This window comes from Amblyomma maculatum, chromosome 1 (genome assembly GCF_055883805.1).
Source record: "Amblyomma maculatum isolate TAMU_Amacu chromosome 1, ASM5588380v1, whole genome shotgun sequence".
In the NCBI taxonomy this organism is placed as follows: Eukaryota; Metazoa; Arthropoda; class Arachnida; order Ixodida; family Ixodidae; genus Amblyomma; species Amblyomma maculatum.
In genome coordinates, this window is record NC_139344.1 from 292,125,984 (window position 1) to 292,198,072 (window position 72,089).

At 45.1% G+C, this 72,089-nt stretch overlaps 1 protein-coding gene and 1 long non-coding RNA gene across 2 annotated transcripts; both read right to left on the bottom strand.

Annotated features, from left to right (window-relative positions):
* Positions 1-4,350: 4,350 nt before the first annotated feature.
* On the bottom strand, positions 4,351-17,068 carry LOC146206798 (uncharacterized). The gene is made up of 3 exons (XR_014704521.1): positions 16,792-17,068; positions 16,022-16,070; positions 4,351-6,137 (listed from the first exon to the last, which is right to left on the bottom strand). It is a non-coding gene; the product is annotated as an uncharacterized LOC146206798 (long non-coding RNA).
* Positions 17,069-56,927: 39,859 nt separating this feature from the next.
* LOC146206799 (uncharacterized) lies at positions 56,928-57,837 on the bottom strand. The gene has a single exon (XM_084591577.1). The coding sequence runs from the start codon at positions 57,637-57,639 to the stop codon at positions 56,935-56,937; it is 705 nt and encodes a 234-aa protein (XP_084447703.1). The 5' UTR covers positions 57,640-57,837; the 3' UTR covers positions 56,928-56,934.
* Between the last annotated feature and the right edge of the window lie 14,252 nt (positions 57,838-72,089).

The window sequence follows — 72,089 nt, forward strand, 5'->3', positions numbered from 1 at the left end:
CGGGCGCTGTTCATGTCAGCCTCTATGCGCGCGCGTCGCGTTTTCGTCTTTGGTCGTGGTTTAACTGATATAACGCCGCTGTCAATCTTTAGCAATATCCAGGAAGAATTGCTGCGTAGTTGGTTTGTCGAACAGACATAAAACCTTGCCAGGAATACGTTTGTATAAGTTTCCAGTGATGCTTCACGAGAAGAACGGCGGCCCTGAATCACGGTTTTTCGACGCAGAAAGCAAGCAATCGCACCGAATGACATTTGTTAAGGTTAATGCCATTTTTTCGACACACTGCTGCACGACCCAAGCTAATGCAATTTCCAAAGTATGGTAACTGCGATTGACATGCAAATGTTGGTGCGCCTTCAATATGTTACGAAGATCACTACGCTGTAAACGAAAGCAGCCTTTAAATTGACATTCATGTCTTGCATGCCTTGTAACCAACCTGTTGATTAGGACTATCAATCAGGAAGGTAACGGTGTTGGCGTCGTTTGTTTACGAAAGGGCACGGAAGGTGCGCACGTCTGCGCTCGACTGCGAAACGCGTACGAGTTTCAACAACGCGTACACTTTGAACACTAAAGCAAGTGTCAAGAGCAACACGTAAAATAGGCAGTATCAAGTGTACTGTCCGAGGGCGCTTTTATATAACCTTCGAGTATCGCCATACGACGCTGCACACTACAGCCCCGTTGACTCCCGTACGTTTTCGCCAGATCGTTCGCCCGTCGAAAAATGCCCTAGCTTTGCCTCATCAAGAAAGCATACACTCTTAAAAAAAAGGTAGTTGTGGTTACTAACTTTTAGGGTAGTAACTGCTTGTCACATATGTTACTAACTAGTTAGTAAGTGCAGGTTAGTATCTGCTAGGTAGTAGCATATACTACCTCTAGAAGGCAGTAATCAGAACTACCTCCAGCAAATTTTACTACTTCTAGATGTAGTACCAGCAACTACATTTAGTAAACTTTACTACCTATAGAAGGTAGTAATCAGAACTACCTCCAGCAAATTTTACTACTTCTAGATGTAGTACCAGCAACTACATTTAGTAAACTTTACTACCTAAAGAAGGTAGTAATCAGAACTACCTCCAGCAAATTTTACTACTTCTAGATGTAGTACCAGCAACTACATTTAGTAAACTTTACTACCTATAGAAGGTAGTAAGAACAACTACCTTTACTAGTATTCACTACCACTGCAGGTAGTAAAAGTATCTACCTACAGCAAAACCTACTACCTATAGGAGGTAGTAAGAGGAACTACCTTTAGCAAAATACACTACCTGAGAGGTAGTAATAGCAGCTACCTAAATCAACATATACTAACTCTGTAAATAGTAACAGTCACTACTTTTAGCAATATGCACCACCTACAGAAGGCTGTAACAGTAATAAACTGTAGTAAAAATACTACACATTTAACAAACTCCTCTGCTTTGTTGCTATAACCACTAACCTGAACACTGGATTACATAAGATGGAAGCACTCAAGCAGTGGTCATACATGGCTTCCGAAAAAACAAACAAATTGAACACAAGTGTGGCCAAGAAGATGAGACTTTATTTCTCATTATTCAGTTCGAACATTCAACTTTCTAAACAAACAAACAGTTGCCCGCATCACAAGTGGTGAAAAGGAGATTGCCTGAAGATGAGAAAAATACTCAAAAAGAAAGCAGGTACTTTTGTTCTGTTTTGGTTATAACTTATCACACATTCATATGAGACAGTGTATTTACACCAGAGTTGAGTGTGTTAACTTGAAACCTTTATAGGAGGTAAAGGTATTGAAGGCTTGTAGAGCGTGGTGTGTCTTTGAGCACCTTTAGCAATAATGATGACAACTGATAGAAGGAATAACATACAAGAACTATCAGGATATGTATATGGAAGTTGCTTTACAACAATAATTTACCCAGACATGTACAATAAAGATCACAACTAAAAGAGGGTTTTTTGGCTGAGAAGAATGGAAGTACCAGCTCATACACTGCCTAGCCTTCTGCCTTGGCTGCTTCTAGCAATACCTCAGGTATGAGGAAATTTTGTGCTCATTATTTGGCCATTAATATCCCGCATATGTATTGAATACTTGTCGGAGCCATAGTTAAAACTTGTCAACTGTCCGCTCCATGGCAACTAAATGAAACAGATGTTAGATCTTCCTGAAGCACTATAAAAGGATATTAGCAACAGCTATCATAACGGACTGTCAGTCACAAAAGAATATGTCAAAATTGCTGCAAAGAGAATGTGTTGCTTATATCAAACTGACCTACTAATACACAATAAATTGAAACAGCACATCAGCAATTCCTACTCAGACCTACTCAGACTCAAAACTGGTTTAGTTTGGTCTGTGGGGCTTAATGTTCCAAAGCGATTCAGGCTATGAGGCACCATCGTGAAGGACTGCAAAAATGTCGACCACCTGGGGTTCTTTATTGTGCACTAAACATCGGACAGCCCACGGGCACCTTGCTTTTCGCTTCCGAAGAAAAGCGGCCGCCTAGACTCGAATTCGATCCTGCATTCTTGCACATAGTCGAGCGTCGCAATCACTGCACCACCCCAGACTCAAAACTGCCTCCCAAAAATGCCCATTTGAAACATTCCTCACATCCTAAAATTATGCAACAGACAGCCAGCTTGTCACAATGCATATTACTAATTATTAAAAGGATGCCTGTTAGGTGTAAATTGCTGGATAGACCTGCTAAATAAGACCAAGCTCATTAAGAATAACTGAAGGCTTTTAGAGTAGTGTTACATAATGCTGACTTTATTGATTACAATCATTAGGAAAGACCAATTTCCTCTTCCAATTTTGGTTCAAAGGAAGAAGTGCCAATAATTGCTTTGAAATAGCAGACTGAAATATTTGCACCAAGCTACTGTTTATATAAACTAGTTTTCCCACTGGCCTTAAATGATAAGTCGCACAATAAAAAGTGTGCCACATGCAGCTGTACCCCTTCAGCAGCCCAAGACGCATTCTGGAGAACAAAATCGCTTTTCGCTGGAGTGCTTTGTTGCTGAAACCACGCTCCGTTAATAGACTCTTTGTTGCTGAAACCAGAAATTAAAAATTAGCTAATGAGTTTCATTAATTAATAAACTTCAGAAAACAAAGAAATACTCCAGACTAAGCTGTACAACTCATGAGCTCTCATCTGATTTCAGTGGACTAGGCCACTCATTGTAAATCAAAGAGCATAGCGCCGGAACAAAAACGGGGACGACGACAAGACAGGACGAGCACTAACTTTCAAATGAGCGTTTATTGCAGAAATGATCACATATATACACTTCACGATCAGCAGTGAATGAGAAAACACACAATTACTGTCAGACAGCCACATGCTACGCCAAGAATTCAAGCTCCTTGCTTGGCAGTGCAGTGCAGTGCAGTGTTGACACATTTATCCCCTGTCCGAGCTAGTGCTTCCATTATCTCCCTTGTCAGCTCGTTACGATGTCGATACACGATGATTGTCTTTTAAAACAGGGTATGGCATGATAGTTCCGCATCACATCTTCTGCAGTGCGCAGCGAGATGGCCGTCTGTAGCAATGCTGTCAACTTTTTTATAGTGCTCCAGAAGACGTACGTTTAACATCAGCAAGTCTTGCCGACGTAGTGCTTTCCAGATGAAAGTGGAATTTTATAAAGAACCCCCCTCCTGCAGGGCACGTAAAGATCTCTGTGTTTAATCGGACACTTAGGCTTCAGCGTTCGCATAGGACAGGTTTTTCTGCACAAACTCAAAAGCTTTTTTGGTGCAGTAAACAGGACGTTTACGCCAGAACATTGCCCCACCTTCCTTAAGTTATGAGAAACCTTATGCAGGTAGGGAATGACAACTACTCTTTATTCCTTCTTTCCTCCTTTTTCTTCTCATCCGCTCGCTGTTCACTCATGCGTGGCGCAAATTTCTTTCTGCGATGTAGTCTTTCAGCAACGGAAACAATGACGTGTTTAGGGTAGCTCGCCGCCTGCAAACGCGCCACCTGCATACTGACACTTTCATCCATGGCATGATCACATGACTTGCAGAGAGCTTTCTTTTTTGTCTAACGCTCTCTGCAAGTCATGTGATCAAGCCATGGGTGAAAGTATCAGTATGCAGGTGACGAGCTACCCTAAAAATGTTATGGTTTCCGTTGCTGAAAGCCTGCTTCGCAGAAAGAAATTTGCGGCACGCATGAGTGACGAACAGCGAGCGGATGAGAAGAAAAGGAGGAAAGAAGGAATAAAGAAAAAGTAGTCATTCCCTACCTGCATAAGGTTTCTCATAACTTAAGGAATGTGGGGCAATGTTCTGGCGTAAATGTCCTGTTTACTACACCAAAAATGCTTTTGAGTTTGTGCAGAAAAACCTGTCCTATGCAAACGCTGCAGGCTGGGTGTCCGATTAAACACAGATACCCTTACGTGTCCTGCAGGAGGGGGGTTGTTTATAAAATTCCACTTTCATGTGGAAGACACTACGTTGGTAAGACTGGCTGATGTTTAAACGTGCGTCTTCTGGGGCCCAATAAAAAGTTGGCAGCATTGCTACAGACTGCCATCTCGCTGCGCACTGCAGAAGATGTGATGCGGAACCACCTTGTCATCCTGTTCGAAAAGACGATCATCATGTATCGAGATCGTAACGAGCCGACAAGGGAGATAACAGAAGCACTGGAGATAGCTCGTACAGGGGATAAATATGTCAGCAAGGCGTCTGTTGCACTGCCATAAGAAGAGCTTGAATTCTTGGCTTAGCATGTGGCTGTATGATAGTAATGGTTTGTTTTCTCATTCATTGCCGGTCCCGAAGTGTATATATATGTGATCATTTCTGCAATAAACCCTCAGTTGAAAGCTAGTGCTTGTTCTGTCTTGTCGTCGTCTCCTTTTCTGTTCCCGCGCTATGCTCTTTGATTTACAATGTCTAACCAACACGCCCAGTCTTATTCACTTCTAGGACACTGTCTTTTAAAAGCTTGATACCTTGCGACACCTTGGTGTATATTATATTGACTGGTGTGGACTGAACAGTGTTGATTAGAAAACAGTTTTGCCTATAACTCGAGTGGGATAAATAAAAGGCCTTTTATAAGAATTGTATGCCTTCTTCCAGATTGTTTTCATGTATGTAATGGTCAGTGTAGAGGAAAAAAGTGCAGGCATATAGTCGACTATACATTTGTCATTTGCTAATCCTACACAGGTGACCACAAGCATCAATCAACTGTTATTGCTGATTTTTTCGCTCGATTGCAGTGTCAACAAATAGCTAACATTATATCTGTGCCCAGATATTGCCGAGTTGGGTGCCCTCCTAAAATTTAGGATGTGAAGCTTACTTCCAGAAATCTAACATACCATCAAAATCTGTCTAGCATTAGTGCAGACCTGAAAGGCTGTTGTGGAGACCGGCTGAACAAAGCTAAATGTCACAAGGAAAAGCACAACACTGCTAGAAGAAAATTAAATGTTGTGGAAACCAAAATGTTAAATGCGCAGTCGGATCTATAATGATACAAACCACAACTCAGTGATAAAACCATTTGTTACATTTCACCTAATGACTCTTAGGAGATACCTTGCACATACTTCAGCACGTCACTGAAGCATTCATGTATGGAGCCAAGTAACTATCACATCTTCCCTACAAAACTCATGGAATAATTTCAAATACAAGAGGCATGGTCTGCAGTATTTTCCAAGTACCTGTACATTTCAAACTCACGCAGTTAATAGTTGGTGAGATAAACATGCTGTGACATTTACAACCAACACAAAAACATAATTTTCAGATACATCACATATGAAATGAGGTTTTGTTTTTGCTAACCACCACAATATAAATAGATTTGCTTCAGAATGATTTTTTTTTTTCACTATTATTTTTGCATTATTAAAAGAAATAATGCAGACAGACCAAGGCAGCTGTCCATTCATACTAGCATCATTAGCAGTGTTTAGGGTATGACCTTAATCGTGCATCCCTGAACGTGTGATGGCTTGCAGAAGGGCACTGCAGTGTGCTTGCTGGTAGATGATTTAGTGCGTCCCTCATTTGTGCTGTGGTGTGCAGGTGAGCAGCAGGTAGGTTCCAGGCATTGGCCAGTCAAGTGCTCAGGTAACTGCATATATAAAGAGGGGAAAAAATGAACAAGTGAGACCAAGCACACAATTCCTTTCCCAGTAATGAAAACAGACAGTTATAAATTCAGTAGCTACGATCAATCAAGAGGATTCTGGGCAAGCAACTTTAACAAGACTGCTCACATCATGATAAAAAAAATGCTAGACTTCAGCCTCAATACAATGTACTGTGTTTGCCAAAAGTAACCAGCCAGCATGGTTTACTTCTCGCTCGCATAGGAGACTTTACAGTTTCCCTAAAGATGAAAAGGTCGCGAAAGGCAGTTAAGGCTTTTCCTTGCCTTCAAAGGTTTAGAATGGGAGGTGGCATAAGCACTTCACAATATGATGATAGGCAAACTTCGAAGCCTGGTTCCTAGAAAACATTTCTAACATCCCATAAGTCTCAAATGAGGCTATTTTTAATATTTCTTTTACTCCATGAATATGAGGCGCACCTACCTTAAGATTAGAAAATGGATAAGACAATTGGTGTTCTAAATGTGTATGAATGTTTCTGTTATGCATAAAATTAAAGCACATGAAACATTTTCCCAATTATGGCATGTTTGAACAGAGAAGGTTGCTTCAAAACTCAAAAGAAAAATTACCCCATCGCCCCGTAAATTCCTCCATAAAGTGCATTAAGTTTCAGGAACTAGTCTCCTGGAGGAGATGAATAAAGAGTCTAAGTGAACGCATTGCATTATTCTGCTTCGAACAATGTTATCAAAAATGAAACATACGGCTTATCAAGCATCGTCACAACTCTTTGAATAAAGGTGTAAAATTAGCAAACAATGCCCATTTCTAAAATTTTAGGTTTATGTTAAGGCTGAGACCTGCACTGTGAAGAGGCAGGATATGTGATTACATTATTATAAACAATTGCTGGTTTGTTACATAAGCAGAATGTAGCGGTATAGCCATTTGTGGGTGCAGGGCGTGAAGTGACGCCCATAGGAATGCACGTAAACTATTGGTTTGAAATTTCCAAGTCTCAGACTGCAACTGTGGCACATATATGGCAATTTTCTTCATTTATCATAACTAGGTGCATTCTAGAGCAAAAAAAAAAGGTTGTGTAAGATGTAAATTCAAAGCCAGTATTTTTAAATAACTCCAACAGGAACTTGTCCCATTTATTTCACACATGTACATTTTGTTCAAATTTCTTAAACAAGGCAACCTGATTTCCTTATCTTGTAGTACTTGTAATGGGCAAAACTGAACAGGAAATTAAGAAATAGTGTGGAAATGCCTGCTCTACGAAGAAATAAATAAATTTAACTAATGGGAGCAAAAAGATCCCCAACATGTATTTCATGAGAAATGCCTGTTACAAAAGGAAAGTAAATCAAGTATGCCCACAGGGGAAAGACAAAGCAACAATCTGGGTATGCGAAAGTCATCATTGATGCACTGTGAAAAAAAAAAAAAAAAAAATATATATATATATATATATATATATATATATATATATATATATATATATATATATATATATATATATATATATATACTGAAAACTGTCCTTTACAACTGGATATCTAAGGGTGGTGCCACGAGCGGCTATCCACACCCATGGATAGTGGCACCGCCACAGCCTGCGTTTGTCACAGATCAGCCTTGGCTTACAATAGCATAATAATGTATGCTTTCTCTTTATGTTAAAAGTAGCAGGGTTAGCGTATTGGTAATATTCTGAGGAGCAGGGAGTCTTGTATGTTGATTTTGTGCCTTCACTTTACGCCCTTCTCCCAATGCTCGGAAAAAAGAAAAAAAAAAGTTTCAGCTTTGATAACCTTACTGGAAACAATACAATGCAACATGTTTTCTCACATTCTTTCTCATCATTTAGAAACTTGATCGTTAATTTTAAAAGTTAGGACTGAGGTTCTTTCCTTTAATTCCTGAATAAGACTACTATGTTGAAATTCACCGAATTTAGGACAGTGTTTAATGTGCTGCATTCTGTATATGCAAAAAAAAAAAAAGATATTCGCAAACATTTCGCTATCAAGTGGTTATGCATTCTGCACAGGTGCGCCTTACAGTCACAGTGAAAAAAAAAATTAAAATGGCCTTGTTTCACACTTGTGGACATCTGAATTTTTTTTTCTAAGCGGTGACAGTTAAGTTGGGTTACGCCGGGATGATGACTGTCGAAGTGATCAATATGACGTTGTTGATCGTCTGGGCGTCAATCGAACGAAGAGCGCTGAGCTCCTTCGTCCGCTCGTCCGGCGACACGTTGCAAGTTGGAGACTTCTTCAATATATATAAGCTGTTTATTTAAGACAGCCAAAGACAGACGTACAGGGCGGTTAAAACGATGGCAGTCCAGAGGCGGCCGAGACCCGGCGCGCTCTCCCCATTTCGCGCCAAAACCTTCCCTTAAATCAGTTTTCCCAGGTTTCTGGGGCACCTCCTACGTATCAATCGCAGTCCTACCTCTGGTAGCCAATCCGGGAATTTGGTCAAACTGAAATAGGCCAATGGCGTGTCGGGGCAAACGAAGTTGTTTTTATTTTTCAACCCCGCACGTTTCCTCGAAACTGGGGGATGCTTAAACACATGGCCACAGCCCCGCGGACCGACACGGAAAAGCACTTAACGAACAAAAGCGTTGCGCGGCAGGAACCATCCGTGCGGTCCAAGGAGCAGTAGCCATAGTAGCGGTCCCCATCCCGTCCCCATTTCTGGGGCATCCGCGCGCCGCATCAAAGCAAGCCGCCGCATCCTCGAGGGCCATAAAACACACTTCTCAGACACAGAAGGGCTCGCGAGGACGGTCAGCCTGTCTTCGTCCGAGTAGCACCCCTCGACACAAAACTCAGCCCCCCGGCGACGGCCATTCTTTCACCGCGGGTGCCCCGCGGGACGCACACAAAAGAGGGGGACCAAGTCAGCGAGCAAGGGAAGGAGGGGGAACCGGGGCGGCCGAAGGCTCGCAACCTAACACCTCCCTACCAAGAATGTTGGGGGACGCTTGCCGTACTCCAACATAAAAACAAAACACTCGCTCCCCACTTTACATTGACAAGGCCAACGCACAGGCGCCGCGGAAATAAACAATGAAGGAAACAGGGACTCGTAGGACGCCGTTCCCCGCGCTCTACGAACACTAGCACAGCGCATAAGGTTCACGAAGACGTTTCCAACATGCATACACCACGCTTCTTACATTATACACTGCACACAGGGGCGAAGGGGAAAAAGAGTTCACTTTGAGTAGAATAATCAATGTGTAGTCACAAGGAGTCAAACATCCAAGCACTCAGTCACCGCCGAACTCACGGCACAGAGTCACAGTTCACAGCAACAGAAACACATAGGTTGGGTTACCCTCCCGTACCTTCCTTGGCCCGCGATGTCCGAACATCCACTTAGCAACGCGCGGCAGTTTCCTGGTGCTTACTTCAGTTTCTCTCTTTCCCCCCGTTCCTGCAAGATCGTGGCTTAAGGCCCATGTGGAACATCCGAAGCAGAGCAGGAGTCATACTCGAGCCTAGACAGGGCGTCAGCACACTTATTGAGAGAGCCTTTGATGTGGGCGAACTGAAGATTGTACTTTTGAAGGGCCAAACTCCAACGAGTCAAACGGGCACTCGAGGAAGCAGTTTTAGTTAAATATGTAAGCGGGTTATGGTCAGTGTTCACCTTAATCCTCGCGCCGAAAAGCCACGTGTCCAGGCGCCCCAATGCCCATATCACTGCGTAGGCCTCTCTTTCTATGGCGGACCACCTGGCCTGCTGCGGCGTCAACTTTCTACTCAGAAAGGCGATGGGTTTTTCCTGTCCCTCAATCTTTTGAGCCAAACAAGCTCCGACTGCCCTCTCTGAGGCGTCCGTTGTCAGTATAAACTCCTCGTTGAGGTCGGGTGCTATAAGCATAGGCAATTTGCTCAGCGCATCTTTAACTGCATTGAACGCCAGTTCTGCCCCCTCACTCCATGGGATCATATTTGGGACCCTACGATTGGTGAGGTCTGTCAAGGGACGTACTACCTCAGAATATGAGGGAATGTAGTCGCGGTAGTAGTTAAAAAGCCCAAGCGCACTGCGCAGCTCTTTCTTGGTGACCGGCCGTTTGAGTTGTTTCATTGCCTGAACTCGCTCGGGGTCCGGTGAGTGAAGCCCTGACCCGACTACATGCCCCAAATATCGAACTCTCGGTTGTGCAAATTTGCATTTGGCTGGATTGATGGTGAGCCCAACGCTGCTGACAGTCTCTAGCACGCTACTCAAGTGTTCAAGGTGTTCTTCCCACGTTTGTGAGTAAACAGCCACGTCGTCAATGTATGCGCAGGCGTAACCATCATGCCCTTGCAAGACGCTATTCATGACCCTCTGGAACGTAGCTGCTGAATTACGCAGTCCATAAGGCATTACCCTCCATGCAAATAGTCCTCTGGGAGTTGCAAATGCTGTGTAGTGCTGTGACTTAGGTTCTACTGCTATTTGCCAATACCCCCGAGTCATATCGAGGACGGTGATGTAGTTGGCTCTGGCTACTTGATATATAAGTTCAGTGGCGTTGCTCATTGGAAAGCTGTCCACCTCTGAGATGGAATTTAGCTGTCGGTAGTCAATACACAGTCTTACACTTGCGTCTTTCTTTACCACACAGACTATGGGGTGCGCGTAACAACTCTCCACTGGGTATATCAGACCACCCTGCACCAGCTCTTCTACCTGACGGTCGACCTCACGACGGAGTGCGACTGGTACGCGATACGGGTAAACTTTACTCGGTTTGGCGCCCGGTACAAGATTTATCTTGTGCTCCCCGACAATGCACTTCCCTGGTTTTTCGGAGAACACCGATTTGTGTTGTTCTATCACCTGTACCAGCTCACTGAGTTGTTCCTGGGACAGATGCGCAGATTCGTGTGGTGCCAGTCCGGTGTCATTTACCTCACATGATCCAGGGATGCCCTGTATCTCCCCAAACTCTTCATCGGCCTCAAATATCACAGCGGCGTTGTTCACCCTAGCATAATACTTCCTTAGTCTGTTAGCGTGAACCCATCGCTTAGACCCATCCTTAAATTTGACGACATAACTGTCTGGTCGCCTCTGCTCGAGCACGGTCGCCGGGCCAATCCACTTAGGATGCATTTTGCTCTCCTGATTCATATCTAAAACCAGGACTTCCTCGCCTTCATCGAACTCTTTGGTCCGTGCCCTTAAATTATACTTTGCAGCATACGTTTGCTGTCTCTGCTTTGCTTGGACCTCTATCCTCTCTGATACTTCTGCCATTTGCTGCCGGAGCTTAATTAAATACTCTGACGCAGCCTTATTTAGTCCTGTCGGTGGGGACCAGCTTCCTGTCCAAGTCTTTTGGAGGATACTCAAGGGGCCCTGCGGGATTCGCCCATACATGACTTCAAACGGGGAAGCTCCCGTGATCTCGTGCGGGACTTCTCGATAAGCCCAGAGCATGCATGGAATGAATCTGTCCCATCCTCTCGCGTGGTTTCCAATTATATGCCTGAGCATCGCTTTGAACGTTCCGTTCCAGCGCTCAATGATACCGTTGCTCTGAGGGTGTTCTGGCGTGGAAAACCGGAGGTTTATTCCCAAGCGCTGCGCAAGTTCTCGAGTCAGTGCCGCTGTAAAATGTGTGCCTTGGTCGCAACAGATTAGCCGAGGGATACCGAACCGCGCAAAAATGTCGAGCAGTGCCTGGCACGTCGCCTTAGCTGTTAGTGACCGCAGTGGCATTACCTCGGGCCATCTGGAGCAAAGATAGATAACGCACAAAAGCGTATCGATGCCCCCTCGCTGACACTGGTTCTATAGGTCCGATACAATCTAAGTAAATTACTTCGAAGGGTTCTCGTGGCCTAGTCAGCGGTGTGATTGGCACCCTATCCGTTGTCTTCCTTCTCGCGAACTTCTGACATGTATGGCAGGTTTGACAATGCCGCCGGACGTCGGCGGCCATGGTGGGCCAATAAAATGCGCTTCGGATACGTTGCTTAGTTTTCTTTTCAGAAAAGTGCCCCCCGCAAGGCATATCATGTGCTAAGGTAAGCACCTCTCTCCGTCGGCTCTGTGGACGCACGAGCTGCAGGCACTTCCTGCCATCTATCATTTCCCGATGAAAGAGTAGCCCTCCTTCTATTGCCATGTTATGTGTACCTGCCTTGCCCTGTGACCACGATTCCGTCAAAGAGGCATCCGCCTTTTGCTCACTGGCAAAATTAGGGTCCGCTGTACTTACGTCTGGCTGCAACGTCTCACCATCTGCGTCTTCCAATGCCACGTTCTCCCCAGCACTCTCATTTGCCTCGAATTCCACATCCGTGGACGCACTCTGAATATCTTGAGCCATCTCGGCTTCCGCTCGCGCAACCCTAACCGCGAGGTCGGCGGCGTCCCTTTGCTCCCTTTTAAGGGCCTCGAAAACATCTGGCGTCAGCAGATCGTCGACATCAGCTGCCAATTCATCCGTCACAGCGCACAGCGTTCGCAATTGTGGGTTTGCCCCGCCATCCTCCGCAGGTAGACTCAGTGGGACGTAACAGAGCTCGGCTGACACAGTGTGTCCAAATGCACCTCGTAGGCGCACCGTCCCGCTTCCCTGTTCCCGGACTTCCTCGGGCACTACACTCTTCCTTAGCACCGTGATGTCTGCGCCAGAATCAAGACACGCCTTGAAAGGCTGCGCCCCACAAACGAGGTCTACCCAGGTGATCCGCGATACCTGCGCCACCCCGCTCACTGTCTCCTCAGCTTGGGCTGATGGTTCACAAGCGGCTCTCGCAGTTATTCTGGTGTCTTGGTGCCTGCGGCGTGGTTCCGGGATAGTCACCTTCGGTCTAGTCTGTGGGCAATTCCACTGCACGTGGCCGGGTTTTCCGCAGCCATAGCATTTCAGGGGACCTCTACGGTCGTCCCTGACTCGACCGCCTTGACTACCTCCCTCGCGGGGTCTTGTTTCGTTTTTTCTTGATGCCTCTCCCGTTCTTTGGCAACGCTTTAGCCTACTGGATTCAAATTGCTCGGCTACCTGCGCGAGTTCCCTGGGTTTAAGCCATTTCTCCGTCTCCTGTTGAAGAACGTACTCGCGCACTTCTTCAGGCATAATTTCTTTTGTGCGATCCGCCACAATTAGGGCCCGGAGCTCTTCCAGAGTTTTAACTTTGCGGCTTCGCAGATAATAGTCCAGAGTAACTTCTAGCTTGGTGACGAACTGTCTCCAGCTTTCTGAATCTTTTCTGCAAGCGTAAAACTTTTGCTTGTACTCCTCGGCCGTCAATTTTAGCTCTGTGAGCACTAGCTCACGAATTTCGTCAAATGTCATGACCTCGTCAGTTGACTGAATGGCTACCAGCGCTCTGGTTTTTTCATTTAGGAATGGCGTTATAATTGACCCCGCTACATCGGTGGGAATTTCACAACTTCTTAACATGTTCTCAGCGCTTTTGAACCAGGCTGGGATGAGATCGTCGGCCTGTGGCATCGGCGCGAGGACTGCTCTCAGATCATCGGCATACCGGCCCAATTTTGCTCTCCGGCCGCCATTATCCGAGACGCCCTGACCCATTTGCAATAACGTCTGCAATTGAACCTTCAATCTCAACGCTTCGATCTCCAGCTCTCTCTCTCTCAAGCTCATGTTGCCCTGGTCGCTGGAATTTACCGGCGCCGCAGGGCTCTGCCCTTCTATAGTCGTCATGCTCTCCGACTCTGCCCCGTCAGAGCTCCCATCATTTGCACTATTCCCTCCGGCGCGCTGCGCCTGTGCTCGGGTAGTGACGGACATCGCGCTCCCGGAGAAAACGAGGAGGGGCCCACCTGCGTTACGCCGACTTCGTGCTCGCTTGGTAGCCGGGTTGAGACCTCCGTTGCTCTGCTCTCCAGGGGCTGGTGGCTCACGAGGGAGTCTCGCAGGCAGTCACCGCAGGTCCTCCAGGTAGGCGGAGTCGCCCGTAGTCAGTGTCACTGAAGTAAGTACACCGGGTGCGTCCGCAGGCCCGCTATCGCAGTGCTCCGTCTCGCCGGTCACGCTCCGTTCACCTCCTCCGCCGCTCCAGCTTCTCGCTTCTCGGCACTTCTCCAACGTGCTGTCTCCAACTTCGCAGGAAGCCGCTCAGACAATCCTGGTCACGGCACCAGTTAAGTTGGGTTACGCCGGGGTGATGACTGTCGAAGTGATCAATATGACGTTGTTGATCGTCTGGGCGTCAGTCGAACGAAGAGCGCTGAGCTCCTTCGTCCGCTCGTCCGGCGACACGTTGCAAGTTGGAGACTTCTTCAATATATATAAGCTGTTTATTTAAGACAGCCAAAGACAGACGTACAGGGCGGTTAAAACGATGGCAGTCCAGAGGCGGCCGAGACCCGGCGCGCTCTCCCCATTTCGCGCCAAAACCTTCCCTTAAATCAGTTTTCCCAGGTTTCTGGGGCACCTCCTACGTATCAATCGCAGTCCTACCTCTGGTAGCCAATCCGGGAATTTGGTCAAACTGAAATAGGCCAATGGCGTGTCGGGGCAAACGAAGTTGTTTTTATTTTTCAACCCCGCACGTTTCCTCGAAACTGGGGGATGCTTAAACACATGGCCACAGCCCCGCGGACCGACACGGAAAAGCACTTAACGAACAAAAGCGTTGCGCGGCAGGAACCATCCGTGCGGTCCAAGGAGCAGTAGCCATAGTAGCGGTCCCCATCCCGTCCCCATTTCTGGGGCATCCGCGCGCCGCATCAAAGCAAGCCGCCGCATCCTCGAGGGCCATAAAACACACTTCTCAGACACAGAAGGGCTCGCGAGGACGGTCAGCCTGTCTTCGTCCGAGTAGCACCCCTCTACACAAAACTCAGCCCCCCGGCGACGGCCATTCTTTCACCGCGGGTGCCCCGCGGGACGCACACAAAAGAGGGGGACCAAGTCAGCGAGCAAGGGAAGGAGGGGGAACCGGGGCGGCCGAAGGCTCGCAACCTAACAGTGACTTTCTCACAGTATCAGAAATATGCCTGACATTCTACACTCTCTCCCTTTTGCTCCAGGCACATAAAATTATTGATTGATCAGTGCCTGCATACCTCAATCCAAATTGATATTAAAGTTGCAAAAAAAGTGCATGCACCGAAAAGCTGCTTATCCCAAGATGTCAGTCACACTTCTCCTTCTGAAATACTAGCAATAGCACAAAACTACTTTCACTGCTGGTGTATTCAGTTATGTGTGTACAATATTAAGGCAACCAAAAAACTGCGCAAATAAAGGCCTCTAAGATCAAACTAGCTGCAAGCGCAGCGAACATGAAAGACATTAAGGAAGCGAAATGACTTTTTCATTTCTGGTTTGAAATTGTTGACTACTGCAACATTTTAATGCTTCCATCAAAAGCCACGACACAAAGTATCAACGAATGCAACTGCCCATTACTGCTAACTGCCCACCTGTGATGTGAACAACACTAAGATACGCACAATTCATAAAAAATACAAAAATCTTATTTAGTAATGAAAGCAATCACTCTTGTAATGCACATTTGACTACGTGTGGTCACTCAAATAATTCTTTCGAATCACCATCTACTGCTAAACACCCAACGGCTGAGTAGTACACGAGTTTGTACCTTGGCGTCAGCCGACCATGTTTTACAGAGAGGAATATTTTTTTTGTACTTTCACACAAGCACCAAGACTAAATGCAGCGACCAATGTGAAACATGCGCAACACCGCAATAACCTGCTTTTTGCGCGCTGTTTCTACTCATCGCATTAATGCACCCACCTGTTAGAAAAAAAGGCGAGTTTAAAACAGACTAAGAAAATACTCATCTAAATGTTGAGAACCACAGTGGTTATACTAAGAGATGAATAAATGGCAAAATAAAAGCTTATTCGTTCACTCACTTACCTCGAAAAGGATCACACAGGTCACAGCTCGTTTGGGGTACTGATCACATCTGTTAGAAAAACAAAGGGGAGGGATATGGAAAAGGAAACACTCAACGCACATTACAAGTTACAAAAAAAAACCGAATAAAGAATAAGACAATAACAAAGATAACTTGATTAAAGTTTCATACTTTCTCTCGCACTTTCGCACATTTTCTTCGTAGAGCGTCAGCTCCAGTTGACGCCGCACTGCGCACTACTTCACCTTTCTTCCAGCACCCGCTCCCATTGACCACGCACTGCTGCTCTGAGTACCGTGATCGCGCACTCTCACACCAAAACATGGACGCTTTATTCCCTGCGCACTAGGCCCATTCAGAAAGAAAAAAAAAAGCACCCGAAATAAGGCAAACACGGACGGCCCGGCGCCGCCACGTCGAAGGCACGCTGCAGGTGGGGGGTTGTCGGTTTACATGTTCCCAGGCGCACTCACGGGACGGGACGCTCACGTGTGGTTCAAGGTTCACACCGCCGCAGCCAAGGCGGGAATTCCCGGCGCAATAATTCACCGCGCTAACACATCCAATACACACCCGCCAAGATTATATCACGAGATATACGCCATAACATAACTTCTTCGCGGTAGGGTCGAACTTGCACATGAAAAGCGACAGCTTCCGAAGAGTTGTATTACGAAGAGACTTTGAGACCACACGCAACAATATTAAGAGCGCGTACCTCATTCAATAGCAACATTAAACAGACAATAATTTCAAGCAGCGTACTCACATTTTCAAGCAATCACGCCAGTCCATTTCCTTCTTCCGTGTTGAAGCCGGCGTTGCCACGGTACGGTGCAAGCGGTGTATGACAGTGAATCTATTTACCACTACTTCACGTAATTCAGAACACCTATCGAAGTGCACATGTCACACATCAATTCTGCAGCCCATTCAAAGAACCACAGCACAAAAAAGCAGCACAACGCAAGGAAATAGCGTCCACAATCGCACCGCACGACAACAAAGGCAGCATGATGACATCGCACCTCTCCGCCACTGATGACTTCGGATTGGTTCGAATTGACCTATCAATGGCTTTTGTGGCTTTTTTAACTGTCGCCTCCCTATACGAAGTTTCGGTTTCGGAAGCCAGTTTAGGCGATATTTCTTTCTTTCTTTCTTTCTCTCTTTCTTTTTTGAAAAGGCAGCGCACAGTTTGAGCCCAGGGCTCATTTATGTAACCCCCTCCCCTCTATAATGCCTTGGCGATTGAAGGTATGGCAAATAAATAAACAAAAACAAAATTAAGTAGCAATGTAATCAGGAGTATTGAATACTTCAATATTCCTATCGTATATAGTATCAGATCTCTTCTGATCATGGTAGAAAACAGCTAAGGTACATTTACTACCCCTGCTTCCAGAGAGGTAGTAAAAAGGTCTTTCAGTCAAAAAACGTAGTAACAGCAGGAGTTACTACCATGTTACTACCTAAGAAGGTCGTACAAATGTAGTAACGGTTAAAAAAGGTAGTAACGGCAGCCGTTACTACCTTTTTACTAACTTTTTTTCTAAGAGTGTATGGCAGATTCGTAACGCTTGCCGCATCGGATACCGCGAGCTTACCGCAACGACGCTGCCAGCGAAAGCGGCCGACGACGGCGCTCTAGCCGCGTGCTAGGGTTTCGCATCAAAGCCGTAGCTGGAAGCTCTTTGGAAATAGTAATTTCTTTTTATTCCTTCATCAAATTAAGCGCTTATTATTCATAATCATCAGAACATGCTTTTCTGAAGGTGGCGAAAGAAATTCGCCGTGTCGGCGACTCGGCGCCGACGGACCGCGGCAGCAGGAGAGACGTGTTCCGCCCGCGCTGGGTGCGGTGGCTACGGATTGGCTGGCAGCAATGGGTGCCAGTTTTTTTTTTTACGATGGTATTTGCATATTTCACAAACATGACAAGCTGCACAATTATAGGAGCACAGTAGCATTTATTGCAGGTGGCACGTTTGTAGTTTATTTTGGGTGTATCTTCTCATCGAGTCTCTGGTGTCGAGATAACACATTTCCTCGTTGATCGCATTCGGATGAGTACCTCAAACTCATCCGATACCTAATGTCGTTTTCATCGAATGTCATTATATTTTCTCATGAGCAGCAAACAAATATCATTTTGAATGAACGTCGTTCCATGGAAATGGTATTAAGCCCGCCGGGGTGGCGCAGTGGTTACGGCGCTCGACTACTGTTCCCAAGGACGCAGGATCGAATCCCGGCCTCGGCGGCCGCTTTTTTTATGGAGGCGAAAAGCAAGGCGCCCGTGTGCTGTGCGATGTCAGTGCACGTTAAAGAACTCCCCGTTGTCTAAATTTCCGGAGTCCTCCACTACGGCGTCTCTCATAGCCTGAGTTGCTTTGGGACGTTAAACCCCACAAACCAGACCAAACCAAAAGGTATTAAATTTACCGTGTGGCAGGGCTGAGTGATAACTATTGATAACTATGTTTTTTGTGTTTTCTGCTTGTCATTGCACCTTCCGTGAACACTTCTTGTTTAAACTTGATTGCCTCCGCTACCGGGAATATACAATACGCATTATATTTATGAAATGCTTAGCCAGACAATCTTTAGCGTGCATTGACATCGCACAGCACAGGGTTGCGTTTTGCGTTTCGCCTCCACTTAAACGCGGGCGGCGCGGTCGACTTCTGCCCTGATAACTCGATCTTCCTCAGTAGCCTGAGCCGCTGCGGCAGGTTATTGAACAGACAATTTCCAATATGCGTTTTGAAACTTGCCATGCAATTACTTTGAAGACTAGAGTCAGTGTTCCTGTTGGCTGGCAATATTACGAAAACATAACATGTCGCTGTACTTGATATTCAATCTAAATGTTCTAGAGCTTGTTATAAAGCGCGCTGTAATTCTGCAGTTGGGCGCGAGCGTGATACAAATGAAATGAAGATGATATTACAATAATAAAATAGGATATAAAATTTAAATTGAATATGCTCTTGGCTCACCTGTAATGCGGCTTTTCAGATATTGCCTCTGCTGATATCTCACTCCCCCATGAAATTATCTACCCGATCTCCCTTTTTGACGATGGAATACGTGAAATGCATGCCGTAGAGGCAGTGGTAAAGCGCAAGCATGAAAAATCTGAACTCTTGCTACAGGAGCCCAATATGCGCTATTTATCTCATGCTCAAAATGCTGGTTTGCTAGCTCACTGGCGTTTCCTGCGGTCGCACCGCTACGAAACCGCTCGCAGTTTCGAAGACGCTACCTAGTTTGCTGTAGCAATTTATTGCACGTAAACGAGGCAAGTGTGGACCATGAAGCAAAGAAAGAACATTGGTTCATAGGTCAAGGAATGAACGAATTAGGGTGGCGTTGTAATGAAAGCGGGGCACCCAAAATGAGCTACACTTCGTACGCAACCTTGTTGACGCCAGTCTGCAGGAGACACTTGATGCACATGGAAGCGATGCAGTTTCAGACGGCCGTGATATCGAACACATGTCCACTATTATAAAGGGCGATCCCCTTGCGCACACTGTCACCGCGGAAGTGCCTGCGAAACGCGCACAAACGGCAGATCGCACGCGCGCACCACGGCCACGCTTGCCGCATGAGGCCCGCCTCGGGTTCCGACGGCCGCCGCTACGCGGCTTTCAGTGGCGCCCCTATAGGCGCTGCGCATGGCGTATAGCGTCGGCAACTGGTAGTAGCTTGACGAGTAGCTCAGGATTTCCTTGAGAATGACTCGTTCGGCGGACCACACCGGCGGTTTCACTCGAGGCGTATCGCAGTGGCGGTTGGAAGCCTCTTCAATCGTGCTAGGCTTCGCATACTGGCCAGGTTCTCCCAGACGAATTAGGACGACTTACTGAGTTGAATTCCACCATTCTTCGTGAGCTAGCCTCCCAAACTGGACTGGCAGTGGGGCCCCACGTTGGTGCGCCATTTTGTGAGTTCGCATGGGGGCTCGGGCTTTGCTCTCAGAACTGAACGCACCGCCGTCAGCTATGACTACATCCGTGGCAGGGAAGAGCGAAACACCGAGGCACAGCCAGCGGGCCAGCCTGTTTATTGGTAATGCCCAATTTTTATCCTCGGTCATAGCAGCATCCGCGCGCTCTAGCATTGCGGCGTCGTCCTTCTGACTGCAGATGCTGTCCGCCCAGATGAGAGGCGAGGGGGGAAGGAATGGGCGCCCGGCGCACTACGCCAGTTCTCTCACCCCCCCCCCCCCCCCTCCGCCACAGCTCCGGGAAAGGAGGCCAGGAGGGGAAAGATGAGGGCTCCCGGTCAAAGAGAGAGGGGGTGTTCGCCGCGTAGTGCGGGCGTGGAGAATGTTGCATTCCCACATCTATACTTCGTCTCACAAGATATTTGCAGCACTGCGAAAAGCAGAGGACTCCTTGCAATTGTGCTCCTAAGTGCCTCTCACCCCTGGACGCTATGATAGAGAATTGTGCTCCTACTGTCACCACCGCCAATGTGGGGGGGGGGAGAGGGGCGTAGGAGCATAATTTTCTATTGTAGTGCGCGTGATCCTAATTGGACCGCGGTGCCTATGCCTTTTCCAGTGCTGCAAAGATATTGTGAGACGAAGTATATTAACCTCGTAACGTGTCGTTCTTGTCCACCTCTCTATACATACATACATACATACATACATACATACATACATACATACATACATACATACATACATACATACATACATACATACATACATACATACATACATACATACATACATACATACATACATACATACATACATACATACATACATACATACATACATACATACATACATACATACATACATACATACATACATACATACATACATACATACATACATACATACTCAGCCCTAGCGGACCTACCTGTAGAGGAAGTTTTCCCGACATTTACATCCAAACCCTAATGGCACCTTTTGCCGAACAGAATTCATGTGGTCTCATAGGATTTCTGGTAGCTTACGAAATGAATTCGAACCGGCTTCATTTGTAGAGTCGTGAGCGCAAGTGGTATCCAACACTTGGACGGTGGCGGAGCTCGAGGAAACTGCATCGAAAGGCTATCTAGCGACACGGACAGCGATAGCGTCACATGCATTCCGATAAAATGGGGCATCGCCATGATTGTCTCGATCCAAGATAGTTGTAGCTAGATGCGTTGTGATGCAGTTTTCGTCAACCACCATTGGCTCAGAGTTGTATACCACTTTTGCCAAGGACTGCGCCTCAATTTATATGCCTTCAAGCGAAGCTTTCGCTGATTACTGCTTGAAAACGCCGCGTGAAGCATAGCATTCGACGTTAAATACGCAAACGCACACACAGCGAATACAGTATCAGCAGAAATATGTTCAATACATGTCGAAAACTTCACCCGAAAGCTCGCTCACGAATCTGTACGGCTTTCTCATTCTTACACGTAAGGAACTTAAGGAGCCTTCGGGGTCTGTGCCGAATTTCATTTCTGCTTTCTTACCGCGGAAAGAACCAAGAATTATTTTCAAGATGGAAAACAGTGGAGTTTCCTGTACGAAAAAAGCCCATATTCTACACTGCAAACATGCGTTGTGATGTCGTGTGCCGCTTTCTTCCGCGTGAGCGTAGGGTCACGTGGAAGAATGCTGCGTGAACGTCACATGAGCTAAGATGCCCCCTGTATCACCAAAAGACTTAAAGAAAACATGTAGTAAGATAGTTTACTTCCAGTTTAATGAATGCGCAATAATATATGTGTATTGCATCCACCATTGTATTCGCAGGGGCGTTAACCTGTTTTCCACATGGCCCTTTTTCAGAACCGCGTCATGCATCGGAAGTGCGCATTGTGACCATAACTGGTATTCGGTAGTTTCTATCCGTGTTGGCCGTTTATCCCAGTGGCGATCGTTTCAAGGAATTAAACGTTTTTCCCATGTAGCGCCTTTTTTGTCATGCTTGTACTGGCGCTGTGCTCCTCCCAGGAAGCGAGCCAAGAAATTCATACACAGCTCTTGTGTACTCTTATAGAAACGCAAATCCCAAGTAATGCTCAAAGGATGGAAACAAAGAACTACAAGAAAAAATTAAATTCCACGAAAAAACCCTTTCTCTAGGCAAAACCTCAGTTGTAGTGACTATATTGAAAAACCCCATAAAGGAGCGACTTTCATCTTTCTGGTGACCTCGGCTGAAGGAACTACTGCGTGCCTTATTGTGTATGCTATAACAATGGTAGACCTCGCTACGCGTCTTCCTTCCGTCAAACGAAATTTTCGCTCGGTTCTAAAGCAAGTGTTGTTCGGTCTGCACTAGCTCTATTTGCGGCGCAAGGAAAATGAACCACGGAGCTGTGCATACTCTGAGTCATATGCAGCAATGTAGATGGACCTTGAGTAAACACACTGCGCATTTGGAGCTCCCAAGAACACCACCAGGTCCATGCGGCGCATATGAGACCTTGACAAGTGGCATGTCGGCACGAAGCTTCAAGACTTCCAGCCTACTTTTTGGTGCAGGGCTGCAAAAGCGCTAATATTTTAACGGCTTCTGAGATGTTCATGCTGAATATTGAAGCTAAAATAAAAGAGAAGCTATAAGAGCGCTGTATCAACATTCTCTGCTTTAGAATACACATTCTGACAGAGTAGCGATAACAAATCTTGGGATTGTCTTTCTTTCTTTTTCTTTTTTTTTTGGAATGTGCTTACAGCTTTGGTGCCTTGTGCAAGTTTCATATGGTCTATGAATTCTTTTCTTCATATTTCGTTTAAGCAGCTGAACGTTGGATACGACTTTAAAATATTCGTGGTGGCGTTGGGGATAGAGGCATAATAAAAGAGCTTCTTCTTCATTTTTGTCATACCTGCTCTTCATAGGGATGCGCTGGCGCAAGACGAAATGAATCAGAATGAAGAAATTGTTGATTATTCAATTGCGTACATAGGCGAAACAACAACTGTTAAAGAACGTTCTGTTTCAAACAAGAGTGTAGAAGATCTATGTGAACCGCTCTCCCTAAGACTTTGAGGAGAAGCCTCGCTAAATGCTTACAGTGGTTAATGAAAGCGGGCTGATGGGAGCGCGGCGAGGCGAAGCTCAGTGGAGTACTGCGCCCACTTTTAGAGCTGTCACGCGCGAGGTGTCCGCACAAAAAAGAGTCCGCACGTCAGTAGAAAGGGCGGCAGCCTGAAGTTCCTTAGCCACACGCTACCTCTGGGGACCCGGCCGCTGTCAATGCGGAGCGGAACCGGGAGCTTATGCCGGGCGCCATTTGGAGGCTGCTTCATCGATTGATTGTTGCGGCGGAGATGATGCGCGGCTGTTTTCCTACCCACGTCGTACGACAACCGCGGCGCTTGCGTGGTTCATGGCCTCACGAATAACGGATCCTAAGCGCTTCTTCCGTTTTAGCGGGGAATTCCCGCGAAAATAGACTTCGCTCGGCCCCGTCGCGCTGACCACGGTCAAAGGCACAGATGCTGGTTCCAAAGCAACCCGCGTCTTCGAGGAAAATACGCGCTGCTTCACCGCCGTCAGAATCGAGATTCATGTTGAGGTAGGCTGCTGCAGCGCAAATACGTAAGGACAGCGCGAAGGATGTCCTTCTTTTCGTTGGAAATGTGCAGCATTCCGCTTTATTGCAGCCCAGGAGAACGAGGAGGACCCCTGAAAAAGAGAATCAAACTAGTTTGAGTTGTGTGCTACACGCTTCGCTTTGTGCTGAGTTGAGTTGCTTGCTACACGCGTCATGTGTAGAGCGCACAGTGATTTTGGGGGCTGAAAAATAAAATTCATGCAGTAATTACCTACGCCCAAGGCAGCACGCACCGTCGCTTTGACATATGGCCATGCTGAGCGAGAGACTGTCAGAAGACTAAACAGCTTGAAATGTTTTGCGTATAGCTTAGTCAAGGGAAACCCTCAGTTACAACAGCGTAGAAGTATCTGAAAATACTATTGTACGCTACAGTGCAAATTGGGTTGTTCATGACAGCGCGCCCACGAAACGAAACCGTGTCATCACTGCGCGATCATGCGACACAGGTTGTCTTTACAATGTATGTAAGGGATCGGTGGGTATGCTAGGTGCCATTAGGATCGTCCGCTCTTTTTAGGTCACTTGTTCAACGCCCAGCTGCGGCCCCCTCCCACCTGACCTCAGGGAGGAGTTGGGAAGAAGCGCGCAGAGAGGCAGCTACAGCAGGGTCTGGCTTAACGGGAACGTAGGCAGAGAGGGAAAGCAGTCCCTTCTTCCGAGGACTTTGCGCTCGAATGCGCGGGGACGCGCATTTTGTTCTCGCCGCTGCGTCGCGCAGGGGGCTCTTTTTGAAAAGAGCGTTGCGAACTGTGTACATTGACTGCACCTATCGCCCGGAGGCAGCTTTGAATTGAGCACCTCTTTTGGAAGGGCAGCATATCGTTCAAAGAACAAACGCTGCCTGGCTGAAGAGTGTAAGGCCCTCGTCTTTGACGAGGAGGCAATAATAGTGACAATTATTCGGCGAGGCTCCCTGAGTCTCGGTGACGATTCCAACTCTGCATGCCAACAATGGTGGGAAGTGATGTGTGGGCGCGTGTGTCGGACAGAATGCGGAACGTGAAGACGCTGTTCGGCTCTTCTCATGTGTTCTGCAATGGGGCCGACTCGGATAATTGCCCTGTAAAAGAAGTTGCCAAGAGCACAAGATTTGGGCGACAGTTGCACACATGAAACTGTGTTTTCTTTCCAAGGGCAGAGAGTTTGTGTAACACTGCGAAAGAACGGGGCATGTGCCCTAGTGAGCCAATCATTTCGAGGTCCATTCTCTAAATTTCGTTTGCTGTGAAACGAATTTGTTGTCCCTTTTGCACTGTTTGTTTTAAGGAGAGAGAGATTAACATTACGGAAATGAAAAGACATGCAAAAGTGTTTGTGAACCAATCATGTGTGAGAATGTTGTGATTGGGTGATGAAAAAAAAATCGGGCCCGCGACCTGGAGAATTCGTTCTGGGCTAGATCTTGATCCCTCGCCTCTTCGGCCATGCAGGAGTGTTTAGCCAGTCCCATGTTATCGTGCTTGTTGTTTCACCTGTTGTACTTATGTACATTCTTGTATAACGTTTCCAGTTCATTTTCCCTTCAAGAGTCAAGCTGTTGTTGCCAGGTACAGTAAATTGACTACGTAGTTGAGTATTGCTGAAAAGGACCAAGTCCTACCCAGTTTATTGGTTCGAGCATACAACTGTGGTCCCGGTCACTTTTTTTTTCTAGTACAGTCATTCAGCTCGAGGCAGACGACCAAATTCAAGCTATCAATCTAGAGCGGAAAGTTGGGCGAGTTGGTTGACATGCATACTGAAAAGTTAGCGCGTGAACACGAAGAGAAGAGAGGAACACAAAGACGAGCGGTAACTCACAATTAAAGTTACTATTTATTTAGGCTTACGCATTATTCAATACGTAAGCCCAAATAAATAGAAACAACAAAAAACAAAACAAACCTTTTTGCGTACTTCTTGAATAAAATTTAGTTGTGAGTTAGCGCTCGTCTTTGTTTTCCTTTCTTGTCCTTGTGTCCACGCGCTAACTTTTCAGTATCCTATCAATCGAGCCCTAAAATTGGCCAGAGACCAGACCACTTGGCCACGTAACGTGACACAAGACACACTACACTTCGCTCTTCAAAAATTTTCATATTACGCCTAAATTGTTGGCGCCGGACCGCATGAGGTCGGGACTAATTTCATATTGGGGCAATCTGTCTTGTATCAAGCTTAAACAAGCTTACACCGGACCGGCACAGCAGTGAAAACAGGTAGACCAGTTCTCGCGCGTAGCTCAAAACGATTGGGCAGTCCGATTCGGGGGACAGACCTTTCAGGTTCAAACCAGTCCTGATGAGAGAAATGGTTTGGTCTGCAAGACTTCTATTTGTAGATTATTTCCTGGCTCATAAGCATAAAACATACTATATACATCAGATTTTGTTACTATGCACGATACTCTACAAATACCTCCGAGTTATGGCGCCACGTAAGCTCATCGCATTGGTTCTTACGTGTTGTGCGCTAATAGCCAGTTTTAGTATCACGTACGTAGAACCTACACCTACAGTCATGAGCAAAAGTGGTACACAACACTCAGCCGTTGGCAGAGCTCGAGAAAACTACATTTCAACGTCATCTGGGATCCAGATTTCGGTGCGTCATTGTATCGACATGCATGTGTCGCCGTGCCCGTTGCTTTCGCTCTATGGCGTTTAGGTGCAGTTTCCCCGAGCTCCGTCACCGGCTGCGTGTTCTATACCACTTTTGGTCACGACTGTAGTTAGAACATTTAAGGATGACCAACGCGCATGCTCAGAAGGGTCTGCGGGAATTTCACGGAGGTATGTATGATTTGGGTTTGAACGTCGAGGTTTCCTCCTTGCTGGCGTACGTAGCGTAGATAACATGTCGGCGCACTGCTGCCTCGCTTCAAGGCGAAACAGCTTTGTAACTAATCCCTGGACGGGTTCTAGACTGTTCTCTTTGCCCTCAATTTGTCCAATATAGAGAATAATACCTTGCTATAAAATGTCATGTTACAAAAAGATTTTGGTTCTGAAAAACAAGGGCAATTTTTAATCCTGACCAAGTTACTTTTCCCGTTGTCAAAGCAATAGTCTCTCGAGATCACGCGAAAGCAGAGTAGTTAACATCTGTTATTTTTTGACGCTACTAACAACGTGCGGCGTGCGTGTCGTAAATGTAACCATTAGGACTTCAAACGACATTCGCGAAGGTATCTCACATTCGAGAACATCGATTTTGTACGTAAATGAAGATGCAACTGTCTATTAGACAGTTTAAGCTCATCAAACAGTGCAAAAATCCAACTTTTGTACGGAATTGTGCATTTGTGCAAAGGCTTTTCGCTTTTAGACATCATTATAAATTTATTTTGTTATGTCCTATTGATGTACCAACCGACCAGCACGTATACATTCTTACCTGTCGACGGAAGCCTATCATAGTCCCCGGCAGGCGGTCATGAAGTTCTATATGCTGTTCGAATCTTTCGATTAGTTTTTCGAGGCAAGGTGATATCGATAAATTGGTATTAGGCATGTGACGGAGCTGGCGGTTTCCCTGGTTTCGGATGGTAATTACGGAAGCTTCCTTCCTTGCAGTGGACACCGTCTCTGTTGTCCATAATTTGTTGATGTGCTCTAGGAGGTCTTGCTGTATTTGCTGAGAAAGTTTCGTATTACGCCATATATTAACACATCGTTCGAAGAAAGTAACGTAATACGCCACGTTCTGTTTATTTTTTTAAAAGCCATTTTGAGTTGCTGCATGCAGAGATAGGTGCCCTTATCGGATTGTTCTCCAGCCTCGTCGCTACATTTTAAGTTTTCGGTGTTCTACGTCATGAGGGTGTAGAACTAGTGCGGACAACCGTCCCTAATTTTGCGGGACTGTGTCATTTTGTGAGATTGAGTCATGTTCAGGCGAAGCCCCGAGTCCCGACCTGCCCTTATCGGTACAGATTGAAATGCGAGTAGCTCTCTATCCCGTAATGTGAGGTGACGAAAGTCATACGTGCTTCTTTACACTCACAGCTTGAACAGCAAAAGCCCTGCTGCCGAAGCAGTCCATAGCGCAAGCACCATAGCCTGAGCTAAGGAGGCGCGTACCCGCCGCGACGAAGCGGCGATATTGCGCTGTGTCGGGCAGTGCCTGCTATCATCATTTCTCCACCCATCATTTGCACGGGATAAATGTGATGACGAGTCCCATTATTTCACACCTGCGCCAGTCGTGTCAAGCAATGTACTACCGCGCGGCAGATATTGTATAGCTTGTACAAGCAGAGCTGCAGAAACGTCAACTTTATCATAAAGTGTGAGATCGTTCATGAATACACCTTGAAGCAAGCTCGCAGTCCGGAAGCTGCCAGAAGTTATTTGAAGGACAAATATAAGAACTCGCAACAGTAATCCAGACTGGCTGTGAATGGGACATTAAAAGATAACACGTTGCCACAGTCCTTTCCGCTCCTCTCCCCCACTCACTCGTCTTGACTTTCATCTTGTTGGCAACCCTACATTGAACGCATCTGGAATATTTTCTTTTGCTTGAGGATATATTGGGGGAGGCGGTTATTTCTAAATCGATCTGAATCTTCTTTGAGCAGTGTTTGCTATGTATTTCTCCTGGTGGAAATCTCGCATTTCGTTACACTATTGACGTATGAAATTGGCCATTCGAGCCATCGCATGTTTGGCGTCAATTCCTGGGAGCCAGCTCGTTTTCATGTTGTTGTGCTTATGTGATAAATTGGTAAGATTGTTGAGTGTCGTGCATACGATTTTATTATTTGGCTGCACTTCCAAGCGCACACCACTTGACTCCTCCTCCTCAAGACGCTCTATGTAGGGGAGGTCATCTGTGCGTGGTACTTTTTTAAACGCGCTTTTATGGTTGAGTGAATAATTTTACTCCAGTTGGCTGGCTTCTTTTATCGCTTTTGTGGCTTACATCTGTGTGGTGTGGGCCGGTTCGCTGCGTGCTCTCCCTCTGCATCCTACAGATGCTAACCCAAGCTGGATGATTATGTGCCGCCTTCCACAACATTCTGAGGTGTTTGAAAAGTTTTTGGGCTATTTTAATCCATGTTAAGTCGGAGTTGATGTCATTCATTTCGTTAACCTTTGCTCCTAATTGGTGAGCTGTCGTTGAGACGAATCATCCAATGATCTCATTTTCTAGTTTGCGTCCCTGTTGTTTTTCCCGAGCAAGTGGCAAATAAAGTCTCTGAGTAGTACAATAGTATTTCCGCAGTTCTTGTATCTTCCTGTGTGTCTCTTCCATGAGCGACTGGCTGTCCGATATGAGTTTATTGCTGCTATATGGTCCTTCTTATAGTGTGCATCACATGCATCTTGCGCTCGCGATTGAGTTTGAAATGGTCGAACTGAAGTTAGAGGTTTTCTGATGTATGGGATTAGTGTTATTTGTTTCGACGGTTAGTTTGGATAATTTTTTTATGGTTAGCTGGGGCAAATGTAGGTTTTGTAGCAGGGCAGTTGGATATTCCCATTTATTTCTTGCAAAGCTACGATATCCAGCTTTTCGCTTGTGATACGCATGGACAGCAGGAGCGTGTATTGTTTTCGTGTCAACCTCCTTCAGTTCCATTGCCAATAGAGTTGTTGTCCTGCGTGCAAAATATTTTTTTCTTGTGTTTGGTTTGGTTGTCAAGGTTTAACGTCCCCACGCGACTCACGCTATGAAGGACGATTTAGGGGGGAGATATTTCGACCAACAGGGGCCCGTGCGGTGACATCGCAAAGCACTGAAAAGCGGCCGCCGCGGCCATGATTTCATGAAGTACTTTGCTTTGGGCTAGTTGGTTCATGGTTGAAGTGGATTATGATGACGGTCTTCATAATCCACTTCAACCATGATTTAATCCTTAGTCTAGCGTACTGAGACACCGCGGCGGAGCTTCTGATTCTTTGGCTTTTTAAGCAGTATTTTACCTACCATTGTAGGCGAGCTTGGCCTTTGAGGTGACGTCGAGCCAACACCGAGAGCCAACATCGGGGCACCGATTTGTCCTGGCAACGAAACGTGAGCATTTCTGGCAATCATAAATATTCTGACCGTCACTAAGAAGAATAAAATGATGCACCTGCTTCATAATCCTGCAGTGCGGATGCCCAATATATTCAAGTGTAGGGGTCTCAGACCTCTCCTAAAAACTGGTGAGGGAATTCTCAGACACAACGACACCCCTCTGACATTAGGCTCTGCTTGTGATGATCTTTTCATGTGTCTAAAATAGCAATGGGGACTATTGTAAGTGGCACCTTTATTATAATGTCAGTGGAGTGCATCTAGCAAGGATATTTCCACTGAAATCACGACTATCAGGTAATAAATATGCCTCAATAGGCAAGTACGATACCTTGCTTGTGACCATTGATGAGATAGAAACTTGGTGGATGACAAAAAAACTTGAAATTGAATCCATGACAGCAGCAAGCTATGGAAAGTAAAATGTCAGGGTAATGGTAAAAGGTAGGAAGAGAACCTAATGGATTAGTGAACAAGCAGAAGGTCAAAGGCAAGGTATCCAACGGTTAGTTGTAAAGGAATGAATTCCAGGAAAAGGTATATATGTAGCAGGGGTACCTAGTTAACCAGATGGGCAGATGAAGTAGAAAGCTTGTAAAAATAAATCACAGCTAATTTACACTGGAGAAGGTTAGCTGGAGTGAAACGGTATATGCCTTTGTCCTGTATAGTGGATGCGGTTATGCTAATGATGTAACTTGAGACTTACATGACCTGAAGAGCATGCTGTGTTCAGCAATTTCTTTGCCTAAGTTTTGAGATATTTAGTGTTTAAAACATCTGCATTGTGCAGTTATATACAAGCGGTTTAATAGGCAGCTGAATTTTACATACATTTAAGATGGCGTAAACCGGCTCAAACCTGTCTACTAATAACAATTTACTACACTAAAATTAATGCGCTTGATATGGTACATATCAAACGCCTTAATTTCAGTGTACTAAATTGTGCTTAGTAGATAGGTTTGGGTCGGTTTATCAGTTTTAACATTTTAATATCACAGAGTTACTCAGGCTTTGTCATACACTGTAGTGGAGGGCCTCATGAATTTTGACCACCTGTGCAATGACATCGCACAGCATACGGGCAGCTTGCTTCTCGCCTCCGCCGAAAAGCGGCCTCGACAGCCGGGATTCGACCCCGCATCCCTGGGTACAGCAGTTGAGCGCCCAGTCACTGAGCCACCAGGTTGGGGCACTATTTAAATACTTACAATGTCGATTGTACTATATATAGACTTCGCACATCAAATGAAAAAAAAAAAAAAAAACTGAAGTCATCTATATATGCGAGCAAAATGGAACTGCAGTTTAACTTCACTGGTCTGCAGCACAAAGTTGTACTGATTTTGACAGAATTTAATGAATATTGATGGTATTATTGGTAACATGCATTTAGAAACAATGACCTTAGTAACTGATGCAGCATAACTATGTCCAGTGCAGGAGGGCTCTCGCATCAACCTTTCTGTGTCAGCTAGTGGCTACCTGGCACAGCCAGGACACTACAGCTCAGCTGCCAGAATGTGTTAATATGAAGATGTCAAGCAATTTGAGAATAAATTACATGTTCCATATAACAAGAAATGAGACTCACAATAATGTGGCAGACTGAACATGTTTGAGCTGCATGACAGGATGACAGCGCACAAAAACAGACTGGGGCACATGGAAATAAATGACGAGATGCGTGCTGAGCACTCATGTGTCTCGTCGTTCCTTTCCCTAAAGAAAGCAACGATGAATTGTGTCTTCGTTATTAATGAGCTTCCACTCCTGCCTGCCAAGATTTAATTTATCTTTAAAGGAGCAAGGACATAACGAAATATATAACTACCGACCAATTTTCATTCTATCTTTTTGTTTCAAAAGATCTAGAGAAAGTTATAATTCAATTAACGCTCTTCAATTATTGACTCTCAGTTCGGCTTTTGCAAAAGATGGTCCACTGAATCTGCTCTGATGTAGCAAAAAGGATTATTTTACAGGGTATTGAATGTAAGAACACAACGCTAGGTATTTTGTAGACTCTAGTGAAGCGTTTGAGCTCCTGAATCATAAAATATTACTTTATAAACTTGAAAGTATGGCAGCCGCGGCTATCCTCTTAATCTGTTTTGCTCGTACTTATGTCAGTGTATCAAGGTATTAAAGATATCATAGGAAGCTTCTGTGCTAAGCTAGACGTGATACAGGCCAAACGAGGCTGGTCCCTCACTGAAGCCTCAGAGATAGAGAAGAGGGGGCAGGAATACACAGAAGAACAGTACAAGAAGGACCCGTATGTGCAAACCCAACATAAGATGGTTGTGATTACTGATCTCGAGCCGGGCATCCTGAAGAGTAAAGTTGAATGAGCCTTAGCCAGCCTTGCTAAGAACAACGTCCTGTTTGCATTACGTCAGCAAATTTGGACAACATTGCAGTGGCCACAGGATTAGAGGAGGTAAGTTTACATCCCCATTCCAAAGAAAGGCAATGCCAAAGATTGTTCCAACTACCGCAGGATCGTACTTATTTCACATGCTAGCAAGGTGATGTTGAAAATCCTCCAAGGTAGGCTGCAGTAGTATGTGGATCGGGAGCTTCCGGACGTGCAAGCTGGGTTTAGCAAGGGCAGAGGAACTAGAGACCAGTATGCCAACCTTCGCTGGATCATGGAAAAAGCAAGAGTTCCAGAAACCCATCTACTTCTGCTTGATTGATTATGCGAAAGCGCTTGACTGCGTAGATCACAGCAGATTGTTGCAAGCTCTCCAAGAGATGGGAGTTCCAATTCGCCTCATCTGTCTTCTCAGGAACTTGTATGAAGGGCAAGAGGCCACAGTCAGAACTGGGCATGGTCTTACTGATTGGTTTCCGATTGAGAAAGAAGTGAGACAAGGCTGCATACTGTCGCCCTGCCTATTTAACCTATATGCTGAGTGCATCATGAGGAAGGCCGGTCTGGACGAGTCTTCAGCTGGAGTGAACATTGCTGGAAAACGTATCAACAACCTTAGATATGCGGATAATACCACTTTAATGGCAGAAAGTGAAGTGGAATTCAAGATACTTCTGATGCGCGTGCAAGAAGAGAGGGAGAAGTTTGGACTTAAACTGAACATTAAAAATATAAAGATCATGGCATCTTGCGCTATCAAGTCCTGGAGCATCAAGGGACAAGAAGTGGAAGCTGTGACAGATTTTCTCTTCTTGGGCTCCAAGATTACTCCGGAAGGAGACTGCAGCCATGAAATTACGAGACGCCTACTTCTGGGGAAAGAGAGCCATGGCTAGTCTCGACCGCCTAGTAAAGAGCAGAGACATTAGACCGCCAAACCAAGATCCCTGTAACTCGTGCTATGGTCTTTCCAGTTGTGATGTATGGATGCGAGAGCTGGACTGTGAAGAAGGCTAACCGCCGAAGAATTGACGCGTTTGAATTGTGGTGCTGGCGGAGACTCTTGAGAGTTCCTTCGACTGCCAGAAGGTCAAATCAGTCTATATTGTCGACCATAAACCCTGACTGCTCATTGGAGGGTCAAATTCTAAAGTTAAAGCTCAGCTACTTTGGTCATCTGATGAGAAGAGAGGAGCCACTGGAGAAATATTTGATGTTGGGAAAGGTTGAGGGCCACCGGAGAAGGGGTAGGCAGCGAACGCGATGGTTAGATGGCATCCTCGAGGCGCTGCAGATGAAGTTATGTGATGTTAGGAAGATATTGAGAGACCGGAAAGCGTGGAGTGATATGGTCCATAGTGTAACGAAGATTCGGGCACGACTTAAAGACTGAACTGAACTGAAGTCAGTGTAAACAGGTCGTGTATGGTAACCCGTCTGTTTGAAAAGCTATACAATGTGGAGTTTCCCAGGGTAGCCTTTCGGGTCCGTTTCTTTTTAATGCTTATATTAATGATCTAGTTATATAATCTTGCTGTCGACATTAGATCTGCTCTATATGCTGATACAATTCTTCCTTACTGACTCTGACTCATCAGCGGATAGTCTATTAAAAAGGGGAAACATATTGTTTTTCAGTCATTAAACAGATGGTCATGATCAAATGGACTTGTAATAGTAAGAAATCTCAGTTTTCTTTCGACTTTTAAACGTCAAAGTAACTTTACCAGCGCTCCTTTAACTTAATTTAATAACACAATTCAAATTGTCAACAGGTTCAAAACATTGGGCGTCATTTTTGATGCACGTATGAAAGTGACAGCACAGATTACATATACAGTATAGAGTGTGTGACAACCATTTGGCGTCCTTTTCAGATGTCGCTCAGAATTTTCTCCAAACCTAAAGTTGATAATCTAGAACACAATATTTCAGGTTTATCTTAACTTGCCATTTGGTCTGGGCCACGAAATCAAGCACTAATATTAATAAATTACTAATGCTTCAAGAGAAAGTGATTAGACGAATAGCCGGGTCCAGTTACACAGCCCCATGCGGCTTTTGTTTGTTTTCTTCGGTGCAAGATTATTTGTATTAATGTCCGCCTTTAATACAGGCTAATTGACTATCTCAGGTTCTCTTCTCGTAGAACAGCGGCTTTTCGTATGTTCGTCGCTAAATTAAAAAAAAAAAAACATTTGTCGTCACTCGATGCACTGAAAAATGGGTTCTACCACGCTAAGAACAAATTATGCAAGCTGGGCGCAACAGTTCTCATTTCCTCATTTAATTGGTAAATAAATATACCTCCAAGGTAAATGATGTCTTTTCCCTATCTCTGAGGGCACAAAAGTTGCATTTTTTTAGCCGTACTGAGTAGCTTATGTATCGGCCTTTTGTTATGTGTGATGTACAACACAGACACACACACACACACACATACACACAAGCACACACACACACACATATATATATATATATTGTAAAACAGGTATTGGGCTCTGATATGTTCAGCGCCTGTTGCTGAAGAGAACGACGACAAGCATGTCCAACGCGCGTGACGGGCAGGAAAGAAAACGACAAGGAAGCTCGCTTCGACGCTCGTGCGTGTGCTGACACGTCTCACGACTGATCGCAGAACGTTCCATTGACTGTTGACGACGTATCGCCCTGTTCAAGGTCGCCCAGGTAGCACAGAATGTGGGGCCCCAGTAGGTCCAACGTAGGCAAGTGGGGCTGGGGCAACCATCATAAAACCTGCATCGGTCCCCGATGGGGCAAAAGTGGATTATATATATATATATATATATATATATATATATATATATATATATATATATATATATATATATATATATATATATATATATATATATATATATATATATACATATATATATATACCGGGTGTCCCAGCTAACTTGAACCAAGGATTACAAAATAATATATTTGCGGTAGGTCAGTGAAACCAGTTGCATAAAACTACCAGCCTGCTTGCGCACTACAGGCAATTTTTTGTTTTGCAATTAGTTAATTGGCTAATTATGTTAATTTTTCTAATTTAATAAATATTCACCTTAGACCAAAAATGTGAATTGGAAACTTGTAGAGCACCTTCAGAAACCCCAATTCCATTAATTGCGATAAAGAAAGTCTCACGTGTATCTTTTATTCCGGGCTCAGAAGAAAGCCCGCGAAATACAAATAATACCACGTGACTAGCGCATTTGAGCGCAGCGATCGTGGTGCTCTCAGTCGTGGTTTGAGCGAACGAAATCAGCTGCGGCCGTGACCCGATGGTGCCGTTGCAGCGGCAGGCAGAAATGATGGCTGTGGTTGGAACGAGCTCGAGCTCGCCCGTCGTCACCGCGATCTTGGCCAGGCCTGTGCACCGCAGCAGCCTATATCACGACAGGCGGATGACGATAAAGAACCGGCAAATGAAGGTGCTAATTTTAGTCGAGTCACATGTCATCTCGCCCCTTTACCCAAGCATGTATGCGCAGATTCAGTGGCTGATACCTTATCGCTCATCCGCTTGCCGTAATGTTCGCTGATGGGAGTGAAGGAGGGTTTGTTAGAATCCCGGTGGTGTCGGCTCGCCGCTCTCGGTGCTACTTGCACCATCACGTGGGCCGGCTGTCGGACGCGGGCGAAGAAGCCATCGCAGGCATATCGGCCTGCCGCTTTAACGGGGCAAAGGAGACACGGCCGCAGCTAATTTCGTTCGCTCAAACCACGACTGAGAGCACCACAATCGCGGCGCACAAATGCACTAGTCACGTGGTATTATTTGTGTTTCGCGGGCTTTCTTTTGAGCCCAGAAAAAAAGATACACGTGAGACTTTCTTTATCGCAAATAATGAAATGGGGGTTTCTGAAGGTGCTCTACAAGTTTCCAATTCACATGTATGGTCTAAAGCCGATATTTAATAAATTAGAAAAATTAACATAATTAGCTAATTAAGTAATTGCAAAACAAAAAATCGCCTGTAGTGCGCAAGGAGGCTGGCAGTTGAATGCAATTGGTTTCACTGACCTACCTCAAATGTATTATTTTGTATCCCTTGGTTCAAGTTAGTTGGGACACCCGGTATATATATATATATATATATATATATATATATATATATATATATATATATATATATATATATCCTTGTAATTTGTTAATTTGTTTGTTCGCTTCGCTTGACCCATGCCTATGCCACTTTATTATTTATGTTGCTTTTGTACTAAGTCGCACGCTTTCAAGCTACAGAGTGGTAGCTTTTTCGTCTGCGGTCGCCTAGTAACAACCATTCTCTAAGCAAAATTTAAGGCACGCGTAAGGTGTTGAGGATCCATCGAAGGGACAGATGGTGCAATATGGTTGAAGGTTAAAATTATTTGAACGTGCGCAGTGCCACTCACTGTTGAGTCGGCTATACTCGCCGTCACGGGCGAAAAAAAAACGTGGTGGAGAAAGGTGGAAATGTTTATGGCGTGAACATTACTTGAGCGCAAGCTGCCGTAGTCAAGTGGAAATTACGAGTATATAGCGTTCGTTCATTCATTCATTCATTCATTCATTCATTCATTCATTCATTTATTTTATGGTTACTGAGATGTGAAGCATTAATCTACCGCTTTTGAGTACTGCAAAGATTTTATTTATATTTGCAGTCTTCTAAAAGTGATGCTTCCTGTAGAGAACTTGGAAAATATGATTTAAAATAAAAGATTGTTGGGACTGAGGTTGTTTTGGTCTGGTTTCGTTTGGTGTGTGGGGTTTAACGTCTCAAAGCGACTCAGGCTAGGAGAGACGCCATAGTGGAGGACTCTGGAAATTTAGACCAACTGGGGTTCTTTAACGTACAGTGACATCGCACAGCACACGGGCGCCTTGCTTTTAGCCTCCATCTAAAAGCGGCCGCCGAGGCCGGAATTCGATCCCACGTCCAGGGCGAGGGCGTGGCTTATCACCGAGTAATCTGCACCAGTATCAAGTAAAGCGACAGCTTTAGTACTGTCAATTGTCACACACAAATCAGAGGTAGCGCGCCGGAGGCTGTCGCTACCCTGCCCCTGTGAGAAATCAGCGTTTCGGCGTATCGGCGGCGGAGGATCTTCGGTTTTCCCGACAGCAGGATGTTGTCTCCGGAGACGACTGGAATAAGTTTTCCCGACGTGGACTGGGAGACAGGATAGCCGGCGTCTCGGCGAAGACTTGGGGAACGATAATGCCGAGGAGACGACAATCTAGAGTCATAACGGCCGTATGTTCCACGCCTCTGACGAGCCGACAGGTGAGCTTCGATTTCGAATGGTCGTCCGCCATTCCGTGGTCAAGGATCTTCGGGTGCGAAACCACGCTGGTCCACTCGGCGATATGGGCAGGCCCTGTAAAGATGACCCGCCTCACCACAGTGGTAGCAGAGGGGCCGCCGGTATGGTGCACGCCACACTTCCCATTTACGTAGCTGCTGATAGGCTGGTCGAGCAGGCACCCGGGCAAAACCAGACTGCTGCACTGCTTGAGTCGTGGTATTGACGGTATTCACGTCGTAGCAAGGTGCTGGCGTCCGGCAGAGGACAGATACATAGGTAGGTCTGACCTCATTCTGGCTAGGACCCTGAGGGAGTTGTTGCTGCGCTGCTAGGCGCACCTCGTCCCGGACAACGTCCGTCAGCGATGTAATCGAAGGCGCGCTGGAAGGCAGCTGGAGGGCTTGTAGTTCCTCCCTGACGATCGACTTGATTAGGCCACGTAAAGCGGCCACATCGCTCCCTACCGATACCGAAGAAACAATGGGGTCAAGCGTGCTCTTATGCCGATTGTATTGCCGGGCTCGTTGCAGGAGCGTCGACTCCATTGTGGTCGCTTTAGTGAGGAATTCGGCAACATTACGCGGTGGTCTGCGCACAAGACCGGCGAAAAGCTCCTGCGTGACCCCGCTCATGAGGTGGCGAAGCTTTGTCTCCTCGGCTATGGAGGGGTCAGCACGCTTGAAGAGGCGCGTCATGTCCTCCACATACATGCGGACGCTTTCGTTAGTGCGCTGGTGGCGGGAGTGAAGCGCAGCTTCCGCTTTTTCCCGGCGGTCTGCGTTGGGGAATGTAGCTAGGAGATTTATGCGAAATGTCTCCCAGGTGGACAGGTTGTTCTTGTGGTTCTCGAACCATGTCCTAGCGGAGTCTGTAAAACACGTTATGGATCTTACGGTCGTCGTTCCAGCCGTTCCAGTCCTCCGCATCTTCGTATACATCGCCGTGAAAAGATGGCGGTGTTCGCGGCGTGTGGTAGAGGATGGGCGCCGGGGACCTACTATCTGTGGCCATTTCCGGTGGGACCGTCGGTCGACGCTGCGTCGTCCTGGTCGAGGTGGTAAGAGGTCCGAATTTAGGTGACTCCACCAGGTGTGTAACAGTTGTTACACAGAAACAAGTACTGTACCGAAACAATGAAGGGATTTTTCTTTGTAATGCTATAATACAACACAATGATATTATTTCACAATTTATGACAAAATAATAACTTTAAGATTGAAAATATTAGCTAATTGCTTATGTAACACAAACATTATTACAACTTACATGATAGTTTTATTATTCTAATTTTGCTACCTAGCTGAATAATTCTTCGGTAATTTACGCATTTTGATGCTCCACTGCTGATTCGCTATCTGTTCATTGTTTATTGACATAGATGAAGTATGTATGTATGAAAACAGGTCTTGTCATCACCTTTCCATGCGGTTTACACTGCGGGCAAGCACTTTACATTAACATAACCAATACGTGCAGCAATCCCGTCCTTTGAGCTAAATTGTAGAATAGTTGTTGCACAATTTCCAGTTATAAATTTTCACAACGGATCTTTTTTATCACCATATTAACCGATACCTATCCCTGCTTTCTTAGCTTCCACACACGTTAATATGAATGAAGCATGACAGCCAGTGAAAAGGATATCAGGCACGTTTTTCTTGTAAAAAAAAACATTATTGATGGGTGGGCTTTACAGCAACATAAGTCTCCATGCAGAGAATTCCATCGTTTTTTCGTTTGTATACCTGCTGGCCTCACAAGCGGAACCACCGGCTGTGATAGCCCTGCAGGAGGTTGGCAGTTCCCCTTCAATTAGCGGGTACGAGGTCTTTGCTGCCGACGACGAGAGCTGGAAGGTGGCGACAATGGTGGAGAAGACCATTACAACAATTCGGCATGACCAATTTAAAGGGATTGAAACACCCCATATCCTTGCGGAGGTGGTCCAAAAGAGTGACAAAAAGCAGGGCACTTTTATCCTAAATGTATACAGCCCCCCCTCCCAACGAAAGATCGACTTCAACAGGCTTCTCGGAGAAACATTAAACTTGGTAAGAGGAAATCAGCTAATTATATTAGGCGACTTTAATGCAAAAGACCCGGCCTGGGGATACACCCGACAGGACAAGAGAGGCCGCATTATTAGAGGGCTAATAGACAGACATGAATTAACACTGGTAACGGACCCGGGAGTGCCCACGAGAACGGGAAACAGTGTGAGAAAGGACACTACCCCGGACCTTACGATGGTCAAGAACTGCGGCGATGTTGAGTGGATAAACACACTTAACGATCTGGGCAGCGATCACTATATAGTGAGCACAACCATCCGCACCTACATGATCCGGCGTCAGGTTGGCGCAGCCAGGATTACCAACTGGCACAAGTTCAGAGAAGCGCAGGAGGAGGACCAAGGCGAGATTGAGGATCTTAATAGCTGGTGCGGGGCGCTGCGGAAAAACAAGCAGAGATTTATGCAACAACTGACACGCACAAATGAGACACCAGAAATAGACGCCCATCTACTCCACCTGTTGGAAGCGAGAAGGGGACTGTTAAGAAGATGGAAGAAACAGAGGCACAATCGAAAGCTTAGGATGAAGATCGTGGAGATCACAAAGAAGGCGGCGGAGAACGGTGAACAACTGACGAGAGCCAACTGGGGCAAATTCTGCGACTCTCTGCAGGGGACGCTCAGCACTTCCAAGACATGGCGAATCCTAAAAGCCATCATGAACCCCACCAAGACCAATCGAGAGGGGCAGAAGTCGCCGGAGCGGTTGCTACACACATTCGCAGGCACGAAGGAAGATGTGATCAAGGCAGTCCACGACAAATGCTACGGAGTAGAGCTAGAGGATCCATATCCATACGATGAAGATTACAAAGGAGACCCAAATCCAAAAATGGACGAGCCGATCACGGAGGGAGAAGTCCGGACGGCAATAGCAAGTGCCGCTCGAAATATAGCGGCTGGTGACGACAAGATCACTAATGGCATAATTCGGAACATGAGCAACAACAATATCAAGGCACTGGCGCATTTCATGAACAAGCATTGGGAAGCAGGAACGGTGCCAGCGCAGTGAAAACACTCGGTGGTCATCATGATCCAGAAACCCGGGAAAAAATTGGCAATAGAGAATTTGCGGCCCATTTCTTTAACTTCGTGCCTGGGAAAGATTTTCGAGAGGGTTGTCAATATTAGACTGCAAAATTACTTAGAGGATAGCGCTCAGATGCCGGACACCATGTTTGGCTTCAGAGAAAAGCTATCAGCCCAGGACGTTCTCCTGCAGATCAAAGAAGAGGTCTTGACGGGTATCCCACGCTCGGCAGAACACGTGGTTTTGGCAGTGGACATTAAAGGTGCATTTGATAATGTTAGTCACAAAGCGATCTTAGATGGTCTGGCAGACACAAATTGTGGAACCAGAGTCTACGAGTACGTTAGGAGCTTTCTGAGCAACCGGACGGCCTAATTCAAGATTGGTAATATAGAAACAGAGACCTTCTCCCCGCCCAACAAAGGGACACCTCAAGGAGCAGTCATTTCGCCCACGCTGCTCAACGTGGCAATGATTGGCCTGGCCAGGCGCCTCGAGATGGTGGAGGGCATACAGCACGCTATGTATGCTGATCAAATCAAATCAAATCAAATTTTATTTTCCTTTGCACAAAGTACAAGGATGGAGCGGCCGCAAAAAGCTACTGTTACCAGCAGCTTGACGAGGCGACTGCTCCCACTGATGACATCAGCAGAGGCATAATATGGAACAATCCACTATCAAAATAAGAAAATGAGAGTTACAAATGTACTGTATTACGAGGCAATATATACAGTGCCACGCACAAAAAAAGGAAAAATAATAAGGAAAAAATCTCACTATCAAAATAACGGAGCGTTACAAATATACTGTCATACGAGCCAACGTATAGTGTTTCACAAGAAGGAAACATGGGAGTGGCGGATCAAGAGGAAAATCACGCTGAGTTCATATTTAACATTGTTGGAATATTATACCCCAAGAACAAATGTTTCAAACATCTTTTAGACATCGTAGTTATATCGATGGACTGAGGAGCATAACTGTTGAGGAGAACTGGCAGAGTAAAGGTTAATCACTGTTGGGCATAGTTGTTTGGCGGCGTTGGTATATATAGAACACATCTGGGCGACGTGTGTTGTATTTCTGAACAGTTGGCTTCAGTGTGGCGATGTTGTTGTAAAAAAGGTTATTCTTTTTTACAGCTGTGGTGTACGATACGGTAAGACGGTAGTTATAATATTCACAAACCATAATAACTGCAAATCGTTTAAAACGTTCTGTGTGGAAATCATACTTTGTCAGCTATAATTCTTATTACTTTCTTTTGTAACAACAATAATTTGTTTAAGTTCGTTTTGGTTGTCGTTCCCCATACCAAATGGGCATACGTCATTTGGGGTAGAATTAGAGAATTATAAAGCAACAGTTTAATCTTCTGAGGTAACACATGCCTACATTTGTTTATTGTACCAATAGCTCTGCAAACTTTCTTGTAGGTGCCATCAACATGTTGATCCCAAGTTAGGTTACTGGAAAAATGAACACCCAGAACCTTCATACTCTCTACAATTTCAATCGGAGTGTTACCAAGCGCTATTTTAGGTGTGGAAACACATTTGTTTTTGGGTCGGAATAGGACTGCCTTAGTTTTTTCTGTATTTACATACAGTGAATTATGCTTCGTCCATGCTGCAAACAGCCGTAGTGACTCATTACTGACTGTTTCTATGTCTTGGGTTGTTTTTCCTGTAATAATAAACTTGTATCATCAGCATAACAGATCAAAGAAACCCGTGAGTTTGGAAACAAGCAATACAAATCATTGACATACAAGCAGAATAAAAGTGGCCCTAGAATACTTCCCTGAGGAACTCCTGTTTTTATGTCTTTAGTTCAAAGCCACTTTGCATGCAATGTTCACACGATTTCTTTAAAGACGATTCCAAGACTGATGTGGCTATGGCTCTTTTTACCGTCTTCGAGTGGGCCGATTCGTAAGATAAAAGCGATTTTTGTGCTCGGGGGTGGTACATCCATCTTGTGAATGTGTCGTTAGCGCTTTGTCCTTCTGTTAAAAAATGCTGCACCAACTAGCCCAACAAAAAGTCCTTCATGGCACTTCCGCTTGGTGCAATATCTGGTAGTGCAGGATCTGTTTCTTCTAAACAAATACTTGAAGTTGAAAACTGGCCTATGAAGAAGTCATTAAAAAGGTTTGCTAGACTAGATTGTGAGACATTTTTACCCTCATGGGAGATCGCTTCGATTTCATTAGAGCTATGGGTACGACACAACACAGCATCTAATTTCCTCCAGGTTAAATCAGAGTGCTGAGCATCATGTAAAAATAAGTTAGAGTAGCAGGCTGATTTAGATTTTCGGATTATACTGACAAGCTTATTTCGAAGAGATTTAAATTCAATAAGGATATTCTGATCTTTTGTTTCAAGAAACTGTTGAAAAAGACGACTCTTGCGATCAATCTTTTCTAGAATATCCCTCGTTATCCAAGGCTTTCGGATTCGATTTGCCTGCTTGACAGTTTTACGAGGAAAACTTTCATTATAAGCAGTCTTCACTGTTGCCAGAAATGTTTTGTAGGCCTCCTCAGCGTCTGTTTTTGTGTATAAATGTTTCCATGTAATGTTCTGCAATGTTGTTTTAAAGCGCTCTAAATTGTTCTCCGAAATATCTTGAATTGTTCGTTTTTCTTTCTTCTTCTTCGACGGAGTTGTTGTTTTCACAATCATATCAACAGGCAAGTGATCACTTATATCAGCAGCTATGGTATCTGCAATTATCAGTGTAGATAAGTGGTTAGTTACAAAGAAATCCAGCACAGCCGAAGACGTATCAGTGACTCTTGTCGCAGTTGTGTAAATAACTTCACTGCCATACATGCTAATGACACAACTTAATAATGCCTGCCTTGAAGCACATTCAAGTAAATTAACGTTAAAATCACCACCAACGACAAGCTTCAAGTTTTTTTCTGATGCAAAACACAAGATTGTTTCAAAAAAGGTACAAAATTGGTCAAAACTTCCATTAGGTGGTCTATATATACCAACGAACAATAGACCCCTTTCATAAATGTTAAGTTGGCTTCACCTCTATGCTACATTCCCCACTAATGGCGGAAAAGCAATATATTAAAACATTATATTATGGCCATAATTCATATGATTTATGCATCAGAACATATTCGTATAATTGCGCTATTACCACTACATGCATCTATGTAGAAGCAACATGCGATTTCAGGTCTATATCGCCGTTTTTCTGGCGGCCAGTGACGCCATGTTTGGGGAAAGAAGCAGCGTGAGAAAGCCTACTTAACGATTTTTGCAAGGGGTCCATTGATCCTTGCAGTAAACTGCTACTGTTTCGTAGTCATCGGTTACAGTGGTGAAGTTCTTTTCAACATAACACTGAAAAGATTTTCTGACGAGTACAGACACACCACCCCCTCGCTTCCTGTTTCGAGTCACAAAAATGGGAGTAGCCCTCGCTTCTTGTTTCGAGTCACAAAAAATGGGAGTAGCCTTGTGGTGTATACATTTCTGAACCATCATTGTACCAGGTTTCAGTTAATATGATAACTGAAAAAGTGAAATTGAGGGTGTCAAAAAATATTTCTAAACTCTCAGTTTTGTTTTTCGCTGAGCGACAGTTAAGATTCAGAAAGGAAAGGTGCTGTGTATGTTTTCTATTTCTCTGAGAAAAAAGCGAGGGTACAACAACCACGTTGGAATAAATTGCATAATCTAGTCTACACCTCGAGTGCCTGAAGAGTCATTTCTGACCTTACGATGATCGCTGCATCCCCAACGTCTTTCCTCAAGAGAACGTTGCCATTTGCATGCCACGCAAAGCGAAACCTGTTTATTGTGGCCCAATCTTTGGCTTTCCGCAGTAGCTCTCGGTTGTGTTTTTTCAGATTTTCCATGACAAATGCATCCTTTTTCGCTTCCGCCAGTTTTTTTTTTTTCATTTCTCAAGCCATATATCCCGTTGCATCTGACGGGCATACCTCACAATGATTCCAGGGATTTTCCCTCTTTTAGGAGGTAGACGGTGGATGGCAGTGACGTCACCAGGTTGCAGTGGAGGCAACTCAAGTACAGGTGCAAGGTCGTTAACTTTTTGGAGCAGATCTTCGCATGGTGTTACAGGAAGAGCATGGAATTCTAGTTTTAGACGCCTACTGCGCCACTCTAGATCATTTACATCTTCCAGGAGCTGTCTCTGGAAGATGTAAAACCCGCCCGTTATCAACCTTATCTAGTTTTTTTTTGAGTGAATGTATTTCCCTGTCCTGTTGGTCCAGACGAGTGATGATATCATCGAACTTTTGCGACATGTGTTCCACAGATGTTTCTATATCAAGAAGCGTATCTTTCAATGGCAGAAGTTGTTCTAGTTTTTCATTTATCAGAGCAAGCTGGAGTGCTACATCGCCTGGCGAAATGTTTTGCTTCGGTTTTTCAGCCTTATTGCTGGCCGCTGCTTTTTCCCGGCATGATGCGCACTTCCAGGTTTTGCGAACAGACTCAGTTTTGGATCGTAGCGTTCTGTCAGTTACGTCGCAACACGTTCCAGAATGAAAGACGCTAGCACATGCGCTACACGCAACAGACGAGTCATTTAAAACACAGGTTCCAAGGCAGGCAGGACAAACAAGGTCCGCCATCATCACGGTAGGCAGAAATAAGAGCAAAACCCCAAATGCAATTTGGCGGCAGCAGCAGCGGAAGGTAAAAGTTCTACACGCAGTATTAACAGTGCATAACAACTAACCTGCGTAAAACAGCAATACTTTTCAGCGGACGTCCCAGTAGCCGCCGCTGCTGCCAATGAAGGGAGGGTTGCTCTTTGCCAGCGCTTACGTAGGGCAGGCTGGCCGTCAGGTGTCGCAGCCGTGGTTCCGTGCGGCACGAAGCGGTGATTGTCGTTGCTGATCCCTGTATATATCCCTGATATGCGGTTCGCCTGTCAGCAGATAGCAGCGTGGTCCTGTGTAAAACAGCAATACTTTTCAGCGGACGTCCCAGTAGCCGCCGCTGCTGCCAATAATGACGCCACCATCTGGACGACCACAGGATCACTCGGGGAGAAGGAAGCGAAATTGCAAGAAGCAGCATCTGTCATCGAAGAATATCTAAAGCAGAGAGGCTTGGAGTGCTCATCAAGAAAATCAGAACTGATCAGATTCTGACGAGGGACGGGCAACCGCTCTGCTCCCAAAGATCAAGGCCACAAGCTTAATACCCGGCTGCAAGGGGAGACAGTACCCGAAAAGACAACCGCGAGAATCCTGGGGATGTGGCTCCAATCGAATCAAAGGTGTCAACACACACTTAATCTGCTCAAGACCTCGACCCAGCAGGTCGCCCGAATGATAGCACGGGTGACAAGCAAAAAGATGGGGATGAAGGAGCCCGACACACTCAAACTTGTCCGGAGCCTCGTTGTTAGCAGAGTAGCGTATTCCCTACCCTACTTCAATATGACCAAAGGAGAGGAAGACAGAGCGGACGCCATCATCAAAATGGCGATCAAGACCGCATTCAAGCTCCCCAAGAACACACCAAGCCACAAGCTAGCAGCTCTGGGTCTACACAATACTATACAAGAATTAGCAGAAGCCCAAATCAAGTCACAGCTAAACAGACTTCTACAAACGAGGACGGGAAGACGGGTGTTGGAAAGACTGGGATATAGCATACACCTACAGGCTTATAACAAGACAACAGAGGTATCGCGGGAAGTCAGAAAATGGTACCGAGCTCGGCCCATACCAAGAAACATGGACCCCCGCCTACACTCGGGAAGGAGGCAGGCAAGGGCAGAGTATTATGAAAAAACAATCGGCCAACAAGACACGTCCAGGTTCACCGACGCAGCCTTATACGAAACCAACGCAAAGAAGGTGATAGCCACGGTCACAGACTGCGAACGCCGGGAGGTAGTTAGCGCCTCGATCCAAAACTGTACAATCATGGAGGCAGAGGATGTGGCTATCGCACTGGCCATTAGGCAAGGAAGAGAAACGGGATAGAGTCTGACGATACTGTCGGACTCTCAATCCGTGTGCAGAAATTTTCAACGGGGTAAATTATCTAAGGTAGCGCACCAAATCCTTACTTCCACAAGCGAGCCAACGAAACAATACACTCAAACACTAGTGTGGATTCCGGGGCATGCAGGGATCACGGGGAATTTGTACGCAGACAGGGTAGCCTGAGGAGATGCAACCTACCATGCGCCCAATAGTCTGGCGGCAGAGGACCTGATTCCGCTTGACCCTGACTACACCACAATATTACAAAACTACAGAGGCTTGCGGAAAGTATATCCGGAGCCGCATAAAAAGCTCAGCAACGAGGAGGCCATAGATCTGAGGCGGCTACAGACGGGCACCTTCATTAATTTACACATATTACAGATGGTACATCCCACAACATTCAGAGACGAGTGCCCGTGGTGCGGGAAGACCCCTACCCTGTACCACATAACATGGGAACGCAGCTCACATCAACTACAAAAAATTGAAAACCCAAATGAAAGACAGCGGGAGGCTTTGCTGGCCAGCTCTGACCCGGAGGCTCAGCTCTACCTGGTCACAAGAGCTCGCAAACTGGCGAAAAAGCCAGTGGTGCCCTGGACTGGGGGCGCCAACCGCTCTTCAGCCTCGGCTGAAGAGGCGAAGAAAAAGATCCCCGAGCAGTTAATAAAGTTCACTCACTCACTCACTCACTCGTTTGTATACCAAATGTCTTTGCATTTCAATAATTCTACTGGCCCTTTTTTTTCTTTCAAAGCATAACTTACCTGGAAAATCATTAGAGAAAAGCAATCAGTAAATATTTTTCAACGCTAAAAAATCGGCAGGTGTGCCGCGTGACATTGGTTCAACCAGGCTGAAAGAAAGAAAGAAAGAAGATTTTTGTTATTATTTTGCATGATCACCACAGCTTTTTCGTAATATATTCCGCCAGATGTTATGCCCAATTCTAGTACCCTGTTGTATGTATATGTGGCACATATACGATAACCGCAAGTATATCGCGGCCCTCCAGTGTGACTCGCATTTCATGTAAGCCAGAACTACTTACACGGAAGCATTACGGATAATATAGCTACGCTTCGGTGTCGTTTGGTCGGATATCCTGTTCACTGCAATTATCTGAGGTATTGGAAGTTGTATACTATCTCGTGTCTCCCGGGCCGCGTTGTATGCCACCTCTGTATCATAGCTGCAGTCATGGATGGCGTAACAGAATCGGCAGGCGAAAATAAAACACTAACTATGCGGACCTTCAAAGCCTGAAATTTAATTATTTAAGTGCAATATTTTCATTTGCGTTTGCTCTTTTTTTTGTCAACAAATGTCTAGAGTACAGTGCGGCACTGCTGTAAGCTATTTTCACTGCGGGACGTATTACAAATGGCGGCGGAGAGATGTGCACTTACTATCATCTTACTACCTTAACATAGTCCTTATAGGGACCATATTTCTACCGATGGCATTGAGAACTTCCCTCATTGGCTGTTTTGGTGAAGTTCTCTTAGCATTACTAAAGGTTATATAAAAATAATTCACACTGGCTTTATTGCATCAGTTATTCATCGCAAAATTTGCGCATAGTCGTATACTTCCCATGTAATTTTGCTCCTCAAAACTAGAAAGTACGATTTCTTCAAGTTCTTGGGATACAAGCGGGAAAGTGTGTTGTACTTGTGAGGTTTGTGTACAGTACGAGTTGCTTACAGCCCCTTCAGTCACGTCTTCTCCAAATCTGCAGTTCAGTACTTACAGTAGTACGTATATTTTGGTACGGAACCTACCCGTAGCTACTCGCAGTTACAGCCTTTTCTTATGTTGCTTTCCCGAGAACCGGCCTTCATATGTAAGTGCTTCGTTTTTGCTATGAGCTGTTTTGCCCCCTTTTGCCTTTAGACACTGCCTGCTTCTATGCTAGCACACCATTTGCGTTTGTGCTTTGCCCCCTCCGCACCAATGCATTGCAAAAAAGCAACCAAAACAGATGACCATCACTTTATTCTAGCTCATGTCATGGGCCGCCGGGACTTCAAGTTCTGCCTTCTCGTACATGCTTATACTTATGGAGTTAACTTTATTTGAGAAAATATAAACAAAGGTTCACAATCATCATCATCATCATCAGCCTTACTATACCCACTGCAGGGCGAAGGCATCTCCCCTATTTCTCCAATTAACCCTGTTCTGTGCTAGCTGCATCCACTTCACCCCTGCGAACTTCTTAACCTCATCCGCCCCCTGCTACGCTTTCAATCCCTTGGAATCCAGGTTGTTGCCTTAAGCGACCATCGGTTATCCTCTCTTCGCACTACATGTCCTGCCCGTGCCCATTTATTCATCTCGATTTCCACTAGAACGTCAGTAACTTGAGTTATTTCTCTGACCGACTCTTCCTATCTCTTAATGTTACCCCTACCATTTTTCGTTCCATAGCTCTCTGCGTGGTCCTCAACTTAAGTAGAACCTTCTTGGTTAGCCTCCACGTTTCAGCCCCATAGGTGAGTAAAGGTAAGATGCAAGTGTTGTACACTTTCCTCTTGAGCGATACCGGTAAGCTGCTAGCCATAATCTGCGAGTGCTTGCCAAATGCGCTTCATCCCAATCTTATTCTTCTTGTTATTTCCTTTTATGGTCCGGTACTGGGGTTACTACCTGTCCAAAGTAGACATATTCGCTTACTACTTCCAGTGCTTCGCTACCTAACGTGAACTGCTGTTCCGTCCCGAGGCTGTTGAACATTACCTTGGTCTTCTGCATATTGATTTTCAAGCCTACCTTTCTACATTTCCAGTCTAGGTCACCAATCACAATTTGCAGTTCATCCTCCGAGTTGCTTAGCAAGGCAATGTCATCAGCAAATCGCAGATTACTGAGGTATTCTCCATCTACCCTTATCCCTAACTGCTCCCATTCCAAGTCTCGGAATACTTCCTCTAAGCAAGCTGTGAATAGTACTGGGGAGATCGTGTCTCTTTGCCTAACTCCTTTTTTTTTTATTGGAATTTTGTTACTTTCTTTACGCAGAACTATGGGTGCTGTGCAGCCACTATATATATCTTCCAGCACTTTCACGTACGGCTCGTCTACCCTCTGATTTCGCAATGCCTGCATCACCGCCGAGTTTTCTACTGAGCCAAATGCTTTTTCGTAATCAATGAATGCTATGTATAAGGGCTGGTTATATTCCGAGCATTTTTTAATCACCTGGTTGATGGTATAGATATGATCGATAGTAGAGTACCGTTTCCGAAAACCTGCTTGATCCTTTGCTAGATTGCAGTCTAAGATTGGCCTGATTCGATTAGGAATTTCCTTTGTAAATACCTTATACGTAAGGTTACCTTTTCTCATATAGCTGCAAATATTTCGTCATGCCATCCAAGATTCCAAATGATTTGTTGGGATGTCAGAATGACACCAGTATTATATTGACCCTTGTTTACCCTTCTTTGCTGTGCTACTACCAGAAATTCTAAACAGAACCAGTCAATTCTTTTTCTGCTGCTTTCCAAAACGAAATTCAATATACTTTCTTCATTATCTTAAAAGCACTTCTGCTTGTGTTGCCTCATATATGTTCTGCCTTCACCCAGAACCTCTCCACCTTCCACGGTACTTCAAGAAAGAAAATCAGTCACTGAGCCTAGCTTAATTGCCCTTTGCTACTTTTAGTATAAACACACGGCCCTGCTTGTCCATGTTATGGACACGGTTAATGCAGACATTGTACAGTATGCTCTCCTTGTCCGCAATATTTAGGCATTTTGAAAACATATTCGTCACCGCTCGTAGCGGGCATGCTCAAGTGAACGACAATACTGTCTATTCTAGAAATGAGCCCCACTTCGGCTCATGTGTCATAACATCAACTGTAGTTGATGTTGGGACAGGTGCTGACTCTGTACCTACAAAGGTTCCCGAATTTAACCGGCAGGAGCATTCTTACACGTCTGTTGACTGTGGACCAGTGCACTTGAGCTATCTTTCGAAAACGTGAACAATACAGATCAAAGCAGGATCGCTACGCTGTGTGTTTAAATGTTTGGCTACTGGACTGTATGTACGACCATTTCACAAGAGCCTATGTGCCTGGCACCAATTATCCGCGGAAGGGGTTGACGGCGACAATGTGTAGAAAATTCGTTGACCTTCAGTCTCAAGCAGTTCAGCAGGATGGCCCTCGCCTGTTAGCAGGAAGTGTGGAGGCACCAGACTCCAGCATGTAGTTGTGGAACGCCAGCTCCCACTGCTCTCACAGAAGGGCAGGGCAAACGGGTTCAGCAGGAACAGCGGAGGTGACTGAAGACCGAAAAGCTCATGATGGACGGTCAGGAGTCCACGTCGAGGTCCTGACTTAAGCTAACATCTTCGTTGCCAAAATTTGTATCGTACACAAGACAGCAACGCAGCAATCGACTGTAGTTGCAATCTGTATTCAGTTCGTTTTCTCGCTGCGTGCGTGCAACACGTCGTCTTTACCCCACAACTCTTAATACAATATGCTTCATGCGTACCAATAGCAATAATTAGCACCGCCACAACAACATTAATGGCTTTAAAGCTATGGTAACGATCAAATATAACACAGATGAAACGCCACCCGGCTACGAATTGCATGCCTTGCAGCGCGCTATTTTAAACGAAATCGCGCTACCACTGACGTCATCCTACACAGCTCATGGGTGTGACGTATTTCGTATGTGGCAGAATTCGAGTGGTGTCGATTCGACTGGTGTCACGGGCGTGTCTATTTTTTTTTTACCGTCGTGTCATAACTCTATCGCCTCGAGGTCATTGCCCCCCGTCCTCTCACGTGGCGTCACTTTATTGATAGGATGCGCCATGATGTCAGTCGTCTAACGAGCTCGGCCGGTGATCTGAGGGTTAAGAGTTCGATTCTAGGTGGAGGATGGCTTATTTTGGTAAAGGTTAAACAGAACCCAGCCGTCATTTAATTGCCGGGCTGAGTGTGACACCTTCTGCGGACAGACGGACGCACACTCATGAGCCTATAAAGATTTTGCCTTAAAATCGACGCATCGCATATGCAGTTGCCGTCTCTTATCCGCGAATATAGGCCTCCAGGAACTGCCATTTAGTCGGGTATTTGCTTAAAATCCTTGCGTTATCGTATGAGGTAAAGGTTTCCTGTATGACCAGAAATGTGCAACTAAGTCCACATTCATTTTTAAGTTTCTCTCGGCCACTCAGCTGTTGATACATCGGCCAGTGTCACCAATATGCACGCTTCCACCCTTCAGTGGTAGTTCGCAGACCCTTCTGAAGCGCAGGGCACTTAGTGGATTTTTTCACAACCTGTTCTTGTCCTCAGGTACAAGGGCACAGTTTCCAAATATGCTTCCCCGAAGCCCAAAAACGAGAGGTATTCCAAAACTATCCGCAATATTCATGTTATTCGCCACTTTGTGTATATAGGGGCAACATCAGGTCGCAAGGATATATAAAAAACACGCCCTTTCCCCAAGGATGAGGGATAGAATCCTGGCTGCGGTGGATGCTTTTCGATGAAGGCGAAATAAAAAGCGCCAATGTGCTGTGCGATGTCAGTGCACGGTAAGAGCCATAAGTGGTCGAAATATCCGAGCCCTCCACTACGGCGTGTCGCAATTAACCCGGCCGAGTCACTTTGCGACTTTAAATCCTGTAAAAAAAACCGTCATCATTTTTCGTTACCTCTGAGTTTGTAGCGTGCCTTCACTTTCTGCACTAAGGTTTCGGCGACAGCAGTCGCCATTAACCGACAAAGGTTAGCCTCAAGCCAGGAACTATAAGCAAAAATAAAGGTATCAAACTGCACAAGAGGTACTCTAGGCCTATCACTTACGGACAAGGGGCGATAACTGATTTGCGATGCTTCATTTCTTCTGTACGCATCGGATATGACCTTTCCTCAGCAAAGAAATGTTTCTTGCCTTATGTGTTGTTTTTGGTTTCACTTTAGCACGTGGCTCGATGTTCTTTCTGTGGCGCGAAAAACTTTTGCATAAAGCTTGCCCTGTTGGCAATCAAGCCAGTTGCGAATGCAGCGTTCGTCTTGTTCGCTATATGATCGTGTTTCTGCGCCGCAGTTATAGGAGACTTTATTGGATATGCTTTTAGTTTGTTTTGTAGCATACACAGTATGTATACGTGTGCGCGCAGCGCGAGGCGCAAAATCAGCCAGATGAAGCTCCGCCGTAACGCGTTCACACGGTCGGAAACCAGGCATTGCACGGCTCTTTGCGAACCCTCACGCATGAAGGAAACAACCGCTTCTTCCGGCACCACTTGTGCAGTAGTGAATCCGCCCATACCAGGGCACGAGGCCTCAGTGTGTCTGTTTTCTGTATTTAAGTGCATCGATGGAAAATGCGCAATGTGGCGCAATTTTTATTGTGCACCCCGTGCGCTGACGCACATCAAGTGATGGGACTAAGTCCCTCGTTAAACGCGTTCCAATCGTAGGATGATTGAAACATTCCACCGTCGCGCGATTTCAGGAACAACTACAGTAGACCAGCGTAGCGATGTAGCTTTACTTACTTGGCATCCACTGAAGATGGCCTGCGAGTAAAAAGTAACGGGCAAAGGCGCCAACGTGTATCGCGCACCAAAACGAAGCTTCCGAGGAACGAGGCCATTTCACGGAACGTGCTTGGGGGCGAAAAGAGATGCTAAAACTCACCCCCCGTTTGCGCGTCGTCGTCGCCTTTAATGACCGACTCGCGCTTGGCGACATGGTTGGCGTGGTCGGCTGTGATAACAGAATTTGCAAACTACACTATTAAAGCGAGCCTTTCTAAATCTTTTTTTCGCAAGTGCGCAATTTTTAAATGGTCGTCGTCATCAAGAAGCACGCAGGCATTAGCTGCATGCCCCCCCATCTATGTCATCATTCGCGGCGGGCTCGGAAATTAGGAATTACCGCTGCACTTTGCTGCTGCCGCTGCGGGCAAAAATATTGCCGCAACCCTGCTTTTGAAGTATCGAACAAAGCGAGAACAAAACAAAATTTGTTCTGTCCCGTAAAAATGTCTTTGTACTTGTTTTTCCAGTATACGCGGGGTCAACTGTCAAACAGCGTTGCTTTTTAGCATGATCGATACTGTAAGCAGGAAACACTGCATCCGCCGAATCAGTGGCCTACATCGTTCCACGAAATCACAGCTGGCTTATTTATGCCGTTCAATCAAGAACTGCCATAATTAGCGCGACGCCTTGATAGTAAGCGCCTTTTCCATTTCATAATTTTTCCCTTTGGGGCATCTGTGACAACTCGGTTCGGTTCCCTATCGCTGGGAATGACAATGGTTGGGTAACAATTTTGATACCAAATCCTGTGCGAAATGTTCTGGACAAGTTTTCAGACACGTCTTTTTTCACGACAGCTCCATCCTGAGCAGTTGGTATTTTTGACTTAACGGACCGAATAAGATATCCCGTAAAAAAAAAGGGCGAGCACAACTCGCGAGCCCAGTCGTCCTCTCATCGAATAAGCTGCCAGAAGCTCGTGTTTCATCACCTAACTAATGCGCTACTATTCTTGCTGCCTATCTCGCTGTCTGGGCCTTAACCAGCCGTTCTACTGCTTAGTCCAAGAATGCGAAAGTACATTTTACGTACGGCCACCGGACACACATGTCACACCTGATATTGAAAAGCGTTTCGCGGCCACTGTGCGGGCAGCTAAGAAAGCCGCGTCGCTTTGGGAAGGGTCACATTAGCCGGCAGCCAATTTCTTTTTGCTTTCTACGTATCGATTAAGGTTTTATAGGTATATCCAAAGCGGCTCAGCAGTGGAGAGCTACCACGAGTTTACTTGGAGCTTGTAGCCAGCGCTGCACACAACTGTTTGCATAGCGGCTGGATTCGAACCCAAGCACTTAAGTAGCCGCGGAAAAAAATGTGCGTCGTTGACGATGGAAATTTTTTTGACAGTCTGAGATGCAGCTAATGTTTCGTATTTTCAATTAACATCACAACATTTCAGCTTGTTGCATGTAGGCTTGTTACATTTTGAAGGGAAGCGCGAAAATAATGACTTTGGGCTAGTTGTAAATGCACGCCAGAGGGAAGAATGCGTGCTCCTTTTTAATTTTCATTCAGATGCACTCTGAGACGCTGTTGACATCGGAGTCAGATACTTCGTTAGTAGTATGAGTGGATGCGTGAACAAAAAGCAGAAGACATGACCAAGTTTGAGCACACAACGCACAGGTGATGTTAAATGGAAGGTGACTACGGGGGGTCAAAAAAAAAAACTAAATTGAAATTAAAGGGTAAGACTGGAGGTTTATTGGCGCGCCGTGTAATTAGAAAAACGACAGTCTGGATATGTTCAAGAATGCATGATATGAGGAGGATGAAGCTACAATTTTTGGCTAATATTACCTGCCATTTACTTTCACATAATGATACATACAGTTATACCTGGTTTGTGCAATTCACGGACACATTTAGTTATCAGTGACGCAAAATAAAAATAATACAGAGGCTTTTCATGCAGGCACACAAATCAGATTTATTTTTATGCATTTACCAATTGTTCAGTTCAAATCGTTCTTTGTCCAGGAAAAGTACACACATTAGCTTGACTTGGCCTTCTACAGGGCATTTTGCATTCGTAAGTAATTATACATACTGCTGATCATACACTGTGCGACTTCATAGTTAATAAATACAAGGACGTTAGGAATTTTCACCAAATTACTCAATCTGGAACACAGCGACACAACAGAAACAGAACGACGTAATGACATGACGATGAAATATGCTTTAATGGCCAGCGGGCCTGGCGCGAGCGCTCCGCCCCACTGCCCGCTTCGTCATCTTCGTAGCACTACCCGGGGCCACCGAGCGATCGTCCCGATCGATTGCTAGAAATCCATTGCATGAAGTGGCGATGAACACAGACACAGGATTATGACATAAAACGCTCGACAGCACAATGAATGCGAAGATGGGATGAATGCTTGCACTGGAGCATCAAGTCCAATCTTCACCGTTTGCCGAAGGCCAAGGCTCATGGACACGCCGAACGGCCTGGGCGGGGGTGCTGTCTTCGCTGAGTGGTCGTGAGTACGCTTCGTCGTGGGGTCGGTAGGGTCGGCTTTGGGCTCTTCCTGATCGTCGTGTGTTGTTGTCAGGGCTGGGGACGAGGCTGGGGACAGCGGCTGGTCGGGTCTGAGCAAAAAGGGCTGGGGCAGAGCTGGGCGGCGATCTCTACGGGCTTTCGGCAGATGGACCCGGCGTACGGTTGGCTTCGACGGTGCAAGGCGAGGATGAGGATGAACCGCACCTCCAACCAAATGTTACGTGGTGGCATCACAAGCGATGGAACACAGCGACACAACAGAAACAGAACGACGTGATTACATGACGATGAAATATGCTTTAATGGCCAGCGGGCCTGGCACGAGCGCTCCGCCCCGCGTCACTTCCCGCTTCGTCATCTTCGTAGCAATATAATTATAATTGGTTTACAGGAAAGGAAAGGCGCAATATCTGCCACACTTTCTCCGACAAGTGTGCGTTCGGACGGTACAACCTCACTCCTGTCGCGTGGCGTTCCTTGGCGCAGGTTCAAGCGTGGAATTGCAGATGAAAAGAACGCTAGACAAGGTGAGACTTCTGGGTGGACGCTTCGAATTTGGCGGCTGGTGGCGCTACTTCTCGTCGACCAGTCAGGTGCGCCGCTCGCACGGACAGCTTTTGTAGACGACAGTATGAGCCATTAAAGGCTTTCGCCTTAAAATATAAAAAAAATATGCTGAAAATATAAAAATCAAGAATACGCTACCATCAGCATTTGTGGATTCATTCAGTCGAAAACAAACTAGTAAGCAAAACTTGTTTTCAAGATAACACAGATAGCAAAAGGAAGCGCGCCACATAAAGGATTATAAAAATACAGTAACACTAGATATGCAAAAAGATTACAGGATCTCTTTGATATCTCTTGAGAGGAGAATGGCGAAAGCCTGCCCTTCCTCTCCTATCATTTACATCTCATTGTTAGTCTCTCATCGTTCGTCGTTTGGCGTGCTGGTCTTTCCGTAGTCAAGCTGAGCTACGCCTAGTCATTGTAATGATTAGCACTCACAGCTAAGCATATTTACTCATTTCCAGTCAGTTGCGGCCATTACAAGCCGTCGTTTGACATACTAGTCGTTCCGTAGTCATGCTGAGTCATGCCTAGTCATTTTAGTCATTTTAGTCATTACCACTCATACTTATTTATTCATTTATTTATTTATTTATTTATTCAAATACCCTAAAGGCCCGGGCGGGCATTACATAGGGGGGGGGCGGAAAGTGGGACAACAGTACAAACAATGCATCCAAATTTGCGATAAGTATACAGTGGTTAACAATATAGCCAGGCGCAAAATGTTGAAAAGCTAATGCTTCAAACACTCAAATAAAGATACAGATGGCACCTAAGATTCACGTTTTTCGAAGAGCAGCGCTTTAATACGAAAAAAAGAAATGCAAAGATGAAGGTTACAGCTCGAAGTGATTTTTTAGTCCGGTTACAAACGTTTCATAATCACTGGAAGATGCAATGGTGGCAGGCAGCAGATTCCATTGACGGATGGCGAGGAGGAGAGGCGAGTGAAAGAACAGATTGGTTCGAGCAAAGATGGGTTGCACTTTCAGTTGGTGATCAATGCGTGGGAATACATGATGAGCCGGCGTGATATGATGCAACGCAAAGGAAGAATTACTATAATATAATTTGAAGAAAAAGGACAGTAAGGAAAACATTCTCCGTCTTTCAAGAAGAGGTAAGTTGAGGGCTGTTTTTATTTCAGTTATACTTGCTGATCGCGAATAGTTTTTAGATATGAAACGGGCGGCTTTATTTTGCAGAGACTCCAATTTTGTTACTAGGTATGCTTGATGAGGGTTCCAAATTAAAGAGGCGTACTCCAACTTAGAGCGCACTAATGTGGTGTATGCTAATAGCTTTGTGTCTGGATTAGCTAATCGGAGGTTGCGTCTGAGGAAGCCGAGTGTTTTGGAAGCCTTATTGATGACCGTATCTAAGTGACAGTTCCATGAAAGGTCTGATGCTAAATGTACACCTAAATACTTTATGATGGGTACCGATTCAATACGCACGTTGTTCAAAGTGTAATGGAATGGTTCGGTGTTAGATGTTGTGGTAAATCTGACAAGTTTTGTTTTTGAGGTGTTAATTTCCATTTGCCACTGTGTGCACCAATTGTTGATCTTATCAATGTCTGATTGTAAATGAGTACAGTCTGAAAGATCAGTTATCTGTCTGTATACCACACAATCATCAGCAAATAATCTGACCGTGGAATTTAGGTTATTACTGATATCATTTATATAAACTAAGAACAAGATAGGTCCGAGTACAGACCCTTGCGGCACTCCAGATTTAACGGGGCAGTGGGAGGAAGAATGGCTGTTAACAAAGACTGATTGATAGCGATTAGCCAAAAAACTCCTTATCCAACAAATAACCTTATAATTTATGTTTAAATTTTCAAGCTTCTTTATTAGACGTATGTGTGGGACTTTGTCGAATGCTTTGGCGAAATCTATAAATACGGCGTCTATTTTAGAGTGCACATGAACAGCATGATGAAGGTCAGTAACCAATTCAAACAGTTGTGTTTCGCAAGACCTACCATGTAGGAAGCCGTGCTGATTGGGAAAAAAGAAGTTATGCTTCACCAGATGACCCATTATGGCGGAGGAGATTATGTGTTCTAGCAATTTGCAGCTTATATTGGTTAAAGAAATTGGTCTGTAATTTGATGGCAGAGAGGCATCACCAGATTTGAAAATGGGTATGACACGCGCAATTTTCCAGTCGTATGGTACACAACCCGTATCAATGGATTGCTGAAAAATAGCAGCTAAGATGGAGCATATTGCAGGTTTCGCTATTATTAGTAATTTAGGACATATGTTATCGAGGCCGGGTGCAGAGTTAGCAGGGAGGCGGTCTATGGCAGAGGATACACCTTCTGCTGTGACAGTTATGTCGGGCATGCTTTCGTGCACGTAGCTCTGGAAATTGCAGGTCAGTAGGTAAAGGGCTCTCATCAGTGAAAACTGAGCAGAAAAATTGGTTGAATTCCTCTGCTACTTCAGGGGAGGTAAGGAGCTTTCCTTCTTTAGTTATTGACACTGAGGTGTTTGTACCATAGTTTGGATTAACAACGCGCCCAAATTTTTGAGGATTGTTCTTTAACAGACGTGAAATGTCACTGTTATAGAACTTGTTCTTTGCGATTTCGATTTCAGTTTTGCACTGTTGGGCATGTGTACGATACTGATTCCAATCGTGCTCAGATGCTGACTTTTTAGCTTTCGCGTACAACATTTTCTTTTTGTTTATACATCTTTTGACGCTCCTTGTGAACCATGTGCTCTCTGTAGATGTGGTGATGGTGACCTTAGGTACGTACTTATCTTTAAGCAAAGTTAGTTTATCCCGAATAAGAGACCAGTTTTCATTCGCGTCCCGCGAACTGAAGGAGCGAAAAATATCTGCAGAGAACAATGATAGCTCATTAAGTATCATATCAGTATCTGCTCTGGTATAATCAAATATAATTTTATTTGCTTTTTCTGGTTTGTTTCTGGCTACTGTGAAATCGCACTGCAAAACTTTGTGGTCACTGAGACCATCCAGCAAGTTTACAGACGTTTGGTCAGGCTGCGTTGTCAGCACTAGATCTAAGATTGAATCGCCACGCGTAGGTGTGGAAACCACTTGATGTAGGTTGAAAAGTGCTAGCACATCCATAAAATTCTGACATTCACGCTTTCTTGCGCCGTGGAGCGGCCGGCATTCCCGCCACTCAATATTCGGATAATTGAAGTCACCTGCCAGGAATATTGGTGAACGTGGAAATTTGTTCTGCAGGTAAGTTAGGGATTCATTCAGTTTTTCAGCGAATTCCTCGTGTGAATCAGGTGGGCGATAGCAGACCCCAACGGCGCAAGTTACCGATGATGATAGACGTAATGCAACCCACAAAATTTCCAGGCACGATCCTGTATCAACAACATGTGCTTGCAGGCTTTTCCTTACGGCAATTAGTACCCCACCACCGCGCGAAGTAACGCGGTCTTTTCTAAATAATGAAAACTGGCTGGACAAGGATAATTCAGTATCAGCAATATCGGGCGATAACCAGGTTTCTGTACCCAACACAAGGTCGGCTGAGCATGCGTCGACATATGCACACAAATTATCTTGCTTTGGAAACAGGCTGCGAAAGTTTGACACTAAAATTGACAATACGAAGCTTATGGGTTTATTTTGTAGTCAGTGTTCCTGAGCGGCCTCAGAATCAGAAAGGGCAGACATTTCATTTGTTCCGCTATTGTCACAAACATCCACTTCTTTGGAATCGCGCTTTGGGAGAGCAATCACTTTTCTAGTGGCACTGTTAAATGAGTACAGAGTATTGTTAAGAAGAAGCTTATCAAATAATAGCTTATACTTTTCACCAGGATTTCGTATACTTCGAGCGAAGTCTCTAAGCTGTTTCCTAATAAACTGCATCCTAGGTGAAAAGTCCTCCTCTATCCAGACGGAAGCAGAGTCAAGATCTTTAAGTTTGGAAGCATTTTTGAGAATGTTGGTCTTGTCTTTGAAATTTAAGAACTTCACAATTATTGGGCCGATGCTGCCCTGCTTTCGCTGTCCTATTCTGTGTGCACGTTCGATTTCGCCAACTGAGATTCCCAAGTTCCTGGTCACAAACTTAGACACAACTTCCTCGGTATCTTTCCATGTTTCTGTTGCTTCCTCTGTAATGCCTTTGAAGATCAAGTTATTTCTACGCATTCTGTTGTTAAGGTCGTCAACAACTATGCTCGACTGAAGCATTTGTGCTGTTTCTATGCCTTGGAGCTTGTCCTGGGATTCCTTCAGCATCGAGCCCAAGTTGCTGACTTCCTTAGACACGTCACCAACAACATCAGAGTTTTCCTCTAATTTTGATAGGCGCCGTTTGATTTCTGTCACGCTGAGCGGGACGTCTTTAATTTTTCCAAGGATTTCTTTTTGAAACTTTTCATTGGACAATGCCATATCTTTGATAGCAGCGAGAACTTGATCACATTTGTCAGGGCCAGGATTTGTTTCAATGTCACCAGCACAAATCAACAGGAGCCATATACACGACACGGCTAAGGTCAGCCGACCGCGTACGCAGAAGTTAGCAGTAGCTGACCCCGGGCGAAACAATACTGGCGCAAATGACAAAAGTTTCTTACCGAATGGTACAAAACAACCTATTCGAACACGGTATGTGCTAAGGTCAACACCCATCACCGCAAGATTGACAGCTCAAAAACACACAAAATATACAGGTGGGATTTGCAGCCAAAGTGTTCGTAGTACTCTACAGAGCCTATGTATTTGTAACACACTCACCTACAGGTGAAGAACAGCAGTGATTAGGTGCAAGAATTCGGCCGCAAATCCCACGCGGCGGCTGGTCGTCTCTCTTTTTATAACAAATCCGGGTGGCGCGCTGTCACGGGCAGTGATGGCGCTTGCGCTGTAAACTGTCGGTGAACCGATGCCCTTGCGGTGATCCTAGTGAACGCGTGGCAGCTGGTAGCTGCCGCCAACGGTCAGTAGTCAGCAAATCCGTGTCGATTATGCGTCCGCAGCAGTCATTCCGTCCACTACAGGTGAAGAACAGCAGTGATTAGGTGCAAGAATTCGGCCGCAAATCCCCGCAAATGAGTTTAAATGAGTTTAAGCATGTTTACCCATTTCCAGTAAGTTGCGGCTATTACAAGTCGTTTAACATATTCGTCCTTCCGTAGTCATGCTGACCCATGCCTAATTTTTTAACACTCCTAGCTAAACATATGTATTCATTTAAACTCATTTGCGGAGACTACGAGTCTTTGTTTCTCATATTGTTCGTGCCGTGGCCATGCTGAGTCATACCTAGTCATTGCAGTCATTAGCACTGATAGCTAAGCATGTTTACTCATTTCCAGTCAGTTACGGCCATTAAAAGTCGTCATATGACATATTGGTCATTCCGTAGTCATTTTTAGCCATCTTATAATCATTTTATTAGTCATAGATGGATTTATTGAAAGGAAAAGGCAGAGAGGTTGGCCCGAATAGTTCAAATCTGGCCTGCTACTCTGCACTGGGGAAGGGGAAGGAGAGAAGAAAGAAGGTCATGATGGGTGACGATGTGGGAGAAGGCATATGAAATATATATGCAGACACAGCAGCTTGCTTTACAAGCGCGAATCAAGTCCGCTGGCGCTCAAATAACGGTAAAGAGCACGCACTGCCTGGACGCCCTTCCCCTTGTCCTGCCAAGCGCCCAGCAGCAGTTCCTCCGACAGAGGCCTCTTGTCTAAACGCTTCAAGGAAGCAGCTAGCACATTTCTTTCGTTCGCATACTCTGGGCACATCAATAATACATGGTCCACAGTCTCTGGGATGCCACAAGTTGAACATTCCGGTGAGTCCATCCGTCTAATTAAATGTAAGTCATTTTTCAATAACCCTAGTGATATCTATCGTATAACTTTTATTCATTACCAATCACTATCAATCGTTTTCATTCCTAATTTACCTCCTCATGCATCCGTTAATATCAAGTGACCTCAGCGCACAGATCCGATGCACAGATCCAATACACAGATCCCATGCACAGATTTTACGGAGAGATCCGACGCTCAGATCTCGCGCACAACTCTCGCGCACGGGATTTCGTTCCATGAAGCCTTAAAAAGAAAATATGGTGTCCTGTTAAATTAATTTGAAAGTTTTCAGTAGCCTGCGCTACGCATCTATGGCAAAGTACAGCACTCTTTCCAGGGGCCACAGGGAGATTATTGTGGCATCCTTTCGGGCAAGTGAATGGCGTGAGCAATTTTTACTCAGTGTTTTATCTCATCTGGAGTAGCGCGGATTAGGAGGGGAGCGTGTACAACTTTTATGCCAATGGAGTGAATTTGCATAGAAATTAGACAATTTTGGTTTTGGCTAATGATTTGTAACCATGATTGATTGTGAAGAAGGCGCGAAAGAGACAAGGAAGGAACACAAGAACGACTAGACAGGCGTCAACTTTCAACTGGGGTTTATTCGATCAAAGCCGGCATTTTTGATGAAGCACCATAGTATCCAGAAAGTCAATTCCAAGGAAAAAACAAACTAAATAACTATCAACCACAAACAGAATGTAGAAAACTGGCCCTGCTTGTGCAAGCAGGAAAATCAAATCACATTAGAAGAGGCCGCTCAAAAAAGAAACACACAAAAAACCTGGAATGTGAAACTCCCGAACGAGATAGAAGCGTATGAGCCCGAGGACAACACGACACAATTTGTTTCCCTCTCCTGATTTAACAAAACATGTGAGAATGCAACACAAAAATTATCAATTGGAACTCGGCAGAAAATGTGCACACGAAAGCTTAAATACTTCTGGAAATAATCTGCTTCAAAGTTAGAAAAACTAGGCTTCTAATAATTAAAATCCAGAACGCTGTTCAGGTTTTTTGAAAGTTTGAAACCTAAAGGAACTAAAAAGATAAGCCGCCTCAGTATCACTGATCGAAACGGTCCCTCTAGGGATCTAAAAGGCTCCTTTCTTGATAAAATGGGCCTGAAGTATTTTCCCCTCCAATTTATTGCTACCGGAATTGGGAAACCCTTTATTTTTTAATTGGTATATTTCGCACTAGCTTGCAAGGAGGCTTTCGTGCTTATTGCGCCAAACCTCAATCGCGCCCTCATTCACACAACGGCCAGTTTGCCCTATGCAGGTTAAACTGCAGCTAAAAGTAATTTGGTACGCAACTTGTGACCTACACTCGGTGAAGTCCAAAACGCTGTCGAAAAACCCTTTCGTAGATATTGGATTATGCGCCAGCATAGATGAACATCGCTCTCAGCTGGCGCCTCTCATGTAAGCGTGAGGGCCTGGTTTTAACTGCTGAAAGTAGATACCGTCCTTTCTACAGCTGCAGCAAAATCATACCCAGAAAAGTCCTTCAAAAAAATGAAAAAATGGTCATGGTCATTTAGATGGCTTTTGATTTCATTTCCAACGACCTACTGGAAAACGTGACAAAATACGGGTACGTCAGAAGAACACATAAAGAAGCATCCTTCAATTGCATTGTCAGTTGAGTTTAAGTAGCAATGTATCAAAACTGTCAGCTGAATTTTGAAACTGAAACTCGCCTGTTGGGATCTTTGCCATTTCATCCAATGGATGCCATCCCAGCCAATGTGTAATGTCGGCTTTAAATGTATATTGCATCAATCTAGAGGAAGACTCAACAAAGCATAAGACCTACTTCATTCAAAAACGAGACCCGACCATAGACTTTGGACAACAGGTCTGATTTATTAGTAACACGTTTGATATTTCCGAAACTGCATTCACGCGTGAGACGCGCACTTGGCGTCGTCATCGTTCTAAGCGAAACGTCACGAGTGAGCCTCTATCAGATGGTAGCTGGCCGGGCGTTGGTCAGCCGGCGGGTTGTATGACGCAAAAAGACCCCATCATATCCTAAGTTGATACGAGCTGCTAACTCGGGTGGCTCCGTTGAGATGGGGATACAACTGAGGGCCCTTGAATTCTGCGTTAGACACGCTAGCACTAAAGTACGCAGGCAATTTCTTACGTTAAAGAGGGACATTGCACCTTTCTCGGGCAGTCTCTCACATGCAATGAGTATGTATGAAAGAGGCTTGAGGAGGAGGCAAAAATTAAAGGATTAGTGATTGGGCCAGCAGAAAAGTGCATGTACAGTGGTTTTCAAAAATACACGGCCCACGGCTTCAGTCCGCGGAGCGGCTGCCGGGCCGCACCGCGGCGCTGCTATCTCTGCCCGGCGCTTGGTGCGAGGGTGCCCTATGTGACGACAGATTTCTCCCTCCCTCTCGCGCTGTAAAGTAACACGCCTTCGGTACTGTATGTGCGGCGTTCGTCCGTTTCGCCTTTCTTCCTCTATGGTTTCGCCGCTCCCGCTCGCTACGAAAGAGGGCGTCTGGACTCTGGATATTTGCATCACCGGCCTCGGCGCGCGTTTGCAAATACTGGCGCCCTGCTACCTTCCTCCAACATACGTTCATCGCCGTACGTGCATCGAGGAAAAACGAGTGTCGTGCCTCTCTCTCGCCGCGCTGTTATCGGACCTATGTCCACGGAGCGTTCAGATGCCGCGCTCTGCAGTGGCGAGACCTTGCTACGGAGTCCGCTTCTCTTGTGCAGTTGTGGCGAAACTCAGTATGACGTTTTTAGAAAAGTCGGCTCTCCTCAATGCAAACTCTTCGAAAGAAGAAATACCAAGTTTAATGCGAACAAATGTTCTACCATTGGCCATTTTGTCTAGTACAGTTGCACTTGACAAATCGGAGACCATAAACGTCTACTGTGAATTATGTCAGTGAGAATAAATTTGAACATTATGCTACATTTAATGATATATCACTGGATAGCTTGTCAAGTATGATAACACTGTACTAATTGTGGGTATTAATGAGTTTTCACTAATTTGTAATTTCCGATTAAATATTTCGCTATACCTTCAAGTCATAAATTGTTAGATAGCTATGCAGAGCATAATTGCGCTGAACTGGCTAATTGTACTTTGCAATTAATCATCGCTCTTTTGTTAATTGCAACTAAGTATGAAATATGCTACACCATGAAGTCATGCATGGTTGGAAATCTTGTATGAAGTATTATAGCAGATAATGATTGGTAGGCGCTAAACTAATATCGCTAATTTGTTAATTGCGATCAAATATATATGTTGCACTACTACCTCAACTTAGCTATCATTAAATAGCTTGTATCGAGTATTATTGCACAGAACTAATAATAGGCGTTAATTATTTAGCGCTAATTTGGTAATTGCGAATAAATATATATGTTACGCTACAACCTGAATTTATATATCATTGGATAGCTTATGCCGAGTATTATTGCACAGAACTAATAATGGGTGTTAATTAATTATCACTAAATTGTTAATTGCAATTAAACATTGAGGGCAATGCTAAATGTTCCAGTTATATATCTTTGAATAGCTCATGTTGTGTATAATTGTACCCCACTATCAAGAAAGATCAGTAAAGATGATAGTATCTTGCTCTTAATTAGACTAAATCTGGTGTATTGTGGCAAACTGTGTCTCTGACGACAACAGATTAGCAATTAACGGTTAACCCATATTATTATTTTTGTGCAATAATACTCGACATAAGCTATCCAATGATATGTAACTTGAGGTTGTAGTGTAATATATATATATATATATATATATATATTTAGTCGCAATTAACAAATTAGTGATAATAAATAACGCCTCCCATTATTTACCTATAATATTTTATATAAGTTTTCCAATCATGCATATTGCATATGTAGTTACAATTAAAAAGAGGGCGATAATTATTTAAAAAGTACTATTGGCTAGTCATGCGCAATTACTATCCAGCAATTTATGACTTGAAGGTGTCGCAAAATATTTATTCGCAATTTACAAATTAGTGACAACTCATTAGTACCCACAGTTATTACAGTGTAATCCTGCTTGACGTTAACTATCCAGTGATATATCATTAAATGTAGCATAATGTTCAAATTTATTCACACTGAGATAATTCACAGTAGATGTTTAAGATCTCCGATTTGTCCAGTGAAAGTATACTAATGGTAGAACACTTGTTCCCATTAAACTTGGTATTCCCTCTTTCGAAGAGTTTGCATTGAGGAGAGAAATCTTCTCTAGAAAAGTCATACTGAGTTTCGCCACAACTGCACAAGAGAAGCGGACTGAGAAGCAAGATCTCGCCACTGCAGAGCGCGGCATCTCAACGCTTCGTGGACATAGGTCCGCATAACGGCGCGGCGAGAGAGAGGCCTGACACTCGTTTTTCACGTCTCGATGCACGCCCGCCTATGAATGTATGTTGGAGCAAGGTAGCAGAGCACCAGTATTTGCAAACGCACGCCAATCGCCCACGTGGTGAGCGCCGAGACCGGCGATGTGAACACCTTCAGTGAGCGAGCGAGTGAAAAACTTTATTGGGTAGAGATAAGGAAGGGGGATGCGTAGGTGGAGGACCCTAGTCCAGGACTCCAGCGGCTGCCGCTGCTATCCGCGCCCATGTCACGAGGGCTCGTTGGGCCTCTAGTCCAGAGCTGGATAGGGCAGCCTCCCACCCCTCAATTGTTGGCACTGTATTTGTGTCATCTGGAGGCCCCAAATGCATATATTGCGAGAAGAAGGCAGACCTGCACCACATGGTGTGGACCTGCCCACACAATCCTCCAGATGACCCGAACATCCTACGAACATCCAGTGTCCAGGCGCCCTCTTTCGTAGCGAGCGGCAGCGGCGAAACAAACGGTCGAACGCGGCACATAGTGTTCAGAAGGCGTGTTACTTCACAGCGCGAGAGGGAGGGAGAAAGCTGTCGTCACATATGGCACCCTGGCGCGGAGCGCTGAGCAAAGATAGCAGCGCCGCGATGCGGCCCGGCAGCCGCTCCGCGTACCGAAGCCGTGGGTCGTGTATTTTAGAAAACCACTGTACGTGCGCGAAAAAGAATACGCAAATGGAACAGCAGGATCAATTTACTCTCACGTTATGCCTTCAATGCAGGAGCCTAAATGTCACCCTAATTCCTTTCTGCCTCCCCCCTGCCCCTCATCCCCTGGTGAGAAGACAATACAGCTATCTCTTAAGCCACTGGACACGAAGCGAAACAAAATTTATGTATTTTTATTTACTTATTTATCTATCACATTACCCACAGTGCCTTTTGGCACAGTGCAACGGTACCAGTACTACATGGTATCCGGTAAAAACGTCCCCGGAAAAAATGTCCCCGGAACAAATGTCCCCGAAAAAAATGTGCCCGGAAGAAACGTCCCCGGAAAAAAGGTCCCTATTGGCGAAGTAGGAAAAAATGTTCCCGAACGGGCCTGAAGTCTTGCGCTATAGGACGTAGACTGCGTTATTACAGCGGTTTCACCTGTCGGCTTGGAATTGACCTCGAACATCGAACTGATGCGGGCATTCATGACAAAAAAAAAATTACGGCAGCGGTAAACCAGTGACAGCGCCTCGTCTTCACTTTGTTTGCAGGGAAAAGAGGAGCTGACCATCGGCTTTACCGGAGAAGCTTGGAGCTATGCTTTAATATGTCCGCGATGCACGACCGGTTAAGCTTCGTCCTGCTTATACCATCATCACCCTTATCACAGTTCTACACCAGCATCAGAAGAACGGTTGAACCTTTCACCAGAAGGTCTGGAAAGTAATTCTAGTGACGTCTTTTGCTTTGGGTGATTCCCCGAGACTACCATACGCCGATCGGCTTGTAACTTTCTAAGTGGACAGTGTTACCAAACGTATTAGTCCTGCCATATATGATTTCTTAACGAGCTGCGGAGCTTGGAACCTCGCAACGTACGTATAAAGAGCCAGATGGCTCTTTCACCATTCTTTTACGCAGTTCTTGTAAACATTTCGGGCCCCCAGAGGACGCTGGTTCCAAATGATGATATTTAACTCAAAGCCAAGAAAAAATGCCATAAAAAGTTTTTTTTTTTTTTTTTTTCATGTGAGTTTCGGAAGAAATGCTTTCAGGGCCTGTTTTTTCCTTGGGGACGTTTTATCCTAGTTGCCGCTTCTTCAGGGGACGTTTCTTCCGGGGACGTATCTTCCCTGGACGTATCTTCCCTGGACGTATCTTCCCTGGACCTTTTTTCCGGGGACGTTTTTACCTACACCCGTACTACATAGTGGCAGGAAAAAAATCAACGCGGAAAGTATAATGCAGCGCAATTAGAATCAAACAGATGTACACATAATATGTAAACTTCTGTATGGTTCTAATTCCGCAGCGGAAAACGTTTAATTAGATTTTGCTGAAACGACTTCCCGCGACCACTTATTCCAATCTTCGATTCGTTTTAGAAAAAAGTGACTTTCTTAGTAAGTCCGCCCTGGATTTTATTTCTTCTACATTGTAAGTGTGGTCCGTTCTTGCTGTTGTATGGTCTGGCGGCAATAAGTAATGATCACGACCAATACCTGGTTAAGAATAAAATACGTTACGGAAGAATTTCAGCCTAAGTACGTAATTGCGTTTTTGTAGTGAAACCCATTATAACGATTTCAGCACTGTTGACGCACTGAAATTCCCGCTACAAATCTTTAGAACAAAAACACAAACCTAGGTTTTGGGTATCATGTAATGTATGAAAATGTATGAAAATGAAATTAATTTTTTTTTTCGTGTTAGTTGCGGTTCCCTGTGCGGTTATTAACCTGTAACTTTGTACAACCCCCCCCCCCCCCCTCCTCCCCCCACCTTTGCAGAAAGTTTTAGGAATTGTCCCCCTTAGATATATGCCTTATCAGGGCCCTTCGCAAAGCCTGTCTCTTTGTAAGGTGTATCTGCACCAAACCCGCCTAAGTGATGACTAATCATCTACCCGATACTGTGGTTTTTCCTGGTACTGCCGCTTTTACTTCTTTTGCCGGCCACAGAATCCCTGGTTCCAGGCTGATAAATACATGCTGAATATTTCTTTCTTTTTTTTTCCTTTTTTTCTTTCACTTCATGACACACTTTCTTCTCACCCATCTTCTCCTCCCCACTCCTTCACACCTACTTTCTTCGCAGCCACTTTCCCCTCCCCAGCTTTTCTTCTTCGGAAGCAAAAGCGTATACATCCCTGCCAGTGATGATCGCTTTTCCCAGACGCAGACAAGTCTACTTGTCGAAACGTTGGCTCATCTGCGAACTGAGGCGTACCCCATTTACCATTGTTCAGTTCTTGATACCGTGCAAACCATCTTCTTCCTCTTGTTCGACCTGTATGAAAATCTTGACATTTACGGTTTCATACTGTGCACGCGTACCGTAGCATAGATCTTACGTTAGTTCTATATAAGAATTCTTTAGGTTTTGACGCAACACTCTTAGCATTGCTACATAGGAAACCAAAAACACGACCTGCTTTCGCAGTTATATAAATAATGTGCCAATACAGCTCACTTGGTAAATAAACACGAGTATAATTGTAGTCACTGACGAATTCCAACTGGTCTGAGTTAATGCTATAAACAAAGTTACAAGGGGACGAATGCATATTTCTTTCCACGTTTAAAAAGTCTCTCTTTTTTTAAAAACAGATATGGACACATTTCCTCAGGTTATCATCTTTTTCCATCTATCATACAAGCCAACAGTTCTGTCAAAGTCACACTGTAGAACATTACGTTGAGCAGGATTAGCAACAGCTGCATAACACACATTGATCAGCTAATAGTCAAGTTTAACACCCGAAAGCGACTCAGCTATGAAAGGCGCCGTAGTGGTGGGCTCGAAAATTTCCACCAGCTGAGGTTCTTTAACGTGCACCGACATCGCATAGCACACGGACGCTTTTCGCCTCCATCGAAAGGCGGGGATTCGATCCAGCATGCAGCAGTCGAGCGCCCTAACCACTGCACCACGGCGGAGCTCATCAGAGAATAGTCTTAATGTATACAACATACCGCGGAATTATTATTTTAAAAATTACAAAAAAGTAGCCATACAGCTGTCTCTTATGGGACACCTGAGGTAACAGCGGCTTCTTCCGAGATTTAACCGCTAACCACCGCCCTTTCTTTTCTTAAATGAAGGCACGCTTTGATTCATGCTACTACTTCATTGTTAACGTTATAAACTGACATTTCTCCAATAATAAAATATGCGATACGACAAAAGCTTTCCTGAAATTAAGAAACACGCAGTAAGCAGAAATTCATTTACCTAAAGCACAAGCTACATCGTGTATGAGTTCGGTTAACTGTAAGACACAGGAAAATACATTACTAAAGTGATGCTGATTACTAATGATTAAGGAAAACTTAATAAGGTGATGTACAATATTGGTAAAAAGTAAATGCTCGAAAAGCTTGAACGCTGCACTTGTGAGACACACTGGGCGATAATTTGAACCCAAATTGCATGGCTCCGATTTCCAATGGGCACAACATAAGCCATTTTCCAACCATGAGGCAAATCACTGTCTTCAAATCATTTTGAAAAACGTCAGAGAACTTGCACAAGACGAGAGCAACGGATTTGACAATCCGTCAGGTCCAGGCGCTTTTGAAGAGATCCATTTAGCATCATAAGATTTCCACGATGGACAAACATAATGCCATCCATGGGCTCAAAGCCCACCAAACCATGCATTGTCATTCGAGCCACCATGGGTAGAAAACACAGAAATAAAAAAGGCACTTAGTCACTTTGCTTTATCGAGATTATCGTAAAATTCAGTGCCATCATGTTCAAGCAGCAAGATAGGTGATTATTCATTTCGTTTAAATCATTTTGCATGCGTTTGTGGAAATAACTGAAGAAGGCATCCAATGCATGATTCAACATAATTTAGTTTGTCAACTACTGAAGCTTATCTTTATGCATCCGTAACGTGTTCTTTTTGAAAACTGCTTAGGCTTGCTTTCTTTTAGTGGCTAGGGCACCAACCTTTCTACAGGATGGAAGGTATTGCCCCGCAGGTACCTCATGTTATTAGTGATTCGGTTTATGGGATTGAACTTCCCAAAGTGACTTAGGCTACGAAAGACGCTGTAGTGGAGGGCTTCAGAAATTTCGACTACCTGAGGTTCTTTGGCGTGCACTGACATCGCACAGCACACGGGCGCCTTGCTTTTCGGCTTCGGTGAAAAGCTGCCGCTGCAGCAAGGATTCGATCCCGCATCCTTGGGCAAAATATTCGAGCGCCCTAAATCCTACAACACTCCGACAGGGCTATTTTAGTGATGAATAGGTGTCATAAATCATTCACATTGTCACGCGCCTTCGCAGAACATCGACAGAAGAAGATCACCGGTAGAACGGATCGGTAGATGAAAAACGAGCAAGGATTAGAAGGACATTAGTAGGCTTCGTTACGGTCCTGCTTCGATCGATCCCTCTGTAAATAAACCCCCTTGTGCGTACAAAGGTGCCTGGATATCAAACACGGAGCTTTCCATCTATTGAAGGAGCCGTAGACTCGCTGGCTTACCACCAATGCCATCGGACACGACTGAAGATTGCAATACCGAGAAGTCAGGAGCACCAATCGCGAGCAACGCTGCATTATTGACAGCGCCGGTTATTCTTAGAAAACCTTGAAGAGGACGTGGACGAGCGGCTGAAACAATACCAAAGATTGTGCAAATACAATCGTTGGAATGCTGCTACTAAACTGGCTAACTTGGTATCCTTCCTTGCCGCCACTGCCTTCTACTGGTTGGACAATCACGACGATTCACCAAGTACATGGGCTATCTTAACAAGCGACACAAAGACAAATTTTGGGGACGAATCTGCAAGGAGGAAGCGTGTGGAACAGATATTGCTTCACTGGGCGCAAGTGCCAGGAGAAACGTGCACTGCATACATCGAAGCTATCTTAAAGATATACAAGCTAGTGAATCTATAGTATGCTTAAAGAAGACAAAGTCGGCCTCCTCCAAAAAGGAATTGCGGAAGACGTTTATAATTGCCTGATTAGCAGAGAGAGCGAACACCACCGCCGAAGTTATAAAACACTGTAGAACATTTGAAGCTCTTAAGC

Coding starts and splice junctions, on each gene's coding strand:
- LOC146206799 (XM_084591577.1), bottom strand. CDS start 57,639: ATGGAAATTAACACCTCAAAAACAAAACTTGTCAGATTTACCACAACA.